General features: G+C 46.9%; 4 protein-coding genes and 1 long non-coding RNA gene across 5 annotated transcripts in view; 2 read left to right on the forward strand and 3 right to left on the reverse strand.

Annotated features, from left to right (window-relative positions):
• LOC132469542 (uncharacterized) overlaps positions 1 to 1,212 on the forward strand; it is a 1,913-nt gene extending 701 nt beyond the window's left edge. The window contains exon 2 of the mRNA XM_060067530.1: positions 517 to 1,212. Within this exon, the coding sequence (XP_059923513.1) occupies positions 517 to 1,212 (696 nt within the window). The remainder of the gene's footprint in view (positions 1 to 516) is intronic.
• A 2,622-nt stretch (positions 1,213 to 3,834) lies between these two features.
• Positions 3,835 to 7,479, reverse strand: LOC132469543 (uncharacterized; the record flags this gene model as incomplete). The annotated part of the gene is made up of 1 exon (XM_060067531.1): positions 3,835 to 7,479. A coding segment is annotated over one exon (2,310 nt), but the record flags the coding sequence as incomplete, so codon positions are not given.
• A 17,432-nt stretch (positions 7,480 to 24,911) lies between these two features.
• LOC132469681 (zinc finger and SCAN domain-containing protein 29-like) lies at positions 24,912 to 26,261 on the forward strand. Its single transcript, XM_060067673.1, has 3 exons — positions 24,912 to 25,281; positions 25,559 to 25,735; positions 25,952 to 26,261. Exons 1-3 carry the CDS (start codon positions 24,912 to 24,914, stop codon positions 26,218 to 26,220), a joined length of 816 nt encoding a protein of 271 aa, XP_059923656.1. The 3' UTR covers positions 26,221 to 26,261.
• Positions 26,262 to 26,988: 727 nt separating this feature from the next.
• Positions 26,989 to 29,557, reverse strand: LOC132469680 (uncharacterized). Its single transcript, XM_060067672.1, has 2 exons — positions 29,200 to 29,557; positions 26,989 to 28,797 (listed from the first exon to the last, which is right to left on the reverse strand). Exons 1-2 carry the CDS (start codon positions 29,413 to 29,415, stop codon positions 27,706 to 27,708), a joined length of 1,308 nt encoding a protein of 435 aa, XP_059923655.1. The 5' UTR covers positions 29,416 to 29,557; the 3' UTR covers positions 26,989 to 27,705.
• A 40,341-nt stretch (positions 29,558 to 69,898) lies between these two features.
• On the reverse strand, positions 69,899 to 70,302 carry LOC132469688 (uncharacterized). Its single transcript, XR_009528470.1, has 2 exons — positions 70,241 to 70,302; positions 69,899 to 70,024 (listed from the first exon to the last, which is right to left on the reverse strand). It is a non-coding gene; the product is annotated as an uncharacterized LOC132469688 (long non-coding RNA).
• Between the last annotated feature and the right edge of the window lie 1,787 nt (positions 70,303 to 72,089).

Below are 72,089 nucleotides of genomic sequence, written 5' to 3' on the forward strand. Positions count from 1 at the left end.
AATCCCACACTCCTTATTTCAGTGTAATTTACCTATGATTAAAACGTCTTAGTCATATTTGTCGATATGGTAGTCTAGTGTGAATTTGAGTCAGGCCAGGTGTAGTATTAGCAAATGTTACCAGGATGAACTTGCACCTGATGGTGTGTGTGTGGTCTCTTTCACTTTATCAAGATGTGAGAACTTCATTTTGTAATGGACTAGCATGTTACCCAACCCCCACCTCGGTGTACTGCACTTGTGTGGGGGCTGGGCAGTGTTTCTCTCACAAGGCACAGAGTACCCTGCTGTGACCAGCTCTGCTTACTTGTATAGTGGTCAAAAGTGTGTCCCAACCCCACTTCTGTGCTCTGCACCTCTGTGGGGGTTGGGCAGTATTCCACTGACCTTGCTCTGCAATTGCATCTGGGGTCAGCATATTTAACAGTCTGTATATTCCTATGTATTGCCAATGCACATTATACTTAATAGGCTATACTGTAATTATCCACACTGATACATTATCTTATATTTCAGGTTGTCTCCCATTACCCTTCACAGACTGTTGCCAAGGTATGTTGTCCAGAAGAAGCCTCAATAGTGAACAGCATTAATAAGAAGAAATGGACAACAGCTGCAAAGTTAATGTTGAAACATAAACACCTAGCTGAGGAAATCAAGGTGCACATCCTGGAGCTAATAACCAACGAATGCAAACGCATTTCTAATCCGACCAACGGTTTCATCCTGTGGAAGTCATCTCCAGATGATCTGAAAGCCTTTTCATTTACAAGCTTAGAGGCAGACCTTAAAGGTTTTTCACCATTCCTCTTCTCAGTTCTAACAACTGTCAGCAACCACTCTCAAGCTGCAACTTGTGCAGCAGCTTCCATTGCCTTGAGAGGGAGACAACCACGCCTGTCAGCCTTTGCATACTACCTAGGTAGTATTTTGCATTATGGCGGGGCAAAAAAAGCTGTGTTTGAAAGGCTGAACAAAATGGCAATAACAACTACTCACCACAATTCTATAGAGAAGCAGAAGGAGTTGGCGCTCCTATGTGGGGGCTCTCTAAAAATGTTAAAGGTACAGAATGAAGATTTTCTGAACTCTGAAGCGGAAGGGAACTTTGTTGGTCAGAGAGTGGACACCAGCGAAGACCAAAGAACAAGTGATCCGAAGGGGCCACTAAACCCAGTTGGTGAACACATGGTGTCATGTCAGGTGAGGTGACAAATTACTGAAATATAGAAACACAACTTACACATCACATGCTGTGTCATCTTGAATGTTATGTGTCTATCTTTTGATAAATAATAATCAATTCATTGTCTTTACTTTTTTTCTTTTCCAGCAGATGAAATGGCTCAAAGCGTACTGCCTTTCAGCAGTTTAAGTAACTCTGAAGCAGCAGAGCTGGGCTTGAGCTCCTCCACTTTTCCAATCACACACCCCACTCCTCCACCAACATATTCTATTATATTTGACAATTTGGACTTTTTCATGCGTGTACATCATCAGTCCAGCCACCACAACAACAAATCCATACACTGGATTCACCATATTGCAGTCAAAGATAGGATCCAAACATATCACCTTGACAATGCCAAACCAGACCCTGACATCCGTCAATACTACCTTGGCAACTCACTCCCCGGACTAGAAACCCAGGATTACATGCGGCGTGAGTTCATTGTTCTTGGGAGCCGTATCCTTACGCAGTACCTGGCTGTTTTTAAACCATTCAAGTCATTAGTGGTTCACCACATACCACATCGGTATACAGATGACATGGCTATGCGCTCCACAGATGTAAGTTATGAGTTAAATCTGCAAAAAAAAAAAAACTAAATACACATACTTTCAACTCAAACATTACAGCAATGCGAAACAAGGTCCCCATGCAGCTTATAATGCGTACAAGGAATTTGTGCATAAGGACACAACTGCACTCTTCCTGGCTGCTGCAATGGAACACTTTGGGTTGCAGGATGTCACAGGTAAAGCACACATTCATAGTTGAGAACTAGCATTTATCACAAAAAAAAAACATGTATATGTTACTACTGTTATAGTTAATTGTTAAAATTGTAATTCACTTTGATAAAAGTTAGTACCAATATTATTTTACTTAAAATCTGCATTTACACTACTGTGGTGATGGTGGTGAGAAGTTAAACATTTTATTCTGTGTGCTTACAGAAATTCCAGATGGGTTTGTCCCAGTGGATGTCAGCGAGAGATTGCCACAACAGAGGAGAGACTGGCTGCATGAGAAGGTGGGACAGGTTGTGGACACCTTCGTAATGATGACGGGCATTACAGAAGCTGCGAGCCAGAGGCAGGCTTCGACACAGCCACAGCAGAAGCAGCAGTTTCAGTGTCGTGCGGACGGGTGTGGCAATATGTACATATACAGCAAGGCAAGGGTAACCCATGAGTACAAGATACACAATCTTGTTGCTCCATTGGACCCTACTCCACAACATACAAGTCCAGCAAACGAAGACCATAAAAAAAAACACACAGAAGCTAGACTTGGCTTTGGATTCTTCCTGCTTAACATGCAGGACGGTGTAAGAGAAGGTGATGGTGATAGGATAATGAGACTGTATAAAGTTGCCCTGCTTTTTTATAAAGCATATGGACACAGCCATTATGCCTACAGCACCTTTCTTCTTACACTGCAGGTAAATCTCACTCTGTCCCCACGCATGGCACACAGTGTCATATGGAACCGGTTTTGGAATGGTCGAGGGGGAAAGGGGAAAAATATTCCTCTCGACCTCCATCTGGAGCACCTTAACAATTTTCTGAAATCCTTCATGAGAGGCTTGGGATCAAACCTGTCTGAACGGTCAGCAGCCAGGATCAGTCAGTCCATTGGCACCCTCAAGGAGCTAATGGACAAAACGGACTCAGAACTGGAGCGGACAAGGCCGACTGGCATGCATCATGTAGCCCGAGAACAGGAGGACATTTTAACCCTGGTCGAAGTTTTCAGAGAGACTCACCTTTTTCAACATCACCCAGGCAGACAGTTTACAGCTTTCCCAAATTTCCAAAAAAAACTATTGGGAAAGCTAAATTACCTGGAATTATGGAATTGGATGAAGTCCAAACTGATGGAGTGGAGGAATGTACCCATTTGATTAGTGATGCATGTAAAAATGTAAATGGTGATGGCATCACATTTGTAAATACTGTGGCATTGTAAATAATTGTTTTTTTAAATCTTTTTTAATATAAGTGTCTTATTGTCCACATTCTTGAAACCATTATTTTTGTGTGTGTTTTCTTATTGGTTATATGTTCAAAGTGTATGTTCAAACATTAGCAATGATGGAGATATTAAATACCTATTATGTGGAGGTATTAAAAATCTTTATTGACATCTGTCTTATTGTTTCTTTTTAAAATGCAAAAACACAGTAGAAAAGTATAAACAATGTCAATTTTATTCAAAGGTATAAATATAACAGGTAAAACAGGCTTTTGCACAACAGGACCCTGAAGCTAGAAGTTTGAGGCTCAATTTGAAGCTAGTCTGAGATCTTCAACATTGACAAGCCTGATTCCAAGCTACTTGCTGATGATTGTATCTCCTCATTCTCATCCTCTTCATCAAAGTAACCAGTGTAGTACATGTCAACCTGAACACGGTCATCCTGAACAACACTGTCATCAAACAATTATTTTTGACTCTGTTCGAGGTCATCAAAAACCTCATGCATAATTCTTAGTATTTCTTTTGCATGTTCCAGTTTGAATATAGGTAGATTATGGATAATGAATTCCAAGTCAAATATCTGTGTACACTGTTCTATGAATTCCGGATGACCGTCAGAGGCGGTGCTTTAGCACTGGATGTTCCATCTCGCGCATGCGCAGGTCGAGTAATTATACCAAAAAAGTCACCTGTGACACCTGGGTGACCCGAGAAAGTCTATATATTCCGGAGTCACCCGAGGTTCTGTTCCAACTGGATCTTCTCGCGGAATCTGAGAAGTCTGAGTGACAGAGAACTCTGGCGGTCATCCGGAATTCATAGAACCGTAGTTACATACGTAACTATCGTTCTATTTCATTCCTACTGACCGCCAGAGGCGGTGCTTTAGCACTGGATGACTAATACCAAAAAGGTCACGAAGAGTGCTCACTTCAATCAAGGGCTCGAAGCCGCCGACAAGACAGCCGTCGCCACAGGATGAGGAGCAGCGACATTAACCCTGTAGTATCGGGCAAACGTACATGATGAGGACCATGTAGCTGCGGAGCAAATGTCCTGAAGTGGAACCCCCTTCAAGGCAGCCCATGAAGTAGCCATACTCCTGGTAGAGTGGCACTTAACGGCCAAGGGCATAGGGAGCCCCTGTGCCCTATAGGCATTCAAGACCACATCCACAACCCAGTGGGAGAGTCTCTGTTTCGACAGGGCAGCCCCCTTCCTGCAGCCCCCGTAACAGACAAAGAGGTTATCTGTCTTACGCAAGCTGGTTGTCGCTTCAACGTATGCCCTAAGCGCCCGCACCGGGCACAACAGGTCTGACACTCTTTCTGCACCCCCTGGAGAGCCTGGGGGATTGAAAGCAGCCAACTCGATTGATTGGTTTACATGATGGGGAGACAATCGTTTGGGTAGGAAGGATGGGTTCGGCCAGAGCACCACTCCTGACCCATCTGCGTGCCAGCGCAAACACGCCTGACTTACTGACAAGGCATGGAGTTCACCGACCCATTTTGCAGTTGCAATGGCAAGGAGAAATGCCGTCTTTATGGACAGCCGCGTCAGGTCTGCCTGACTTAGTGGCTCAAATGGGGGTAGACATAAGGACCTCAGAGCTACTTTCAGGTCCCATGATGGTGCCCTCAGGGATCGCGGCGGTTGAAGCCTCTGGGCTCCCTTCAGAAACTGCCTAATTAGGTAGTGGGACCCTACCGTCTGGTTATCCACCCTTGCGTGTGTGGCTGAGATCGCGGCCATATAAACACGCAGGGTAGACGCAGCTCTTCTGTTGTCCAACACAGACTGCAGAAAGTGTAGTATCACTACCACTGAGCAGGTCTCCGGGACTTCGCCCCGCCCCACGCACCACTGTGAAAACAAATTCCACCTGTTTGCATAGAGCAACCTAGTGGAGGGTGCCCTTGAACTAAAAATAGTACGGACCACTGACTGGTCGCAAGACGTCAGCAGTGGGTCCTGGCTCTCAGGGGCCACACGCACAGCCGCAGGCGGCCAGGATTCGTGTGCCATATGCGTCCGCCTACCTGAGACAGAAGGTCCTGTCTCTCAGGGAGGCACCAAGGCTCTCCGTTGAGGAGTTTCAGTAATGGTGGGAACCATGGCCTTCCTGGCCAATGTGGAGCCACCAGAAGTAGGCTGTGACAGCCACGCTGGACCCTGTCCAGCGTTGCCAGTAAAAGGGGAATTGGGGGAAATGCATAAAGCAGGCTGTCTGGCCAAGCATGAGCCAGAGCGTCCTGCCCTAGGGGACTGGTCCTCTCCGTCAAGGAGAACCAAAGGGGACAGTGGGTGGTCTCTTCGGAAGCAAAGAGATCCGCCACTGCCCTGCCATACCTGTCCCAAATCATCCCCACCACCTCCGGATGGAGTCTCCACTCTCCGGGGGGTGGCCCTTGGCGAGAGAGAAGGTCTGCCGCTGTGTTCCGGACACCTGGAACATGGACAGCCCTCAGGCTTAGAAAATGGGGGAACGCCCACGGAAGGAGCCTTTGCGTGACCCGCAGGCTCTGCCTCGATCTGGTGCCCCCCTGATGGTTGACGTGGTAGACTGTGGAGGTGTTGTCTGTCCGGACAAGAACATGTCGGTCCCTCAGAACTGGAAGGAAGTCCCTGAGAGCTAAGAACACCGCAAGGAGTTCCAGCACATTTATATGCTCCAGTCTCTGCTGGGCATCCCACTGGCCTCTGACAGTCCTGCACTGCCATACTGCACCCCAGCCGGAAAGGGAGGCGTCCGTCTCCACAACCTCCCGCCGGGAAGCTATCCTCCCTAAGGGCGACCCCGCAATCAGGTATGCCCTCTCTCTCCAGGGTCTGAGGGCCCGAAGGCACCGCCCAGACACCCTGACCATCTTGTGTCTCTGCCACTTGGGGTCCAAGTGGAGACCATTCACCCAGATCTGAAGGGGACGCAGTTCCAGAAGGCCTAGTGGGACCACCATGGATGCTGAGGTCAGCATACCTATCAGTCGAAGGAAGAGGCTGTATTCCAGCAACTTCCCCCGCCTGAAGCGCTGTAGCAGCTGCAGAATGGTAGCTACGCGCTTTGGAGAGAGGCAGGCTCGCATGGCCACCGAGTCGAGCACCAGCCCCAGATAGCTCACAACCCGACATGGTGTAAGGTTGCTCTTGGTAAAGTTGACCATAAGGCCAAGCCGGTCCACATGGCTGAAGAGCATGGCTGTGTCCCTGACCGCCTGCTCCCGAGTTGGGGAAATGACCAACCAGTCGTCCAGGTATGGCAGTATCGCCATACCTGTGGCCTGTAATGGTGACAGGGCTGCTGCTACACACCGTGTAAATATACGCGGGGCCAGAGACAGCCCGAACGGAAGAACCCTGAACTGGTAAACGTTGCCCAGAAAAGCAAAGCGGAGGAACCGCCTGTGACATTGGGTAATAGGGACGTGAAAGTAAGCGTCTTTCAGGTCTATTGATACGAACCAGTCCCCCTGAGCGATAGCCTGGAGGACGTCCGCAACACGCAGCACGTGGAAGGGAAGAACCTTGAGGAACTGATTCAGCCCTCTCAAGTCCAGAATGGGGCGAAACCCGCCATCCTTCTTCGGTACCAGAAAGTAGGTTGAGTAGAACCCATCGAGCTGTTCTTGTGGTTCTACTACTTCGATAGCACCCTTCCCAAGGAGGGTGACTACTTCCTGTCTCAGGACCAGGGATCTGTCGGGATTGGTGACCACGGTAACCTTGATCCCGCTGAAAGTTGGGGGCCGGCGTCGGAATTGTAGTGTGTACCCGTTGGATAGCGTGGACACTATCCAAGGGTCTGTGGTCTGCTCTTGCCAGTAGCTCAAGTGCTGCTGAGAAAAGCGTCCGACGACCGGCCCTTGGACTTCAGTACCTACCCCCCCTGCCCCTAGGGGCCCTGGGGGGGCGGCGGCTGGGCGCCGAACCTCTTGGCGCCTGAAATGCCACCCGTGGCGCAGAGCTACGGCGCTGGTCAGCCCGTGCTGAGAAGTGCTGGCCCCTCGATTGTCCACCTGAACGTGGTTGAGAGCTATAGGCACGGGGTACCGCAGAGGCCCCCGGCCTAGAATGAAGCAGAGGTGCACGCCGTAAGCTAGCAAACTGCTGGCTAGCCTGGCCAACCTGTACACTTCGCTCCAGGGCCTGAAGAGCAGCTGGCCCAAATGTCTGGCCTGGGACCACTGGAAGAGAACGGAGGGTCCGTCGACACACCTCCGAAAGTGGTGACTGCGCCAGCCAAACTTGGCGGCGCGCCAACGTAACAGTTGACATTAACCTGCCTAGCTCCCTAGTCATGTTTTTTTTTCAAGTTTGCAGTGAAGCATCACTGAGGGTCTGTGCTGAAGGATCAGCACCTGACCCACGTATAGTCTGAGACAGGGGCAGAACGATGTGAGAGAGCGAATTCCCAAGACGTCCCACACGGGCAGCAATGTTGTAACTCCTGGTAAGGAGGTCATCTGTAATCCGGCACTGGGGCCGAGGGCAGCGCGCATCGGTTCTCAGAGCCTCGTCCGGGGAGACAACCAGGGACGCTATAGCAGGCTCAATCGGAGCTAACCGGTCCAAGCCATAAGAATCAGCATTGGCCATAGTTGCCAGACCTCTGCTATCACTAGTGTGATGGGAGAGAGCCCTTGAATCTGGCCAGCATCTATGAAGCTCTGCGATGTACGGCTCAGAGGGGGGCAAAGAGAAAACGGAAGGTTGAGCGGCCTGTGGAAAAAAGGCGTTCACAGGTGCAGATGAAACAAGAGCTTCATCCAACCCCAGTCTTGCCAGGGCCATTCGCACGGCTGGTCTAACAGTGGTCATGGCCATCCTCCGCCTGCAGGGAGGCCATGCAGGTGACACAACTATGGGCGCTTAGCATGTCGGCAAATTAATTGCAAGCAAATTAATCAGTAGGCTAGGCAATCGAGCTTTAGGCGAGAGCACCCGAGCAACGACGCGACACCCCGACAATAACAGTGACGGCAAGCTACAGGCGAGAGCACCCGAGCGACGCGACACCCCGACAATAACAGTGACGGCAAGCCTTGGAAACCCAAGCAGCCCACTGGAGAGCAAATTAATACAGGCTAGGCAATCGAGTTCTAGGCGAGAGCACCCAAGCAACGACGCGACAGCCCGACAATAACAGTGACGGCGAGCTACCGGCGAGAGCACCCGAGCGACGAGACACTTGACTCCGACAATAACAGTGACGGCGAGCCTTGGAAACCCAAGCAGCCCACTGGAGAGCAAATGAACACAGGCTAGGCCAGGCATGGGCAAACTACGGCCCGCGGGCTTTTTAAGCCGGCCCGCGGAACTTGTCCTAATATTGTTATTATTAAATTACATTTTACCTTTCTCCTGTAATGCCCCCATTTCCCCTCTAGATGGCGCATGATCTCGCAATGCATGTGTGGGCCGTAGCGCCAGTTACAGGGTTTGTTTATATTTCTGAATTAGATACGGTGCTCCCTGCTGTGAAATGAGTGGATCACGAAAAAGAAAAGTTGACAATGAGTGCCGAGTTTTTAACACGGAGTGGACAAGAAAATACTTCTTCACTGAATTCCAATCGAAGGCTGTATGCCTGATATGCAGAGAAACTGTCTCGGTTTTCAAGGAGTACAAAATCAGCCGTCACTTTACTACGAAACATGCGAACTACGCTAGCAATCTGTCAACGCAAGAACGGGTGGCTACGGCTCAGAGGTTGGCGGCTAATTTAAAGACTCAGCAAAACATTTTTCACCGACAAACTGCGATTCAAGAGTCAGCTACCAAGGCAAGTTTTTTGGTTTCATACGAAATAGCAAAGGCTAGCAAGCCTTTATCTGAAGGCGAGTTTGTAAAAGAATGCATGGTACAGACAGCAGATATCTTGTGCCCGGAGAACAAAAGCAAATTTGAAAATGTCAGTTTATCACGCAGGACTGTGACTCGCCGTGTGGAACTGATTGATGAAAATATAGTCAGCCAATTAAACAAAAAGTCTGATTCCTTTGAGTTATATTCACTAGCACTGGATGAAAGTACGGACGTAAAAGACACTGCTCAGCTCCTCATTTTTATCCGAGGCATTGACGACAGTTTTACAATAACAGAGGAGTTTTTGACCATGGAGTCAATGAAAGGAACAACGTGGGAGAGGACTTGTATAACCAGGTGTCTGCTGTCATCGAAAGAATGAAGCTTCCTTGGAGTAAACTTGTCAATGTCACAACGGATGGATCGCCAAATTTAACTGGCAAAAATGTTGGGCTGCTGAGAAGAATCACGGATAAAGTGAAAGAGGAAAACCCTGACCAGGATCTTATTTTCCTTCACTGCATCATCCATCAGGAATCCCTGTGCAAGTCTGTATTGCAGCTTAATCATGTCGTGAATCCAGTCGTAAAACTCGTGAACTTTATACAAGCAAAGGGACTTCAGCACCGTCAGTTTATCGCGTTCCTGGAGGAAACTGATGCGGATCATCAGGACTTGCTGTACCACTCTCGCGTCCGCTGGTTAAGTTTGGGGAAAGTGTTACAACGAGTGTGGGAGCTGAAAGATGACATCATTGCATTTTTGGAGTTGATGGGGAAATCTGACGAGTTCCCTGAGCTAAGCGACAAGAACTGGCTTAGTGACTTTGCGTTTGCTGTGGACATATTGTCACACATGAATGAGCTGAATGTGAAACTACAGGGGAAAGATCTGTTTGTTCACGACATGTACAAACATGTGAAAGCCTTCATCTCCAAGCTCACTTTGTTCTCCAGACAAATTGCGAACAAAACTTTCGCTCATTTCCCCACACTTGCCATGCAGGAAGAGGCACCGCGAAACGCAAAAAAATACTGCAAATCACTTGAGGACCTGCATGGAGAATTCAGCCGTAGGTTCTCTGATTTCGAAAAAATTGAACCGTCACTTCAGTTGGTGTCCTGTCCCCTGTCACAAGACCCTGACACAGCACCAGAGGAGCTGCAGTTGGAACTGATAGATCTTCAGTCTGACGCCGTCCTAAAGGAGAAGTTCAACTCTGTTAAACTGAATGACTTTTATGCTTCACTTAACAAAGCCACATTTCCAAACCGGAGGGCTGCCCAGAAGATGCTGACTTTGTTTGGCTCGACTTATGTGTGTGAGCAGACATTCAGCGTCATGAACGCCAACAAATCCCGTCACAGATCGAGGTTAACGGATCAGCACCTCAGCTCTATCCTGAGAATTGCCACAACCAAAATAACTCCAGACTTGGATGCACTGGCAAAACTGGGAGATCAACAACACTGTTCCCACTGAAACTGAAAGAGATGATGTGCTGCTGCAGCGAGGTAGGAGCCAAATCTCCTACACACAGCCTGCGTGGCTGTTAATGTAAATAATAAAGATGAGGTAAAAAATTTTTTTTTTTTTATTATTATTATTTATTATTTACAATTTTGGTTTGGGCGCAGTGAGGTAAATTTTTTTTTATTATTATTATTATTTATTATTTACAATTTTTGTTTGGGCGCAGGCCTCAGATGTTTGATCAGTCACGTTACGACATGTTTTTGCATTGTTCATGTTCTTGCAAATAAAAAATGTTACCTGTTAAAGGCCAAATCCTTTCGTGTGATGATTTTTACACGTCATTTATATTAGTTCACACAAACAATCATCTGTTCCATCAATCTGTTCCTGGCCCGGCCCCTCTGTCAAATTTTAGAACCCAATGTGGCCCCCGAGTCAAAAAGTTTGCCCACCCCTGGGCTAGGCAATCGAGCTTTAGGCGAGAGCACCCGAGCAACGACGTGACACCCCGGCAACAACACAGTGACGGCGAGCCTTGGAAATCCAAGCAGCCCACCGGAGAGCAATCAGCGCAGGCTAGGCAATCAAGCTACAGGCGAGAGCACCCGAGCAATAATGCGCCCGACAATAGAGTGACGGCGCCAGGAAAATACAGTGACGGCTTTTGGAAACCCAAGCCACTCACTGGCGATTAATCAAAGAGCGCAACTGGCTAAATACATACAGTGACGGCGGCTTGGACCCCAAGCGACACTGGCGCATACAAATGAGCAACCGGGCTTAGGCGAACGCACCCGAGAAACGGTGCGAGACCGAAAGAATAACACAGCGACTGAAAAACTACCCGCCAATTAATGCTCCAAGCAAATTAAAGCAAAGGTGAAATCAGCTGCCGCGCTAGCCGACGGATAGTCGACTACGCGTAGCCTACACACTTTACTCACCCCTGCCGAAATCAAACTAATTGCAAGTCGCAGCCCTTGGTAGACGAAGTTAAATCGAGGCACCAACCCTTGGGTTACAAGGCTACTTGCGACAAGCTAATATGGTATCTCTTACAACAAACAATGTTTGTGTGTCCTGCTAGTACGCTACCGCGAGAAAATAGAAGGAACAGAACCTCGGGTGACTCCGGAATATATAGACTTTCTCGGGTCACCCAGGTGTCACAGGTGACTTTTTTGGTATAATTACTCGACCTGCGCATGCGCGAGATGGAACATCCAGTGCTAAAGCACCGCCTCTGGCGGTCAGTAGGAATGAAATAGAACCAGTGCAGGCTGTGTCGACTGTGTAAAGTATGTTTTTTATTGTCCCAAACTAAACTTCTTCTGTAGGTCTGTAACAGGTCCCTGATCAAAAGTCTGTCCTCATGTGTGACCATTCTGCGTTTGTCAGGTGATGGTACCTCCCCTTGAAAGTGTTCATATATGGGGATTGGCTCCCCACAACCTTCAGGTTCACAAGAACAAACAGAATGGCAGTGGGTGCAGCACAGATGTCCTGGATCAAGAGATGTGGTGTGTTCCTCGAAATGGCAGTACAAAGCTTTCCGCAGACAACTAGTGACTCCAGTCTCTAGTACTGTCTTAACTGCTGGGTCAAGCTTTGAATGCTGTCGGACAGCATAAACAATTGCATGTGCCTGCGATCCACCTCTGCCTGTCCTCCCGACCTGCTGAACCATGGCTTCAACGTCATCTGGTAACCCATACATCACAATGTGTTTAAGCCCATCCCAAGAGCTGTTGTTGCCACGACAACTCTGCAGCTACCCTGACCACTCAGAGAGGACAGCACTCTGTTCTTATTCTCAGGGAGTGTCTGGCTGTGGAACATGCCTATCAGCAGGTTTTCAGTCTTTTTCTCAGGGTCTCTGTCAACCCAGGAATCTACACCGAGTTCCCCCTTCAAATGGCAGAACACTCTGCCAACTGCCTTCACAGTTTTGCAGTAGATAATTACTGGCAATATGGAGGTACCTTTTTCTTTCAGATCCTTCACAATCCAGTCTAGGCAGTCCAGGGTCTGGGCAGGTACTTTAATCACACCCAGTCTGATGTTTGTTCTGTTTGGGCTCAGAGCCAAAATGGTTGGATTGTCCATCTGAAGCTGTTTCATAACCCTGGCTCTGGATTGCCGATCAGCAGAAGCAGTCATTGCCAGCACAGGTGTACCTGGAATATATGGCAGTACAATAAGCAAGCAATGAGTAACAGTAAAATGAGAAATGTTGAGTAGTATCATTTCTAACTTTGTAATGACCGTACTGACATATATTAAGAATAGATCACTTATAAGGGATTATCAGTATGGGCATGGTGTGTGGGTACATACAAAGCAACACCCCAATGAATGGTCAATTTGCAACTGAATGGGCAACCAGTTTAGAAGTGCACTGTTCCTACGTTCCTGTAACTATGCAACTGATTTCAATAATTGTGGTGAATTAACACTTAGTGTAGAAAACATCGAAGACTGAACAGGGAAGAAGTTTATTGTTTTGTACTTTTTTTTGTACCAGCTTTAACTAGGGATCTAAGGTTGAATCTCATTCCTTTGCTTGCTTCAAAATCTCAGCCCTAACCCTCGCTGTTGCGCGTTCACGCGCCGTGGAGCCATGTCCCATTACCATTTTAAAGGTAGTTTAAGGGGTAGGGGGAGGGCTAACATCCCCTCAAAATTGAGATTTTCGATGGGCACCCTCAAAGCGCTTCAGTTCTGACTTGCTCCCACAATACCTTGCGAGAAAACGGAAAATCAAGAAATATCCTAGACAAGATGGAGGGCGAAAAGATGCGACAGGATTGGAAAAACACAAATGTAAGTGTTTTCTCTGTAATTAACTAGTAATTATTTTATTAATTATACTCTGCATACTCTGCGAAGCCCGGCCGCGGACTCTCGGAAGATCGCGAAAGTCTGTGGCCGACTTTCGCGGAAGATCGCGAAAGTCCGCGGCCGACTTTCAAGGGCCGCCCGACCCCGGTATTCGGCCGGGCTGCAAAGCCCGATCACGGGCTCTGCAGACCGGGCGACGCCCGGGCTGCAGACCGGGCTGCAGACCGGGCTGCATACGACCGGGCTGGATATCATGTCGTATGATATCCAGATCTTCCATGTTCTAGTGACTCCAGGTTAAAAATAAGCTTTATACTAATATATTATATTATATTAGTAATATTCTATAAGTAATAGTATATATACTAATATATTATATTATATTAGTAATATTCTATAAGTATTATTATACTAATATATTATATTATATTAGTAATATTACATGGTTAATCAATGTATTTTTTGGCAGGACTATATTGTGTACATAGCTATTATATATCATGCATAACATATGGCCATATCAACCAGTTCTGGCATATAATTCCTATTTCCTTCTTATTCGCTTTCTTTCTCATGCTCCTCCACCCCAGGCACCTCTTCCACCACCCCAGACACCCCTTCCAAGAGGAGAGTGCCAGGGGGCAGGCGAGGCATGAGGAGAGCGAGGCAAAGTTGGCGGAATGGTGGAGAAGATGTGATTCTCCACCATTCTCTCAAAAGCTGAGAGAGAGTGTGTGTGTGTGTTTGTATTTTTAGGTGTGCGTGTGTGTGTATTTTTAGATGCATGTGTGTGTATTTTTAGATGTGTGGTTCAGTGTTTCTTATTTAAATAAAGTGTTTCTTCTAAAGTGTTCTTGTTCATAACCGATTATTATCTAAGGGTGCACTCACACTAGGCCATCTGGCCGTGGCCGTGGCCGTTTTAGCACCTAACCGTGCTCAAATCTGCCAGTGTGAGTGTGGCCAGTCTGGCCAGGCCGGGCCAATTTGGCCACTTGGGAGAGGTGTGCTGCTACGGGCCGCTACGGTACAGATGCTAATGAGCCGACACGCGCTACGCAACCTGAGCTGGATGACGTATAGTCAATGCGACGACCACGGACATAATAAAGGCGACAAGCCTTCTTTCCCATTAAACGGTAAACATCGCGTCAAGCGGTTCAACTGTTGGTGTGTTCTCTGTGTTGTTGTCCATTGTTGTTAAAACTCTGACTGGCGGCAGACTTTATTATGGTCCATGCAGCGGACGCTTGGTGATGACGTGTTACGACGTGATGACGTATGTACAAGAGCCTTCCGTGGCCAGGCCACAGCTGCAACGGCCACGGCCAGACGGCCTAGTGTGAGTGCAGGCCAGAGAACAATGGGGCCATTTGAGCACGGTTAGGTGTGAAAACGGCCAACGGCCACGGCCAGATGGCCTAGTGTGAGTGCACCCTAATACCACCTTTAACCTGTAGCTAAGTGACATTCAAAATAAAGGTATATTACGAGGGACAAATAGTATTATTTTTTTAATTAATTAATTATAACACTTTATTTAAACATGCCAATTACTAAATATAAATACCATTTCAGGTTAAACATCTTTACAATGGGTCTTGCTCGTTGCCCGAGACAATGGCAGCCAGTCTGTCACTTGTAACATTACCAGGGGTCTGGTTATCTGCTAGGGGGCACGGGGAGGCCATGATGACATCACAGGATAGGGTTGTCCCATTTGGTAGGTGATCGGTTAGGGGTAGCAATGAGGGGTAGCAATGAGCAATGAGGGTTAGGGTTGAGATGTAGGGTTGAGACAGTGAGCAAAGAAACGGGATTGGGCCTAAGTTCTCCCAACTTGGCGAAGCTCTCGCGAAATGGCGTCTGCCCTTTTTCAGCCTGACCCCTGATGGAAATAAAAGAGTACATTAGAAGGTTTGAACTGGAAGTTATCTCGCTACAATGACACTAACGTTATGATTGTACTCTGTGTCTGAGTTAACGAACATCGACATCCATGGTACTATGTTTACAACATTTGATTCATATCACGACATTGTGAGTTATTTACTAAGTCAGACAGTCAAGATCATCTCTTACCATTTGTAAGTTAGATGAACTTCATCCACGACGATACCTATAATGTTAGCTTGAAAAACTTCGGAGCCTAACATGTCTCTCCACTTGTTGTTCAGCAGCCAGGATTCCGGGCTTCCGAAAAGGAGCTGGCAACAACCGCTGATTAATTCCACCTCGTCGTGCACGCCGAGTTGCATCGCCGTGATTCCCATTTCGGTCGCCTCTTTTACTTGGTCCTCCATCAGTGCGACTAATGGAGAAACCACAATGACCACTGGGTTTTCCTTGTGTCACAACTTCTTAGCGACCATCGGGGCCAGCTGATAAATGTAACTTTTCCCGTATCCTGTAGGAAGCACGGCAAAAACATATTTTCCATCTACAAACGCCTTGATTGCGTTTCTCTGTTCCTCTTTCAGAATTAAGGCGCTGTCGAGGTCTTCTAAAACAGACTCAATGGCAGAATCTACCCTTCTTAGCTCTCCAGCGGCAGCCATGTTTGTTGAACACGAATTCGAACTGAGCGCTCTTTGGTGACGTGGTTGATTACGTTAATGTGTATCATCTGTCCATCAACGTATAAAGCCCGCCCTTACAATTTGATTGGTCAGATCACTTTTTCGAGGCCTTGAATACCTCCCAACTAGCTCAATTCCAGACTGAATCTCCCAGACCAAAAATTTTGTGGGCTGAGTTCAGGCTGGTATCCAGGCTAGTTCTGTCCCAAATAATTAACCAAGCATGTGTGGCTAGGTAGATGAGAGAAGCAAAGTGTATGCGCGAGGTGCACAAGCAACACTATGCATGCGCCCTTAAAATAGCATCTGAACAACTGACTTTAAACCATGTATTTACTGGTTTGTGGCGCAAGTGGTTTCTGAAACTGCAAGATAGTGCCAGGGAACGTTTGCGCCAGTTCAACAACACACAACTGCATTCTACCGACCACACACCCCAAACCCGTAACCCCAACACATAAAGACAATAAATGCCATTTTCCCCAACCGGCATCTCAGATCCCCAGAATCCCCGGCGTGACCCCCGTAGGAGTCGCCACAGTATTATGATCAATTTGAGAACGCAAATCCCAGCGCCTCGTGCCCACTGCCTCCGTCCATTGACTGATCCCCATTGACCTTGAATGGGGACGGACGCGCAATGCATTGTGGATCCGTTCCATTGTGGATCCGTCACGCCTCCTCCTTTCGCCGAGACGCCCCTTGGGGCGCAAGATCTTTCCCTAATTTACCGACGAGTGGCGGAAAAGGGAAAAGAACGCTCTGCACCAGTTGCAAACTAGCAACGACACATGCGCCAGTGATTAAGTCAATTGCGCCGGATGCAAGATAGGGCCCTCGGTGTTATGGCGCATAACATGTCGGACTCTCGTCTCTGGTATTTCTACAGCGAGACTCATAGCAAGGGTTATCTCAGCCATGGTTGAGAATGAATTGGGGGAAAGGAACTATGGCTTTGACTCCCTCAAGAACATGAACCACGACATGGAGGAGAAAGGGATTGTTGGCCGCGATTGTCTCCCGCTTGAGCCCCGCTTCCCGCTGCCGAGGGACCACCGCCTCAGCGCTGCAGGAGGGAGAGGTGCCTAAGCGCTGTCCGGCAACAATTCCTTTCTCCTCCATGGTTCAGTCTACTTCAGATTGATGTGGACGTGGAAGAACAAGGAACATCGGAGAACGCGATGGTTTGAGATTCAGGCATCATGGCACCTTTAAGATTCATAATATCAGAGAATATCCCCGTCAATTCGGCCGCGGCACAATGAATGAAATGTTGATGACCAACATTTAGAAAGACATGTACTTTTAATTCAGTCTTGGGTGAAGTCGGCTCTCAGACCGTAGTAGAAGCACAGGAGAGACGTTCCCTCCAGGGCTGATGTTCTCTTTGGGGGTAACACCCTTCACTTTGACCGGCAGTGGGTATGCTTATACGTAGGTCGGGATGAAGCGGCCACCAATTATTGACAGGCCGGGTACTTTATTCGTAGTTCCACTGATTTATTCGTAGTTCCAGTACACGTTTGCACAGACACAACCAGACTGACATGCGCAACCGCTCGCTCTCCTTGCTCGTCTACTCACTCGCTGAAGACACTCACACACACACTGCCATTCTCGCGCACACACATACGCTACTCTCGTAACAGAAGTGTAGTGTGTACTGAATGCATGTTGATAATGATACACAGGGGGTAACTACATTTGCACGACACCGGCTTCCTCTTTCCGGCTTCCTCACCGGCCTCTTTATTCTTCCGGCTAATGGCCCCCTGGAAAAATCTTGAGCACGCACAGAACGCGTAATCTGATTCCAATGCGATTGACCGTGTAAATGCACACTCAATTTGACTAACAATCGAATAATCTAGGGGTCATAATCCGACTATGAGTAACTCGATTCGATTCGACTTTAGTCCGACTAAGGTGTATACATGCATTTTAATAATCCAAAAGTCAAAAGTGTCAAAAGTATGTGATATGATGGTTGATTCTTTTATATCGTGTAAAACGCTCATGTTCAGCCATGTTTATGCGCGTCACTAGTAAACCATACGTCACCAACTGGGCAACTCAATCAAAATCTGGCCCCAGTTGCCGAAAGGAAGTAGAATCATAAGAGTGTCATGAGGTGTCTGTTGTATACTTGGATATCATCTACTTAGTACAACAACTAATAAGGACACGAGACCGTGAGCATTTCATATTCACTGCTTTAGCATTGAACTCAGAGAAGGCACGTACAACAACGTCAGCACGTAGAACAGAGGGCATGACCGCGTCCCAGGAGGGACAAACTCAAACAGTCAATACACAACATATCCCTCCCCCTTTACTTCAGATGTAACCTTACAAAATCAAAAACATTTCACTGTCTCAATATTCTCTCTAAAAGAAAGCATCTAATATTTCCAAAGTAACGTTTAACAAATTATTATTATTATTATGGAACCAAAGCTTGAACTAGGGAAAGAGGGTAGACAATCTCAATTCCTAGACTGAACTTTGGGGATTATTCTGCCCCAATGTTGAGGGTTAGCCTCTAAACTACAATGACAGTCTATCAGGAGGTCGTCTGTTTCTTTTGGGGTAAGTATGACCTGTAGTTAAGTCTATCACATTTTCTTGTGGTGAGGACGCCATGGGCCCAGGTTTTGGGGACAGGTTGTTGGGGGTCAGCACCAGAGTAGGTCTGTCTGGAACAGTTTTCATCTCTGAAGGTTGTTGCAGGGGTTCTTCGGTTGATGGAAAGGGTTCAGGGCACTGCTCCACACCAGTAGTGTGGAGCAGTTGATCAAGGTGTCTTTTCCAAACGAATTGGTCATTGGTTTCCACCGTATATGACACAGGACCTGTTTGTGCAACAACTGTCACCGGTATCCACTTCACAACTTTGGTGTAGTTCCGGCCGAGATCCCTGTCTCCGGGTGTAAAACTCTGAAGCTCGGCTTTGCCTCGTCACTCCACTTGAGCTCTCTGGTTAAGGTGTACAACCTCTTTTGTCTTTTAAGGTCTCAGTAGGTTGAGTCGGGTGCAGAGTTGTCTCTTGAACATAGCTGAGGCAGGGGACACTTTTGTCGAGCATGAGGTGTGTTTCTGTATGATAACAGGAACGCACTGAGGTGCCGGTTGAGGGACTGGGAACATTGAGAGGACCTTAGAGCCTGCTTCATTGTCTGTACAAATCTCTCCGCAAGCCTGTTTGTAGCAGGGTGATAAGGCGCAGACTTGATATGTTGAATACCATTCTCTTCCATAGATATCCTGAACTCTTCAGACACTAGCTGAGGGCCATTATCACTTAGGAGCTGTTGTGGTAGTCCAAAGCGACTGAAGATAGACCTTAGCTCTTCGATGATTTTCTCTGGGGAGGTGCTCTTCATGACAGCCACCTCAGGCCATTTGTTGTGAGCGTCGACCACCACTAAAAAACTTGTGATTCTCGAGTGGTCCCGCAAAGTCTATGAGGACTCTTTGCCATGGTTCTTCAGGCCATGCCAGGATGTAAGGGAGCCAGCTGCGGGAGGTTTCTCACTTTCTGGCAGGCACAGCATGACTTTGCTTTTTCCTCTATAGCTGCATCCAGGCCTGGCCACCAGAAATAACTGCGTGCAATTTCTTTTATTCGCACCACACCACAGTGTCCTAAATGGAGCTCGACCTGATAGCCCCACAACAGGCATCCAGACTGGACTGACAGCTCGTTTTTCCTCACCAGGTAAAGCTTTAACCTTGGTGAATTCTCTCCTCCCCTCCCACAAGTGACCCTATCCAGTGTGAAAAAAACGCGCATGTCTTCTTGACACCAAATGTTTACGCCAACATAGGATCTTCCTATATAGCTGCACAATGTTCTGTATGGACTTCTTTCGTACGAAAAATCAAGCTAGGGTGATCTGCGGTGAAGTCAGATTGAAGCTCTTCCTTAGTGGTTAAACAAAATCGACAACAATACGTTGCAGAGCCAAACAGCCCGTGTAAACCTAGGTTATCACCTGTTACTTGAATAATGGACCCTAGCAATGGTGAGTCAAAGAAAGGCACTTCTATTCCTTCATTTTCTAGTTTTTTAACATCATCATCAGGCTTCAGTATTTCACTAAATCTATACTTTTTCAGGTCTTGTGAGCGAAAAAGTGCCACAACATGAATATTCATCAATACAGAATTGCATTTTGGGGGGAGGTTCCTCAATATAAAATAAATACAACCCAGCTTGTGTATCCCCTTCTTTGACTCTACGTCAGTCAAAGGACGTCAGAAGGCTTGGCTGACGGATGGGGGAGCTTTCCGGGTCGTCAGAGCCCGAGACATTGCACACATTTACATACGCAATCTAATTGGATGACGGATCCGTCGCTGCCGGAAAAGTTGAAATTTTTTAAACTTTTTGACGGAGCCAAAGGCTCCAACGGAGCGAACGGATCCACAATGCATTGCGCGTCCGTCCCCATTCAAGGTCAATGGGGATCAGTCAATGGACGGAGGCAGTGGGCACGAGGCGCTGGGATTTGCGTTCTCGAATTTATCATAATACTGTGGCGACTCCTACGGGGGTCACGCCGGGGATTCTGGGGATCCGAGATACCGGTTGGGGAAAATGGGTTTTATTGTCTTTATGTGTTGGGGTTACGGGTTTGGGGTGTGTGGTCGGTAGAATGTAGTTGTGTGTTGTTGAGTGTTTACTTGTTGTGTGTAGTGTTGCCGCCACGCCACGTTGGTCGGGTGTGTGGTGCGCTGTGTGTTGTGTGTCATGTTAAAATAAAGGCAGTTCTCGTAGTCGTGCGTGTGTATGGGGCACGAGAGTTGCGCCATTTCTTAACATAGGCTCCCGTCTCATCCTTCCCGCACTGCTCGCCACAAAATCGCATCACATATATCTTTGAAAATACCTTCTTCCTGTTGTTTGTCCTGCAGGAAACTTTTGCACAATTCACTGTTTATAAACATAGACTTCAAGGTTACTAAGATGGGTACATACACAAATGTATACGTTACAGGGATCTTATTGTAAACTACTGTTGTTCGATCTCTACGTACATCAAATCGCACCCTAAGAGGGACTACCCCACGACCCGCCGAGACCGACGGGGACCCACGACCGGGGCCTCTGCACCCTCACCTGACCCACCGATCGTGACCCAGGAGAGTCGCGAGGGGAGGCGGTGCTACGAGTGCGGCCAGCCCAGCCACATAGCCCACTACTGCCCTGGAGACCGGGACGTGTTGATGCCGTCGGCCTACACGGACAAGGGGACGGGCCGCGCCTTGTATGCTGGCAACCTGCCCGGAAGCCCGACATTACCAGCGCCGGTCATGAACCAGGACACGCAGGCCCTACAGGACACCGGCAGCGTGGTCACCCTCCTCCACCCCGACTTGGCGGGAGGAAGGGAGGGGAGACCCATGGAGGTGGCCTGCGTGCACGGGGACACCCGATACTACGAGACCTGCCACGTGGTCGTCCGGACACCACACGGGGTGCGCACGGCTCGGGCGGGGATTGGAGTATCCCGGGGCAGGAGAGAGCCCCCCCGCAGAGGGGCGAGGGGAGCTCGGCAGGCCTACTGGGCCACACGGTTCCCGTCGTCCCCCGGGGAGTCGACGGCAGAGGACCAGGGTCCAAGGGGAACGGACCCTCTCCACTGGGGTCCCCGATCCACACGGGGAGAGGAGGGCGCTTCCGGTCCGGGTCGCCGGGACCCCACCCCGACACCCCGGAAACCCTCACGGTGTCCGAGCAACACGACCCCCCGGAGGAGCCGGAGAGCTCCACCCTCATCGAGTTCTCGGACTTCTTACCGGGGAGGGGGGAAGGCTCGGCCCAACCAGGCCAAGACGAGGCCCTAAAACATGCCTGGAGCCACGTTTTGGCCCACGACGGACAGACCCGGGACTCGGTGAGTCACCTGCCGCACCCACACTTCAGCACTAAGGGGGGACTGTTATATAGAGTAGTGGTAGGAGAGGGGGGAGTAAGGGAACAGTTAGTAGTTCCTCGAAAGTACGTAAGCAAGGTGCTGTTTATGGCCCACACCCACCTCCTGGGAGCCCATCTGGGCATGGACAAGCCCCGGGAACGGGTCCTCACGAGATATTATTGGCCGGGGGTAAAGAGGGATGTCAAGCGTCACTGTCAGGGGTGTCCCGAGTGCCAGAGGGTAGCGCCTAGGGCCACAGTCAAGAACCCCCTTATCCCCATGCCGATTATAGAAACCCCCTTTAACCGAATAGCTCTGGAAATTGTATCGTGTCCCCAAGACCAGCCGGGGACACGATACATCCTGGTACTGGTTGACTACGCCACCCGTCTTAACAGATCAGGGCTCATGCTTCATGTCTTGCGTAATGAAGGAATTACTTAGACTCCTGCAGGTGAAGCAGCTCCGGACCTCAGTCTACCACCCCGACGGATGGCCTGGTGGAACGGTTCAACAAAACTCTGAAGCAGATGCTTAAAAAGGCCATGGACATGGACGGTAAGAACTGGGACCAGCTATTGCCACGTGTCCTGTTTGCCGTACGGGAGGTGCCCCAGGCGTCCACCGGGTTCTCACCGTTCGAGCTGCTGTACGGACGAAGGCCCCGCGGCATACTGGACATAGCCAAGGAGGCATGGGAGAGCCAGCCGTCCCCCCACCGCACCACCCTGGACCACGTGGAACAGGTGAGGGACCGAATGGCCCAGGTGTGGCCCATCGTCCGGGAACACATCCGGCAAGCCCAGCAGGCCCAGGCGAGGGTCTAAAACCGGGGAGCCCAGCTGCGAACCTTCCAGCCTGGGGACCTGGTTCTGGTCCTGGTCCCCACGGCAGAGGGCAAGTTCCTGGCCAGGTGACAGGGACCCTATGAGGTGGTTGAACATGTGGGGGAGGTAAATTGCCGGGTTAGACAACCAGGGAGGCGGAAGCCTACCCAAATATACCCCATAAACATTTTGCAGTGGAGAGGGGGAGGGGAACTCCCTGACCCTGCTCCCCTGGCTCTGGCGGCCCGACGCGAGATCCCGGAGGTTCCGGTGGGGGAGGACCTCAGCCCGGCCCAGAAGCAGACCAGCCCGGTACCTCACGACCTTGGACCTGACCAAGGGGTATTGGCAGGTACCGTTGACCCGGGCTGCCTGGGAGAAGACGGTGTTCTCAACCCCATGGGGTCCTCCCCTTCAGAGTACATGGCTCTCCGGCCACCTTCCAGCACATGATGGACCAGCTCCTGAGGCCCCACCAGGCCTACGCAGCGGCCTACATAGATGACATCATCGTCTACAGTCACTGCTGGGATGTCCACAAATGCCAGCTGAGGGCGGTGCTGGGGGAGCTGCGAAAGGCGGGCCTCACTGCAAACCCGGCCAAGGCCCTATGCTCGGGCCCGGTTCTCATAACCCCTGACTTTGCTTCCCCCCTTATAGTGCACACGGACACTTCGGAGGTGGGACTGGGGGGAGTCCTGTCCCAGGTCCGGGCCGGAGAGGAACACCTCATCACGTACATCAGCCGAAAGCTACTACCGAACGAGTGGAACTACTCAACGGTAGAGAAGGCAGCCCTGGCCATCAAGTGGAGCCTGGATAAACTCAGGTATTATCTCCTAGGGAGGGAGTTTACCCTGGTCGCCGACCACGCCCCCCTGAAGTCACCAACGCCCGGGTGACGCGATAGTTCCTGCCCCTCCAGGACCAGTTTAAGGTGGACCACCGACCGGGCAGGGAGCACGCCAACGCCGACACCCTGTCACATCGGGATACCTGCCTGGGTAGGTTCCCCGTCTACCTGAGGCCTGAGCACGCGGTGGAGGAGTGTGGCATCCCGCCCCTTAGACCTCGGCCCGGGCGGTACCGAGGTTTAGTGTTGGGCGGCGTATTCCTCCGCCACCCACTAACCGGTGACAGAGAGCATCACTTCTCTCCCCCCAATCAGCGAGATAGGGGACATCTGGCCGGAGGGAGGAAAAGGCCCGGGAGCCATCTTAAAAGGAGCACGAGAACTTACGAGGGAGAAGAACGGGAGCGAGTGGCAAGAAGTAAGTGCTCGAGATCACGATCGACAAGAGGCTCACGGAGGCCCTATAGATAGTGATTGTGTTCCCTGTGGGAGATCATTGCAATAAATGCAGAGTGCAGCTTAACCCTCTTTCAACGTGTGATTCATACCTGGAACCCGGCACATTGGGAAGCGGGTTACCACAATATCCAATGCATCCTCACCTATCACGTGCAGCAAGATTGACGCTTTTACTTTATTGTCATCCCTTGCTCCACATCCACTTGCAGCCATATAGATGTTGAATCTCTGCTTAAACCTTTTCCCGTTATCAGACAGATTTCCTGTTAGCGGCATAGGTGTTGGTGGACTTAGCTTATCCATGTTTCCTCTCACCCGTTACCTTGACAAGTTGACACCTGTTGCTAGCGTTAGCCTCTTTTGCAAATCCTTGCAGCGTGCAGAACTCCGCTTCTACTTCTATTTTATTTTATTTTATTTGACTAAAATGCCTTTTTAACTTTCCCTTTATTTTCTATTTTTTAACTCTTTTGAGAAGAGGTGTGTAAGGGTTAGAGTCCTGAGTTTGTATTTGTATAAGGGTTAGAGTCCTGAGTTTGTATTTGTATAAGGGTTAGAGTCCTGAGTTTGTATTTGTATAAGGGTTAGAGTCCTGAGTTTGTGTGTGGGTGGAATTCCAGAATAAGGCCTTTGGTCTGGGTTAGAGTCCTATGGCGCATTTCCACTGCAGGGTGTGGAACGGATCGGATCGCAAAGGTGCGGGTCGGATCGCGTTTCCACCGCCAAAAGTGGGCGTGACCCGGACTTTGCCGTACCCGTTCCGACCCCATTTTGGGGACTCCTCCGTTGCGGTACCCAAAACGAGACCAGACGCCTGAAAGGGTACCCTGGAATTCTAGCTACACCCCCCCCTCCGTTGATTGGTCGACAGAATCGTCACTTCCGGTCGACGCGGGGATAAAGACGAACAAACAGTAGCCACGAGGTATTATTCTTAACAACATGGCTCCTAAAACTTTCGCTTGGTCGAACAAGGAGGTCGAGACGTTCCTCGGCATTCTTGGGGAGGTAGACGTGCAGAGGGAGCTTGATGGAGCAGTGAGGAACGAGAAGGTCTTCCAGCTGGTTTCTGGTCGAATGGCGATTGCGGGGTACGAAAAGAACACCGAGCAGTGTCGGCGGAAATGCAAGAAGCTCCGGGCCGAGTATCGGAAGGTCAAAGACCACAACAGCCGCAGTGGCGTCCACAGAAAGATGTGGAAGTGGTTCGATATCATGGACGCAATCTACGGACACCGACCGGCGAGTAGGGGAAGAGAGGGGGCCATCGACACGGCCACCTCTCTGCTCGAGTCCATGTTGGAGCCTACCGGTAAGATTTGCTAGATAGCTGCTACTGTGAGCTCTGTGCTCTGTTGGTAATAATTAACAGCGACTTGATAATTGCTAGATATGCGCATTAAGGTTTTAAGAAAGTGGGATGATTTCACAGCATTAAATCTAATTGTTGTGTTGGGTTGCTAGCCAGTAAGCTGGCAGCCCTTTGTTAGAAATTACTACCATTCCGGTGATTACGTCTTTTGTTTAGTCATTTGTTAAGTAAGCTATTGTTGCAGTTGGCCTGACTGACTTTAATTTGCAACTTTCAGGTGTGGAACCTCGCTGCCAGGAAGTGCCTGACTCGGCCTTCCCAGAGGACGAAGACATGGGGTCAAGCCGCTGTGTGAGCCCAACGTCACCACCAAGGACATCTACACCAGTCCCAGCGGAGAGTGCTGCTCTTTGCAGCACCACCAACCCCACCTATCCACGGCCTTTTGCCTTTGGTAAGTCCTAGCAATCACGTTGCTACACATGTTTACAAAATACGTTGTTTTACGGCATTTCAGATGAAAGTTGAGCTACATCGAACCACACCTACATTGCCACATTTTAGTAATCGGAATTGGAGTGTAATTATACATTGTGTGTACCTGCATATCAGTACAATGAGAAGTTGCTCAAACAATTTGTATGATGTCCACTATTACTTTCTGTTACAGCCAAAAGAAGTAGGGCCAGTGACGTTGCAGCGAGCATCCGGGAAATGCAGGCATCCGAGGAGAGGCGGCAGGAGCGGGAAGAGGAGCGGCTGGACCATAGACTCCGGGTCGCTCGAGAGGAGGCCGTACAGGATGCCATCGATGCTCGACTGCACGAGGATCAACGCGCAATGCAGCAGATGGCGCAAGTTGCAGCCTTCAACACCGCCTTCCTCCAAAGCATCAGCCAGCTGGTGCAGGCGTTTGGACACCGCGACCCTGTTCCGTGATCCAGCCATTCAGGGCCTGACCCTCTGAACCTTTTTTTTTTTTTGTGAATACGCTGTTTTTTTAATGTCAATATTCCTGTATTTTTTTGTCATTAATAAAAAATATATACTAAAGCAGGAGTTGCTTTATGCACATTTTCCATATGCACATTTTATGGTCACCTTTGAGTTGAGTTTACACACCCACAGTTCGGGATGTCTCACATTTCACACATGGGGAAAGTGGACAGCATTGCTTAACTTTTCAATTAAAATAGGGGAAACCAGTAAGATGCCTTCTCATCAGCTTTTAACACGATCCAAACCCACATCCTGGCAAGCCGGCTTTTAGAACAATTCAACCTAGGTTTTAATCTTGTGGGCTGGATTGTGGATTTTATAACTGAAAGGACACTTGAGTCAGGGTTAATGGAGTACTGTCCAGCCAACTCTGCTCCTCTACTGGTTCTCCACAGGGATGTGTGCCATCACCCTTACTTTTCATCCTGTACACCAATATGTGTCAAATTAAATATGCAAACAGGACCATAATCAAGTATGCAGATGACTATTAAGTCTCCTCCAGAAAAATGAGACTAGTCATGGCCCAATAATATAGGATTTAGTGAAGTGGTGAGTCACCTCTTCAATTAAACATACTTAAAACAAGATATGATCATTGATTTTTAGAAAACATGCTTCCCCTCACAATAACACAACCGGTGCAATATGTGGATTCATACAAATACCTTGGAACAATAATTGATTTTAAACTGAATTGTGAATTGTATTGCTGTGTTAAAAGGGACACCAGTGTCTCCACTGTGAGGAAACTGTTCTTTTTCCAGGTGGATAAAACCATAATGACCTTGCTTTTATCGAATCGATTGTATCCTTTTCTTTGGTTTCATGGTTTGGAAGTCTATCAAGAACAGGCACTCTTAATCAGGTGGTGAAATGGTCCAGTAAACTAATTGGTGAATCTCAGCCTAACACGGCCTCCCTGTACACTAGACAGGTACAGCGGATAACCGACTCCATTTTAAATGACCGTTTGCACCCTTTGCACGAGTTTCAGCTACTCCTTTCTGGAAAAAGGTTTTTAGTCCCAAGGTTTAAAACCAAGCGTTTTAATAACAGCTTTGTTCCAGCTGCAATCACCCTGAAGAACAAGCTGTAGAAACTGCTTGATTTGCACAGCATTAATTTTGTATGCGTTATTTATTTAGTTGATCTTTTAGATCAATTTATAAATGTATGTCCCATTTGTGTTTGTGTGTATGTGTTGTCCTGTGTGACGGAAGCCCACTTTTAAACTGCAACACAAGTTTACATACGGGTACAAATAAAGTAACCTGATGCCTGGCGTATTATATAGGACAATAATTGGTTCAGTGCTGTAAAATCGCTACTTAATTTGAAGAAGAGGCAGATTTAAGCAAAAGGTTTTTATTTGTAAAATATATACATGTACAAAACTGCAAACTGGTCAAGTTAAATCTGCATTCATGTTTGAATGTTCAAGTGGCGCATCACACCCTCTCTGACTTCCCTACCCTCCTCTTCTGCCCCCTGTGCAAGTGGCACCATAGGCTCTCCTGCCACAGCTGCAGGCATGTCCAGTTCCGTCTGGTTGTCCTCAGCATGTTTCTCACAAAGGTTGTGGAGGGCACAGCAAGCCACAATCATCGTTTTGGCCAGTTCGATGCTGCTGTCATTCCTTTTCAGAAGGCAACGCCACCTCCCCTTAAGTCTTCCAAATGCATTCTCCACCACAACACGTGCCCTGCAGACTCTTTTATTGTATAAATGTTGTTCTGCACTCAACCGGCCGGTGTCAGGGAATGCTTTGAGGAGCCAGTTCTGCAACGGATAGGCCGAGTCCCCTAGAATATAATGTCCCACATTTACCCCGGCAATGTTCCTGGTACAGGCTGGGAAAAGGCTTCCACGCTCCACTAATTCCCACATTGTGGACGTTCTCAAAACCTGAGCGTCATGCATACTCCCAGGCAGTCCTGCACACACGCTCCAAAACAGTCCTTTTCCATCCACAACACCTTGAAGGATGATGGAATGCCAGCCTTTTCTATTGAAATAGTCACCATGGCACTCCTGTGGGGCTATAATGGGTATGTGTGAACCATCAATGGAACCAACACACTGCGGAAGGCCCCACTTCTGTTCAATGTAGGCTGCCATTTCTTGGAGTTTCTCCTGGTCAGGAAAACAGATCATTTCTGGAGCCAACAGCTTGCAGGCAGCATTGCAGAACTGTTGCACACATCGACAAACAGTCGTTGTGCTCACACCGAAAAGATGGCCAATGCTCCTGTATTCACCGTTGGTTGCCAGCTTCCACAGTGCGATGGCAACCATTTTCTTCAGGGGGACACACAGGCGAAAGTTTGTGTCCTGCCTCTTCAGCGCTTGACGCATCTTGTTGCAGAGGTACATGAATGTTTCTTCTGACATCCGGAAGTTATCCACCCACTGTCTGTTGGTGAATTCTGGGACAATCGATTCCCACCAGGTACTGGCTCGGCTGAAAGACCAAACTGTTGGCCTGCGTCTGTGAATGTGCAACTGCTGAAGCATCTGAAAGACACAGAGGTGTATTGAAACTATAAGTAATAACTAATGAAATTACTTATAAGGAGGTGGGGTTACCGAAGTTATATAGTTTGAGGCAGTTGAGCTTCACATTTCTATCCATGTAACTTTATACCTGTACTCAAAAACAATTCAGTTGGAAATATTCTACTCTTTACTCGCTCATTCATCTGATTGCTAAAGCTACTTGGACAAATGCGATTTATTTACACGACAATATGGAGTTTATAATATATGGTATCGCTCCTGGTTTAAGAGAAACGTTTTGCAATTTAATGAAGGTTAGGCTGTTGAGAATCTATTACTGACCAACAAGACGATAAGTTTGTTAGCAACAGCACGTTTGATGAAGTACATTGTTACACGCGTGAATAACTTTTTTCTTACCCGTATGCATCGTCGCCTTTGTCTGGTCAATTGGCGGCTTTTATCGGTTGCATCCTGCATCAGCGCAAAGAATTTCTTATTTTTTTTGGCGGCTCTTGTCCTTGTCCTTGTCCTTTCAGCCTCCAAACTTTCGTCAAACAAAGCTTGCATTCGGAATTTGACTAACTGCCATGTGAAAAGAATAAGGGCCAGGAACTGTTGCTGGACGACTTCCATGATAGCTAAATGTGTCGCATTCAACTTTTACATTGCTTTTATTGAGCAGGCTACACTGTGTCGCGCTGCTATGATGTCACAATGTTTACCTGGCTGCCGTGGCGATCGACATCCGGCCTACCACAAAGGGTACCGTCGGCAGTGGAAACGCAACCTCGGAACTGAGCTGGGCTATACAGCCCCCTCCCTACCGCACCTTTGCGATCCGATCCGTTCCTCACCCTGCAGTGGAAATGTGGCACTAGAATCTGGGTTAGAGTCCTTGAATAGGAATTGCATGTCATCCAGAGAGACTGTTGATCTGATCACCGTACATACATTGCACTTTCAATTTTACTTACTAAAAAGCCTTTTTAACTTTCAATTACATTTTCTATTTTTACCAGAAAGATACATGATCTGATACCAGAGAGAAAGGATAAGGGTTACTAGAATCCGGGTTGGATTCCCAGAGAAAGTACCAAGTTCCTTTAGGTCGGGTTGGAGTCCCGACGCGGTTACCAGAGAGACTGTTGATCTGATCTTAAATACATTGCACTTTCTTTTTTACTCATTTCTTTGCATATGTTTTCTTTTACTTATCTATTATTTTATTTTATTGTATGACAATGTTTATATGTGAAGCACTTTGAGTCTGCCTTGTGTATGAAAAGTGCTATATAAATAAAGTTGCCTTGCGGCAAAATCCTCGTCTGACACCATGTTATGTTTGTTCCATATATATGACAAACCGGGCGCAGCAGCATTTTTAGTTCCTAGCCCTTTTTATTGCATTAGCGGTCCACCACCTGTACACGCTCATAGCGCTCAGGTAGGCTATCTCTCGCCTCCAACTGGCGCTAAGCCTATTGGGTAATGTAGTCCAATAAACCTCATCAACACAACGATTATTTGTCAATATTCAAATCACGATTATTCAAACGTTGCTGATAATTGAGCTAGATGGCCGCACTGCCTATCGAGCAGACAGAACAGCTGACTCGGGTAAGAAGCTAGGAGGAGGTCTGTGTATCTATACCAATGACTCGTGGTGTACCAATGTCACAGTTGTTAGCAAACATTGTTGCCCTGACGTGGAATTTTTGTTGCTCCAATGCAGACCGTTTTACTTACCAAGAGAATTCTCTTCTGTTTACATCTGTGCTGTTTACATTCCACCCGACGCCAATGCTAAACTGGCACTAGTAAGGCTACAGGACATTGTAAACAATAGCCTGCTGGCACATCCCGACAGTATCTTTATTGCAGCGGGGGATTTTAATCATGCTGACTTAAAGTCTGTACTTCATTCTTTCCACCGTAATGTAAAATGCGCTACCAGAGGGAGCAACACACTTGATCAGGTTTATACCAACATAGCCCATGCATACAGAACCCAGGCGTACCCCCACCTAGGTCTCTCTGATCATGTTTCGCTCCTCCTGCACCCCTGGCACTCACCCAAAATCAGAGCCAGTAGGTCCGAAGTCAGGTCTGTCAGGATTTGGCCTGAGGACGCCATCCCTAGGCTCCAGGACTGCTTCAGCTCCACAGACTGGGACATTTTCAGTGGACTGGGTGTGTTGACACGTAGGTCTCTGAATAATTATCTTGTCTCAGTCCTTGACTACATCAAATTTTGTGTGGATATTGTTACATCCTGGAAACAATTCCGTGTCTTCCCAAACGTTAAACCCTGGATGACACCTAAAGTAAAATCCTTACTACGAGCCAGGAATGCAGCATACAGAACCGGTGACACCAATGCATACTGCACGGCAAGATCCGACCTGAAGAAAGGCATCAGTTCTGCCAAGCAAGCATACATGACCCGCATTGAAGCTCAGTTCAACAGCGCCTCATGCCCCCGGCAGGTGTGGGAGGGCGTTAGGGCAATAACGGACTACAAGGGAAGAACATCCCCCCCTGTCAACAGCAGCGCCCCCCTAGCGGAGGAGTTAAACATCTTTTACGCACGTTTTGACAGGAACAACAAGGACCCGGTGTCGCCCCCTCTCCCCTCTGACGGCTCCACCCTAGTCCTGAGCACTCATGAGGTCAGACTCATCCTACGCAACATCAACATCAGGAAGGCAGCAGGCCCAGATGGAGTCCAGGGACGGGTGCTCAAGGACTGTGCGGCTGAACTAGCTCCAGTTCTCACCACCATCTTTAACCTGTCTCTGGCCTCATCCTGGGTCCCAGGATGTCTCAAGGCAGCAACAATAGTCCCGGTTCCCAAGAAACCAAATGTTGCAGGTCTGAACAACTACAGACCTGTGGCACTCACCCCTATCGTCGCAAAATGCTTTGAGAAACTAGTCATGAAACACATTAAAGCCTCCATACCGCCATCATTAGATCAGAATCAGTTTGCTTACCGGAAGAACAGGTCAACAGAGGATGCCATTGCCATTGTGTTACACACTCTACTAGAACATCTTGAGCACAGTAACACATATGGGCGACTCCTTTTTGTTGACTTTAGTTCAGCTTTCAACACTATCCTGCCTAACAAGCTACACAGCAAACTACACAAACTTGGCCTGAACACCACTTTATGCAATTGGATTTTGGATTTTGGACTTTCTAACACACCGTACACAACATGTCAGGATTGGCAAGCATGTCTCCCCCACCCTGCCCATGAACACCGGGGCCCCCCAGGGTTGCGTGCTCAGCCCACTTCTCTACACACTTTTCACTCACGACTGCTGCTCCTCTTCTCCATCTAACCTCATAGTGAAATTTGCTGACGACACAACAGTACTTGGCCTCATCACAGGAAATGATGAGACCTCATACAGGAGGGAGGCCGAGAGACTGGTAGAGTGGTGCGGTGATCACAACCTGGTTCTCAACACCACCAAGACCAAGGAAGTGATCATCGATTTCCGCAGGGCCAGACACCTCAGCCACTCTCCACTCCTAATCGGAGGGGAGGAGGTAGAGAGGGTGTCCAACTTCAAGTTTCTGGGTGTGACTGTGGCCGACGATCTGTCCTGGAGGACCAACATCACCTCTGCCGTGGGTAAGGCACAACAACGCCTCTTCTACCTTCGGAAACTAAAAAGGGCTAAACTTCCACAGGGACTGATGGTCAACTTCTATCACTGCGCAGTAGAGAGTGTACTCACCTACGGACTCCTGGTGTGGTTCTCCAGCTGCACCAGGGCCGAAAAGGAGGCCCTCCACAGAGTGGTCAAGGCTGCGGGGAGGATCATTGGGAAGAGCCTCCCAGAGATCTCCACAGTCTTCACCTCCCGCTGCCTACGCCGGGTGAACAACATCCTAAAGGACCAGGTCCACCCAGCGCACCATCTCTTCCAGCGACTGCCCTCTGGACGGAGATACCGTTCCATCCGCTCCAGGTCCAGCAGATTGACCAATAGCCTCTATCCAAAGGCTGTCAGACTGCTGAACGAACAACCTGGCCCCCGCACCCCCCACCCCACCCCCTCGGTCATATAACTCATATAACACTATTTTCCATCTATTGCAGGACTGCAGCCCCCCAACCCCCCTCACTCTCACACATCACAACTATGGACTGGACTTGGCTGCATTCTTATTCAAGTTATTATTGTTATTTATTTATTTACTTATCTATTTATCTTTTTTTATTTTTATTTTTTTATTTATTAATATATTTATATTTATATACTATGCCAGTGGTGATGCTCTAAACTTAATTTCGTTGATTAACTCTGTTAAACAAGGACAATAAAGAATCTGAATCTGAATCTGAATCTGAATGTCACAGATTCCAAACCCAACTTCCCATGTTACAAATTTGAAAATAATCTGTGTGTGTGTGTGTGTGTGTGTTGTGGCATCCCGCCCCTTAAACCTCGGCCCGGGCGGATCCGAGGTGAGGTAGTCGCCGGCATATACCGCCGCCACCCAACGACTGGCGACAGAGAGCACCACTTCTCATTCCCCAATCAGCGTGATTGGCGGACACCTGCTGGAGGGAGCAGGAGCCATCTTAAAAGGGCCACGAGGACAGACAGACGGGACCGGGAACCATGGAGAGCTAGGAAGCCCATGAGACAACGACGCATTAGAGGCTCACGGAGACCCTAAGTCTATTTTGTATATGGACCCTGTATACCCCGGTTTTCTGATAATAAATGCCGAGTACGGCTTGAACCCCGACTACCCGACTCGTTCATACCTGGAACCCGCACCAACGAGTACCGGGTTACCACAGTGTGTGTGTGTGTGTGTGTGTGTGTGTGTGTGTGTGTGTGTGTGTGTGTGTGTGTGTGTGTGTGTGTGTGTGTGTGTGTGTGTGAGCCGAGCTTCTTAGGCTTTAGAAGGAAGCCCAACAACAAGATGGACTCACATTCTGCTGGGTTTGGGGTCTCGTCGGACTGGCCCGACCTCAATGACCTTTGCGTGCGAGCTGGAGTCTCCCTGGACTGGGTGAAGTCTGACTCAGACACTGTAATTGTGTCTGAGGATGTAATAACTGACTGTACAATCTCAGTAAGGGTAACTGTCAATGATACTGAACATCATGTATCACCAGCTCACACACGCAGGTACCTGCTAGGGTTAGAACAGCAGAGGCAGCAACAACACTGGACTGGTCTAAAGCTACAGGGAAAGCTAGCATGTATTCCCACTGCAGATCACACAGTTTCTCACACAATATTCAAGAACTATGCAGTTGATGAGGATATTCTTACATTTGCAGTTAAAGCCAGATTACAAGTTCTTCCAACCAGACTCAATCTCTCTCTGTGGTCTCTCTCTGTGGTACCCTAACAGATTTCCTCCTCATTGTCTGCACCACGACAACTCAACCATAGAATCACTGTCACATATTCTGAATGGCTGCCATGTATACAAGGGCATGTATATTTCCAGACATGATAGAATTGTTGATTTACTGGTTAAGAACATGCTTTTATATACCCCACCTTCCTCCGTTAAAGTATATACCCATTCAAGGGTTTCATCTGACATGTTCACTCTGTGCAATAACGAAGTTGACTATTTTTCAAATGTGACAGCCAATACACCAGATGTTATTGTTGTTGATGAGGTAAGCAGAGAAGTCACCATCTTAGAAGTAAGCTGTACGTTTGACTATAGTCTGGAGGAGGCATTCCTTGCCAAGGTTACAAAATACCAACTTCTCAGAAATGAGATTGCACAACTGGGGTACACCTGCAAACTACTTGTGTTTATATTTGGAAGCCTTGGCCATGTCCACAGACTCGTCATAAGGGGTTTGCAGATGGCTGGAATTCCGAAGCCAAAAGCTAAAGCACTTGCAAAATTCTGCTCCATATCTGTATTAATAGGCAGCCGCCACATATGGAGGAGACGCTGCTTCCTGTATCCATAGACTGAGATCAGACATGTCAAAGAGATTCTGGGCTTGATGAGTGCATCTACCAGTGTTTGTGTTCAAGATTTGTTATTGTAAAATGTGAACATAAATAAATGACTAAAATGTGTGTGTGTGTGTGTGATGGGAGCTTCAGCTTATGCATTTATACAACAGTGCATATGCAAAATAGTTTCATTGTTGAATGTCAGCACTGTTGGAATGCGCCTTGTTCAATCATATTACTCAGTCGGCTTTCGCTTTTGTATAATGACATGACACAAATATGTTGTATTTTGTGTCTCACTTCATTATTTACACCTGGACTCCTTTTATATCCTTGTTTAAGAGCTTCCAGGATTGGTTGCTGCCATCAAGACGGCACTGGACAAAATACCATCGACTTGCACCAGTTCCACCCTCAGCCAGAGTGACTGCCAGCGAACTCTAGGCAGTGATACTAGCGGTGACAACTTGGTATGACTCGAAGACGTACACTGAAACCGTACCCCGTTGCTTCTTCCATAACAAAGTATTTTGTTATCACACCCTTGGTTGTGTTATCGAGTATAAACGGTATAACCTTTGAAACTAGGTCAACCGCCATCTTCTCCGTCAACTCTCCTCTCACACTCGGTGACAGCGTCTGGCAGCGCGCCAATTCTCGGTGACAGTGTCTTATAACGTTCTATATATCAGTGGTTTTCAAACTGTGGGGGGCGCCAGAGTTCTTCAGGCGGGGCGCGACGTGAGAAAAAAATAAACCCGAAAAAAACCCTGAAAGTCAATGATTCAAATCATCAGTCGTACTTCAACTGTAGAAGTAACATAACTAAATCAATTTTCAACCGTTTATCTTCGTGCAAACCATTTAACAAATCTACACAATTGTATCTTCAATAATATCTAAACAGAATTTCGATATCATTTAAAATTTCTTCAGAATCACAGTTTTAGTTTCATACCGCTTCGTTTTCAGCTGTTTTCATTGAAGACGTCTGGCCATTCTGATACACCTACTTCTAGACATCGTAACTCATTCCTTTTTCAACCGTTTACCATCGTTCAAACCATTAAACAAGTCTACACACTTGTATCTTCAATACTATCTAAACGGAATTTTGATAGCATTTATACTTTTTTCAGAATCACAGTTTTAGTTTCAAACCGGCATCGTTTTCAGTTGCTTATAATAATTTAGGTCACCATAGCAACGCCGGTAAACAAACCCCGCCGAATAGTCGAATCTCTGGACTGAAAAGGCAGATCTGATTCGACTCAGAAAATTCAGAGTCATGAGTCCTTTTTCCATCAAAAAGATAATGCGCTTTAAAATGATGCGCATCAAAAGTTAGTGCGACATATGTGATGGAAAAAGGGTTATATCGCTCTAACACCGATTTTGTCGCACTAAGTTAATTCGCTCTGCAGAGGTGGTTTTGGGAAAGTTCTAGCGACATAAAAGTAATGGAAAACGGCTGAAGCGATATAGAATGTCGCGCATGCGCATTGTTGATGGAAAATCATCTAGCGGGTCAGAAAAATGCGCTTCAACACGGGGCATTGTGACACAATTTTAATTTGCTATAATCATTCTGTCGATGGAAAACCGTTTAGGCGCTTCTTATGTCGCTACAAATTAATTCGCTTTAAGAGTTAATTCGCTTGAAAATCTGATGGAAAAAGGACTATGGACAGCCCTAGAAAATAATATTGCTGGCTAACTTTAGCAAAATGGATCGGTTTTTAGTATCTAAAGCTACAGTGAGTAAGGAGACAGAGTCTGGGGCAGGCAAAAAAAGAAGAAAGTATGACCATGAATATTTAAACTTGGGATTTTCATGGACTGGATCTGAAGATGCTCCACTGCCAGTGTGTGGTTTGCAAAGAGGTGCTAGCTAATGACGGTATGAGACCATGTCGACTCTGGCATCATATTGCGACCAAGCACCCAAGTCTGGTGACCAAGCCCCGGGAGTTTTTTGATAGGAAGCAAAATGAACTGCGGTCACAGAAGAAAGTAATCCAGGGGGGGGGGGGCTCAGCTGAAATTTCTTCTCTGAGGGGGGGCTCACTCTCTCACACTTTGAAAACCCCTGCTATATATAATAGTATAATATCATTTTATATATAATATCACGGCCAAAAGCTCTGTGCGCCTCCGGATGGCCGTAGCGCGGGGAGCTCTCGTAGGGATTGGGCTTCGCGGGGTTGATCTTCGCGGTAAACAAACGCCGGTTTTCATACACAAGGCAGACTCAAAGTGCTTCACATATAAACATTGTCATACAATAAAATAAAATAATAGATAAGTAAAAGAAAACAAATGCAAAGAAATGGGTAAAATAGAAAGTTAAAAAATCTTTTTAGAAAGTGCAATGTATTTAAGATTTAGCAGAAAGCTAAAGCAAACATAAAAGTCTTCAGTCTTGTTTTAAAGGTGCTTAGAGTTGGGGCAAGTCTTAAATCCTCTGGGAGTTTATTCCAGCTATTTGTTGCATTGTAACTAAATCCTGCTTTCCCATGTTTCATGTTTACTCTGGGGATAATTAACAGATTGGTCTCAGAAGATCTTAGTGGTCTAGAAGGCTTATGTAGTGGAAGCATATCAGTTAAATATTTTGGGCCTAAACCATGTAGGGATTTATAGGTTAGCAAAATTATTTTAAAATCAATTCTCTGACCTACAGGAAGCCAATGTAACAATTTCAGAATTGGTGTAATATGTTCAATTTTTTTGGTCTTTGTTAGAACTCTAGCAGCAGCATTCTGAACAAGCTGAAGCTTCCTCAGAGTTTGTTTTGGGAGACCTGTAAGGAGACCATTGCAGTAATCAAGCTTACTAGTGAAAAAGGCATGTACAAGTAAGTCTTCGGTGGACATGAGCCCTCTAAGTCTTGCTACATTTTTAAGGTGATAATATGCAGATTTTGTAACTGATTTGATGTGACTGTCGAAATGCAAATCTGAATCCATGATAACCCCTAGATTTCTGGCTTAGATTGAGGTTTTCAGGGACAGAGAGTGAAGGGGTTGGGTTACTTTAAGCCTTTCCGTTTTAGAACAAATACAATTATCTGTGTTTTGTCCTCATTTAGTTGAAGGAAATTTCGGCACATGCATTCTTTCACTTGCTCAATGCACTGGCACAGCAGATCTATGGGCCGATAGTCATTTGGTGATAGCGATACATAGATTTGCGTGTCATCAGCATAGCAATGATGGTCAATATTGTTATTTTGCATGATTTGCCCAAGTGGGAGCATGTAAATGTTGAATAAAGAGGGTCCTAAGATCGAACCGTGTGGGACTCCACATGTCACGTTGGTTGATTCTGATACAAAGTCGCCAATGGAAACAAAGTAGTTCCTATTTTGTAGGTAGGACCTGAACCAATTTAAGACAGTGCCTGAAAGCCCCACCCAGTTTTCGAACCTGTCCAGAAGTAATGTATGGTCTACAGTGTCGAATGCAGCACTGAGGTCAAGTAGCATTAGTATTGAGGATTTGCCAGAGTCTGTGTTAAGACGGATGTCGTTTACAACTTTAATAAGAGCGGTCTCAGTGCTGTGCAGGGGTCCAAATCCTGATTGGAAGGTGTCATAGCAACCAGTTGATGCCAGGAAGTGATTAAGTTGCTGGAGGACAACTTTCTCAATGATTTTACTTATGAAGGGTAGATTTGATATTGGTCTGTAGTTGTTAATAATAGAGGCATCTAGGCTCCACTTTTTTAAAAGGGGTTTAATAACTGCAGTTTTCAAAGCTTTTGGGAAATTGCCTGACTGGAGAGAGTTGTTAACTATCTGCAATATGTCTACTGCTAGGCAGTCAAAAACATTCTTAAAGAGGTTGGTAGGTAAAGTATCAGGGCAACAGGTGGATGGCTTTAGTTGTGTCACAGTTTCCACAAGATTTTGAGAGTCTATAACAGTAAAGCATGCTATCCTTGCCACGTTACTTTTGGCTGAACAGGGAGGCAGTCCAAAATTTTGGTTTCTTTAAAAAAGATATTTTCTCCATGTGCATAATTGAACAATTGCAACACTAAACAGTTTCAAATTGTTGCTTGAAACTAACCCTAACCCAAAATTTGAGTGTACATACGATGTACCCTACATGTTACTCCCGTATACCACAATGCAATGCGGTCGTGTTTTTCTGGAGGAGAAGAAGAAGCTGAATAACCACGAAAACGAATACATATAATGATGGAGTCTCCGGCTTTCGTTTAGAAATTAAACAAGGAGATGTAACATTCAACATCAATACAACCTCCAGCTTTCGTCGTGAGTGCCCGGTTTGTTTACATGATGTGGGCACATCTGTCTGCGTCACACAAATACCCGGCGCATTTACTGACGCAAATGACGTTTAGAAATGTTAAGCGTTGTGTCCGAATTCTCGTTTGTTCGTTCCCTAAATAGTGCACTATATCATGAACACTATATAGGGAATAGTGAGTGAGTGGATAGGAAACGATTTCAAACACAGCTACGGTGTGCGTAACTGCATTTGCGGCTGCAGCATGTTCCACACAGGCGGTCCTCTACTTAATATGTCCGTATGGAAACTCGTTTGGTACGCCTCCGTACCGAACCAAGCACCCCGTACCGAAACGGTTCAATACAAATACATGTGCCGTCCGTTACACCCCTATTGAGTACACTTTGTACTACTTGGGTATACTCAATGGTATGCAAAATTGTAAATGAATGCAAAATTACGAATATTATTTGTTGGCATTAGAAATACAGTGTACACTTGCATTACAATCAGTTCATATCACCAGAGTGTTTGAAGTTTAGTTAAAACATATTAATGTGTTTGTAATTGTGACCTTGTTTTAATTGGCCTCTTTGTGTTTTTAAAGATGTTCCTGGGAAACTCCACCATCCAGGTCCCAAAACGGCTCTTCAACAGAATCGGCAGCAGACAATTGTCACTTTTCACACAGGAGCTGGCCACATTGATTTTTGGAAAAGAGACCCTGGCCAAGTATACCGTTACTGGGAAGGGGAAAATGGGGAGGCCAGAGATCAGCTTGACCCGGAAAAGTTCGAAGCCATCATATCTCTCCGGCCGTACTCAGTTCATCCAACTCAAAACTTTCAAATCCCAGTCACTTCCAGTCACTACCGGTGTTCCCCAGGGTTCTGTTCTAGGCCCCCTCCTGTTCATCATTTATCTACTTCCACTTGGCCATATTTTCCGTAAATTTAACATTCATTTTCACTGCTATGCGGATGACACCCAGCTCTACATATCCACCAAGCCCACTTCTACCCTTCCTCCCCCCTCCCTCTCCGAATGGCTACAAGAAATAAAATCCTGGTTCACCTGCAACTTTCTCAAACTCAACAGCAATAAAACAGAAGTCCTCCTCATCGGCACCAAATCAACCCTCACAAAACCTGACAGCTTTTCCATCACTATCGACAACACCTCAGTCTCCCCCTCCCCTCAGGTTAAGAGTCTGGGTGTCATCCTCGACAGCACACTATCATTCCAAGCACACATCAATAACATCACCAGGTCTGCCTACTACCATCTACGCAATATCAACCGCCTCCGCCCGTCCCTCACACCCCATAGCACAGCCATCCTTGTTCACACCCTGGTCACTTCCCGCATCGATTACTGTAACTCCCTCCTCTTCGGTCTCCCCCTCAAGTCCATCCGCAAACTCCAACTGTTCCAGAACTCTTCCGCCCGCATCATCACCAGAACCCCATCCATTAATCACATCACCCCAGTCCTTCAGCAGCTTCACTGGCTCCCGGTCAAAACCCGCATCCACTTCAAGATTCTGCTCCTCACCTTCAAGGCCCTCCACAACCTCGCCCCTCCATACATCTGTGAACTACTACACACCAACACACCCACCCGCACTCTCCGGTCCTCCTCTTCCATTCAATTCACTGTGCCTCCCGCCCGCCTGGTTAACATGGGGTCCAGAGCCTTCAGCAGATCTGCCCCCCACCTCTGGAACACCCTCCCACCTGACATCCGTAATTCCGACACTCTTTCCACTTTTAAGTCCCGTCTCAAAACACATCTTTTTAAACTGACATATTCCATCCAACCCATTTCACCCCACTTATCTAATTTGTTCAATGTATCTTGTTCTTGTGTTTTTTATGATTGTTGATTTAGTTTTTGTTTTTAAACTGCCCTGTAAGGTGACCTTGGGTGCTTTGAAAGGCACCCTCAAATAAAATGAATTATTATTGTTATTATAGGTACAGATAATCATCCTACATAGCAGCAATCTCTCGGCGGTTGTATTGCTCGGGACCCAAGGGATAGCGATGTCGAGTTTAAAGTTGTTTGGATGAGCGGTTCTCACGAAAGTGCTTACTTTCCATCCAGGCGCATTGTCACATCACAGCAACCATATAGGCCAGGGAATGTGAAGTTAACGTCACACGTGTTGGATTGTGGGCAGTGTAGTGTCGAGTGTGAAGCCGATCGGATCAGCTTCAGTTGGAACGCATGCTCCGATTGGGCACGCTCCCAATGGGCACAAGCACTAGTCTGTGTCAATGTTATACATTGTTTAAAGGGGACCTATTATGTTTTTTCGACTTTTATGACCTATAAACGTTGTTATAATGATTGATAGTCATGTTTAACCATACTAAAGTGTCAAATAATGACATACATGCATTTCGACGTATTCCCAGCTGACAGTCTGGGGTGGCTGTGCAGAGCGCTAAACACTCGGGACAGCGTTTGCATTCACTTGTTCACATTTCCGGGAAATCATCTACGTAGATGCACTCCTGCCGTACCCCCATATGCCTGGTCAAATCTGCCCGCGCGCGCGCTTCAAGGAAGGTAACCAATCACTAGGGATGGGAATCGAGAACCGGTTCTTGTTCAGAACCGGTTCCGAGTCAACCGATTCCTTGGAATCGTTAGCAAGCCTGCTTAACGATTCCGCTTATCGGTTCCGGTCGCGGCAAATGCGTCGTGACGTCACACACACGCTGCTTTGATTTGGTTCAGAACGCAGCAAACATGTCGCCGCCGAGGAAGAATCGCATTGTGCGTTCAAACCAAACGCGACGGGGCGACAAGATCCCATACAAAGTGAACGTAGAGACGCGTATAAGGGCGAGTTTGTCGCGGGAGAAAACCGGCGACAAGTTTTTGTCGTGATGACAGCCAATCAGCGTTCAACAGCGTGATAACTGAGTGACATGTGTAACGTAACAGCCAATCAGCGTTCAGCCGTCAAACTCAGTGCAGTGCAGTCCGGGTGAACCGCGGAATGGAGGAGAAAGTGATTGTTGCAGTTTGCGACTCCCGGATCTCTATATATAATAGTATATAATATATTATATACTATATTATAATTGTATATATAATATCACGGCCAACAGCTCTGTCGCCTCCGGATGGCCGTAGCGTGGGGAGCTCTCATAGGGATTGGGCTTCTCTGGGTTTGTTTACCGGCATTGCTATGGTTTCCGGTCTTGTGTGTTCCAACGGTTTATTAGGTAGGCCCATCTAATAAATCTCTGTCTAATCAATGCTTCATTTTGTTTATGTCAGTTTAATTTTGTTACAAGTTGAATGCAAATGAGCACTGTTAGAATTCCAAAAGGCACAAGCTCTTACTTGGCTGTTTTCAGTCTGTGTTTTTAGTTGTATGGCACATAATGATGGCATTTGGGCTTAAAAAGCGATATATTTTTTCGTCTAGACCAATTGATTTGAAAATTTACATTTCCTAATACTAGAAGCACTTCTGATCAGATATTAAAGAGATGTAATGCAAACAAACACATTTATACTTATTTTCTCACCCAATGAGAATCGATAAGAGAATCGATAAGGAATCGGATCGATAAGCAGAATCGGAATCGGAATCGTGAAATTCTTATCAATTCCCATCCCTACCAATCACATCGGAGTTGGGTTGGCAGGAGGGGGCGAGGGAGCGGAGAAGGACGAAACCGAGCGTTGACAAAGAATGCTGAAAGCGCCCAGATGAGAGGAAGAGTTTCCTCTCATCGTTTTTTGTGTATGGTTAAACATGACTATCAATCATTATAACAACGTTTTTAGGTCATAAAAGTCGAAAAAGCATAATAGGTCCCCTTTAACTTAAATCTTAAATCACATGCTTCCTTCCTGTTTCACAGACACGGTGAGGGAGACATTCCCAAACACCATGGTCAGCGAGATCCGGGCCCTTCTGCCACGACGTTGTCGTGGCAATTTCTCTATCAGAGTTTGCGTCTAAGACAGATGAGATATTTAGATGCAAAAAAGCACACAATACTGTTGACAATTAATGATCATATATATTTGTAATAAAAGTACGAACAAAGATACATCACAACATGCATCAACAAACAACATAACAGGCAAACATTACAATAATCTGAGGCCTCAGATGGGAGCTTCTCTTTGCGTGCTACTTCATTCTCTGAAGGTACACTGGGGAGAAGTCCACTGAGTGTTTGAATCAATGAGTTCTTATTCACTTCGGTTGGCTTCTGGAGGGGGTGTGTCCCCCAATAAACCAAAAGCCTTTGTGTTCCAGATGGTTATCTTTACAACTGAAGCTGCCCTGGATGCCATTGGAGGGGGTGGTGGCCGTGCCATCTAACCCTCTGGCTTCGTTGACGCTAGCCAGGGGGTCGAGGAACAGGCCCATACATCAAAGGATTGTATGGAAGATGATTTACAACACACAAAAAGATAGGAACAGGCAGGCAATAAAATGCATCACACGACCCTCGAACGTTCACACTTTAAATGACCCAAAAGGAGAGCAGAAGGCAGGCAATATATGTATCACACAAAATAGTAACAAAGCTTAAGTTCATAGATAGACCAAAAACGTAACAACATGTAGATTTTCCATCACAACGTCACGGTAGGGAGTCGTGGTGGAAGGTAGCCTCAGCCTAGTGCTAGAACGATGGCGTCTAACTGGGATGAGGAAGAGGTGGCAAGAACCACGAATTACATTTATGATGGCGCGCAGCCGTATAATTTCGAGCCGGCGTGAGAGGGCGAATGAGGAATTGCCGAGGACTGATGGCCGTCAAAGCCAATTAAATTCATGGTCAGAGGAGAATGGGTGGAGAGTTGGTGAGGTGTCCTGGTGAGTTGCTATCATTTAGCAATGCAGCAACGAGCGCTTGAGCTCGTTGCTGCACGAGCTCCCAACCCCCCCCCCCGATAACCCCTACGATTAGTTATCCCACGTTTTGATGGTTGCCTAATAGCTCCAGTAACTACATATTTTGCCTAGTGTTTATTTCTAAGCTTTTACCTATTCCTCCGGTGAAAGTGTTGTTGCAAACGTAACCGGTAGCCGCCGGTCACGTAGGCTGGTCATGAATTATTTTGATGAGTGATTATTTTCGATTCTACTCCTCGTGATTGATTGTCATTGACACCGTCAGGGTACCGCTTACCGAGAGAGGGAGAGTAGTAAGCGCAGGGTGCGATTTGCCGGTGGGGATGGTGGGGATTATCCCCCCCTCTGGTTTACACGTCCTACCCTCTGCTGAATTATTTTTATCCTCGGTGGGGATAAAAATTATCCCCCCCACCCAAAGTATTTTCACCATTACATCGTAATAATTAACAACCAAAATACACAGGGTCCGTCTTCATTTTGATTGTGCTGTGATTTTGATCTACCGGGAGTGATAGATGGGAGAGCTATCCAGCCTTTTGGAGAGGTGGCCAAAAACCCATCTTGCCCAGAGGGCAAGATGTCAGGGTATACACACTAAAATGACAGAGTGGCTTTTTTTGGTGGAGATGGCACTGATTAAAGATGCGCTGGAGATTCTACAGGCCCTGACACTTTTCCTTCAGAGGAGAGACGCAACAGCTGTCCGTGCCAACACTGAGGTGGGGGCGTGGCACTGAGCGCACTGAGATCAATGAGGAAAGCCGACGGTGTGAACACAAAATGCATGAGGGAGGAATTTGAAAAATCTTCCACATTCAAGGGGGTCAGTGTGTCTCAGCCAGGTGATGGGGGCCGTCGCAAGGCAGAGGTGTTTTGCGAGCGATTTTTCGTCTCCCTGGCTGACAACATTGAGCGCAGGCTGGATGACAACGGGATCATCTCTGCCGCCGCCGTTCTAAATCCATCAAACTGGCCATCTGATGAAGACGAGCGCATCCTCTACTGCGATGAAAAACTTCTCGCCATACACAAAACTCTTGCTGTTGAGGCCGCAACCAGTCCCATACTACTGAAGGAGTTCCATGAGTTTAAATGTCACGGTGTCACAGGAGAGAGCATGCGCAAAGTTCTCACCGCTGTCTCCACGCTCCCAGTGTCCACAGCCGAGTGTGAAAGAGGTTTCAGCGCCATGAACCACATTCTTACAGATGGCAGAAACAGAATGAATGTGTCCACACTGCACAATCTGCTTTTCATCTCTGTAAATGCACCAGATGTTGCCTCCTTCCCGGCCCGCAGATTTGCAGAGATGTGGTTGAAGCAGGGTCACCACGCTGCTATCGATCCGCCAACAGGAAAGCAAAAAAAAGAGGCTGAAGTGCGTCATCAGAGCGGACTGTTTTCGTAGTCTGACCTATAGTCTACCCGATTAACCCATAAAAAAAACAACGTCTTGACAGCACATTGTGGTATTTCATATTTTCTGTTGAACTGATATCGGGGAAAAAATATATATATTTTTTTATTTGGCACATTTAAAAACAATATTAGCTATGAGAAAATATTTCTGCAAATGCAGTGGTTAAGTTCACGTTCAAAATAGGCCTACCGCCTACGTTATGAAGCCTAAGTGTAAGGTTTAGATACACAAGGTCACAAGATCAACTGTTTTCATAAGTTTTCACACTGTTGTGTGGTTATTTTTCCTGAATAAAATGTTTCTCAAAATTATCCCCCCCTCTGGTTTTTTCACAAATCGCACCCTGAGTAAGCGTGTCTGTGTCACTGTGTTTGGCAGGTGTTTGGCAGGTGTTTGCCGTCCCATGGAATCTGTGGTGGAGAGCTTGTGCTGTAGGGAAGTGAGTGCGTTTTGGTCGCTGGTCGAGGAGCTCAGCCCAAGACCAGCAGATGTGACATGCCTCACTCAGCATCCAGGATTTGAGGCATGCTGCCTGAATCCGTTTGTGCTGAAGATAGCATACACACATTTCAAGCAGGATCATGGTCCCCTTCAAGCCAGCACGCACGAGTATGTTAATTGTTTGTTTACTTTAGCATTCTTTTTATAGAGTCCTATGAACCAACTTAAACAGTTATAGGCGACTAGAGATGTGTTGCATAGACAATAAACATGCATGACATTTTTTTATTCTCCAACCTACTTCCCTAGGCAATACCGGTACACTGCATACAGGCAGGCTATACGCTGGGCTTATGGAGTTCTTGGCCTGCATATAAGGATGCCTCTACCCTCCTGTCTGGTTTCAGCCATCAGGCAACAATTTCAGAGTGGTGACCAGACCTATCATGGCTTTCAATGGCCTCGTTTGGATGGAGAATAAAAACCATATTGGCACGTACAACATGAATACAATTATTTTTCAGTTCAAGAATTAACTCATGCTTGTTGTGTTGCGATCGCTCAACCCCCCTTAAAATGTTATAAAATACACAGAACACGTGAATTCATATAAAAACAGTTTATTAGGTCATCCCAAGTAATGGGGATCGATTACTGAAAAAAGGGACAGGTTGAAAGGCCTGATAAAGTAAACAAATCTCAAGAAAAAAAGGGTTAGGCACAAAGAAACCAACATAAAATAATCTTGCAATAGTGTGGTCTTACCTGAGGGTCAGCTGATGGTTCTCTCACTCACTCACGGACACATACATGCAATGATATCACATAGAGCAGACGCATAGTGATCCAAGAGAAAAGTGCACACAGAGGTCCCTTTCGGATTCTTAAATATTTTTTTATGAATTATGGGGCAAATGGAGCTGTAAAGGAATGATTTGTGCACACAACTAAGTAAAAAACCCAGGCAATAAAAACAAAACATGCGACAGTGAGGCGGTAACCATGGTGATGCTGATAAAGGAATGAATGGGTTACAGCCATAAATAACCAAGAGATAATGTTAGTCGACAGAGATGTTAGGGTCAGCGCAAGGGGTTAAAATGTAAGGTTATAATAAACTTCCTGGAACAATCAAAAAACCCAAGCAAAAAACAGCACACAAAGAGAAAACAAAACATGCGGCATACAGAAAACCACCACCAAATAAAATAACATATACTTACTATATACATATATACATACTCACAACTAAATGATTGGACCTGTCTGGAAAAAAAAATATTCTAATTCAATTTTTTGTAGCGTGACTGCTGGGCTAGATAGAGGCTGACGGCCTCCTCCTTGGGAATTTGTTGGAAGGATTTGGCGATGGGGGCGGGTGCACAGGCTGACGAATTGGCGCTAACCTCTTGAAGAGCCTTGGGTGAATCCATGTAGCTCTCCCGAAGGGCCTCGATTAATGACGTTGCATAACCTGCAGACATAATAATGATAAAATACTGTATAAAGATCGCTGTCACTGATTACAGATGTCTTGTGCGCAAATTTCTAAATATGATAGAACTGCATGACACTGCCTACCGTATGAGGCCTTCTCTTTGATGGGAACAACTACCCAGGCACCTTTTCTGAAACGTGGATATCGCACGCTATACCTCTCCAAACCATCGCTTCTTCGTGCAGTCTCTCTGTTCGCATTATAGTTGTAATGCAGCGCCGCTAAGAGAAGCCTACAGAGTAACACATTTGAGAACACTTTCAAAACCTGGTGTATGTATCATAAAATACGGCATTGTTATTCCATTGGACAGCACTGACCTGCTGTACATGCCATGGTATGAAAACCCAGTGTGCTTGGGCGCGAAGTGCAGGATCAGGGAGTGGAAGGCTTCAAGGGAGTAAGTCTGGTGCTGCGGAGACAGCTGTTGAACATCCTTCAGTAAGGATGTCCTTGTGATGATACCCTCCAGTTTTACTGCTGCCATTGAGCCTGCAAGAGACCAAGATAGGTAGGCAGGCACGCAGACAGACACACACACAGCAGACATACAAATAGGCAGATTTTTTTTCTCCAGTGGAAACACACATGAAATTGTCCTGCATATGAATTATAGCTAACATATTTACAGTAAACAGAATGTTATGAGATCCCCAGAGTATGAAATAATGATTTAAATGGAAACCCTGTAGAGCATGCATAATGCCACATACTGTGTACTGTACCTGGTTCCAGACACTCTTTATCTCGTTGATCCCCCTCCAGAGGGGCATGAGAGCAACTGGAGAAGGCAGGGGTGTCATGGTTGTGGATGTCCTGAATGTGATTCACATTCAAGCTTCTCCATTTGGCCTCCATCACAGCTGGATTGCCATCTGGGGTTGAGGCTGCAGTCCAGTACAGGTGGTTCACTATGGCTGGCCTCAACAAACTGTAGTTGTTCACACTGTCTGTCTTTTGAGGCTGTATCCAAGGCCTTCCCCAGACCTGGTTTAGAACAAATGGTATTAATCGAAATGCAATAACAAAAACTGCTTAAACGTTTCCAACAATGGATACATACTTTTCCCAATGTGCCAGACATCAAAATAATGCTGTGTCCCTTCAGGGCACAGCTCTTCTCTCACCCATTTGGCAACCTAAGGAGTAAAGAGCAAACTTTTGTGGATGCTTGCACTGTCTGGCCCTCAGTGCATCAGCAAAGCACAAACGTCCAGCCTCAGTGCAATTTATAAATCTACATTCATTATTTTTTTGTAAATACCTGGCGATGTCTGTCTGTGATGAGGGTTGACAAATGCAGGTCGTGCCGCCTCAGCAAGCCGATGCTGCGCTTGAGCCCCTCTATCTCACACCAAGAGCTGTTGGGGACCTCTGAGCTCTGCAACATAATATAAGTGTAAGTGTAGAATGGTGGTGGAGGTGAAGGTGGCGTGATGCATAATAAAGCCCTATGCATGGTTGTACACGTGGAAAAGTGCTATATTAAGATGCAGTCCATTTAACAAATTGCAGAGTTCATTTCTTTCTGTCTAATAACATCAGGCTTACCTGAACAAGCTGAAAATCAACCACCTTGTTTACTCTGTCCTCTATCAAAGTGTAGGAGCCGTACTTTGCACAGTGCCCTGGAGAATCTGACCTGGGGATAATTAGAAATTAGAATTATGTTTCAAGTTTTTAATAACCAGTGTCTGTAAAGACAATCCACCATGCCATCTGCAAATGTAAACTAAAGCCGCCCTACATGATAACAAATACAATCAAAATGTGCAACTGGTCTATGAGCTCTCGCACAAACAAAGTGTGGAGAACAGTATTAGGATACAAAATGAACAATGACGTGAGATTTTTAAAGTTCATACCCCTTTGTGGCAGCTAGCATAGAATCAACAAATTCTGCTTTACCTGCAGTCACCAGCAACAACTAGGCCTCCATGCATTGCCTTGAGGTCACCAAAATTCTTGGCCTGCTACACCTGATGGTGTAACGGCGCTGATGGCGAAAGAAAGTGCTTGCGCTGATGCACTGAAGGCCAAACAGGGTCATCATCCGTAATGTCTGGGTGGCCAAACATCCAGAGAAATGGATGGCCCCGCTTAAAAGGAGGTTACAGGTTGGCATATTCCTGTGTAGGATCGGCTGGTTTTGCCAGAAACGCTGGTAGCCACATGCACAGACCTAGATATTTAGAAAAAAAAAACTTGACCAGTAGTGTATAACACTCAAATATGATGGCATCATAAACCCACAGACTAAAGCAAGCCTGGTACATACATTGAAAATTAACTGGAAAGACAAATTTGAAAAAGAAGCAACGTCAGCACCAACCAAGCTAGCCATTATAAATCCACAAGATATTAGACTGTTATAGCAACTAATGTGGATTGGAGGATGCACTGATCACTCGCAATGAGCAATGTGGGCAGACAGTCAGGGCTATTAGATTTTAATAAGACATTCTGATTTTCTAATCAGCTATGGCCCGCAGTGTAAACAAAACCCTACCTGCTCTATTTTAACAAATGTTCCTTCCTGCTGCACGATTCTACTATCTGACTTCTCACAACAGGCCGGACAGATGGCAAACAGGGCCATGAGCTCCTCTTGGCAAACAATGAATTTGTCAATGCCACTACAACAAAAAAGAGGGAGGGGGGTGTCAGTCAAACGACAGATACACAAAAATGAAAATTCAAAGTTGGTCTATGTTGGCTTTAAATTATCTCACTTTTGGTGGGGGTCACAAGTTGGAGATGGCTCCTCACACAACACCTCCTCATCCTCCTCAGACATCTGGTCTCCTGGTACCCATGATGCATCAATGATGACAGAGAGATCATCTTCTCCATCCGTTGGGTCAGGACTAGTGAGGGGGGTGAAAGTTTGTGTCCCCATGCTGACCATCTTGGGCTTCAGGTTCACTTGCACAGCTGTGGCAGAGTCAATAAACATACCCAAACATATGACAATCATGGCAAATCTAAGAGGTTATGTTTTGATCTAGGTTATGTATTAATTTTAGCAATGTGTTTGGAAATGTCCTGCATGCATAGAATTTGGCAACGTATGTTTTAGACAGCATATCAACCACTAAAAAAATAACAAGATTTACCGTGAGACCTTCCAATGGGCTTCAAAATACACTGTGTCCCAGTGCAACCCGGTATCACGCGATTGCGTGCTCATGCGCACGAACGTTAATCTATTGAAGCGTGTTCCAGAGCACGATAGTCCGACTTTTTGCGTGCTACACAGAATGAAATGTAAACCAATGCATTCTGAATGGGAGTGTTTTCAGACAATTAACGTGCTCCACAAAACGGTACGAGAGAGAGAGAAAGAGAGAGAGGGAGGGACAGAGAGAGAGAGAGAGCGAGAGAGAGAGGCTTCAGAAAGGGTGTGCGCAGATAGTACAGTGCACCCTAGTTATGTTTATGCCAAAACCACAAATGCTATATATATATGGTTGGCATGGCAGCACGCACAGTCGCAGCGGCTCGGAGCTCTACCTCTAGTTGCCGGTTTTTAGTGTTTTTCGTGTTTTTTTTGTAATGTTTACTTTTTGTACTGTGAGCCTTCCCCTCCAACTGGGAACGAACATAACCTACAGCCTGAATCACATCTTGAATATTCGGGATATAAACTACATTCCACCCCTTCCACCTGCTATACCGGAGGAGCTGCTCCAAACATCGGTGCCTGACTGGTTAACGAGCCGACGCAGCAAGCAGCGCAGACGGAGACGGGAGAGGAAGACAAAGCGGGGCAAGTGGGGCGGCATCCAAGCTAGGCTAAGGAGCTCACCGGATAGACCAGCTTTGCCCTGCCTGTTCATAGCGAACGCCCAGTCCATTGTCAACAAGATCGACGAACTCAGACTGAGGCTTCACTCAAACAGGATAAATAGCTGTGCTTTCTTCTTGACCGAAAGACTGGCTGAATCCGAACATCCCTGACGCTGCTATTGAGCTGGCAGGCCGGACTGTACCGAGCGGACCGAACAGCTGACTCCGGTAAGGATAAAGGGGGCGGTGTCTGCATATACGTGTGCAACTCATGGTGCAACACAACTGACATTGTAGAGACTTTTTGCTCCCCGGATTTGGAGTTTATTACAGTTAAATGCAGACCGTTTTATCTGCCAAGGGAGTTTACAGTGGTGTTCTTAACTGCTGTTTACATACCACCGCAAGCTAACGCTAAGCTAGCACTGGCTAGTCTGCATGACGCTATCCAACAGCTGATAAACAACCACCCAGATGGTGTGTTTATAATAGCAGGCGACTTTAACCACGCCAAGCTGAAGACTGTAATGCCAACATTTCACAAGTTGATTGACTTTCCGACCAGAGGCAATAATATCTTGGATCAGGTCTACTGCAACATTGCTAAAGGCTACAAAGCGTCCCCCTCTCCCCATCTGGGCCGATCCGATCACATCAGTCTGCACTTAACACCTGCATACAAACCCCTCATAGCAAGGTCCAAACCAACAGTTCACACCGTCACTGTCTGGCCAGACGGAGCCATGGACAGGCTACAGGACTGCTTTGAGTATACCGATTGGGACATCTTTAAACAGGCTGCCAATGACAACAACCACATAGACCTCAACACCTACACCTCATCAGTATTGGACTACATCACCTTCTGTATGAATAGTGTCACCACACAGAAGTCAATACTAACACTCCCCAACCATAAGCCATGGATGAATGGCGCTGTAACTGGTCTGCTGAAGGCCCGGGATGCAGCTTTCCACTCAGGTGATGCAGAGGCCTACAGAACAGCAAGGTCCATTCTGAGGAAGGGCATCAGGGAAGCAAAGCACCACTACACGAAGCGTATCGAGGAGCATTTCAACAGCTCAGACTCTCGACGCGTGTGGCAGGGCATCAGAACCGTGACCGGCTACAACAGCAGCAGCTCCACACACGCTCAAAGTCCATCCCTCCCTGACGACCTGAACTGCTTTTTTGCCAGGTTTGACCGCACTGACAACACGCGGGCACAGCAGGAACCCTCACCACCGGTTCTGACTCTGAGCCCCCACGATGTGAGACGGACCCTGCAGCACATCAACCCCAACAAAGCTACTGGACCTGACGGAGTATCAGGGCGGGTTCTGAAGCACTGTGCAGTGGAGCTGACTGCGGTGCTTACGGACCTGCTTAACACCTCCCTGCTGCAGGCCTCCGTCCCCACATGTCTCAAGACAGCCACAATCATCCCTGTCCCAAAACAATCAGCCATCAGGTCCCTCAATGACTATCGGCCAGTGGCGCTGACACCAGTGGTGATGAAGTGCTTTGAACGTCTGGTACTGGGGCACTTGAAGAACAGCATCCCCCCCTCCTTAGACAACCATCAATTTGCCTACAGGGCAAACAGGTCGACGGAGGACGCAGTGTCACTAGCCCTCCACTCTACCCTGACACACCTTGACCAGCGTGACGCTATTCATAGACTATAGCCCCGCCTTCAATACCATCCCCCCCCATAAACTTGCCACCAAGCTGGACCACCTGGGCCTCAACACACACCTGAGCAGCTGGGTCCTGGACTTCCTCACCGGCCGACCACAGACTGTGCGAATGGGGAGACAGGTCTCCTCCAGCATCACCCTGAACATCGGTTCACCACAGGGTTGTGTGTTGAGCCCCTTCCTCTTCTCCCTCTACACTCTCGACTGCAAACCCACCCACGAGGCCAACACCATGTTTAAATTTGCAGATGACACCATGGTGGTAGGCAGGATCTCAAGCAACAACGAGGCTGCCTACAGGACAGAGGTAGAGAACCTGGTGAGCTGGAGCCGAGAGAACAACCTGATCCTCAACGCAGCAAAAACAAAGGAGATGATCCTGGACTTCAGGAGGAAGATGAAGCCCTTCGTCCATCACCCCATCACCATCGACGGCGAGACAGTGGAGGTTGTGCAGAACATCAGGTACCTCGGGGTCAACATCAGCCACGACCTGACTTGGACCGTCAACACCACCGCGACGGCCAAGAAAGGACTTCAAAGGCTTTACTTCCTGAGGTGCTTGAAGAGGGCATGTCTCCCACAAAAGCTGCTGGTGAGCTTCTACAGGTCAGCCATCGAGTCAGTTCTCACATACTGCATCACCGCATGGTACTCTGGCTGCACCACAGATAATAGGAAAGCTCTCCAGCGCATCATTAAGACGGCTGAGAGGATCACCGGCACCCAGCTCCCCAGACTGGAGGACATCTACCAGACCCGCTGTACTCGGAGGGTCATGGGCATCCTCAGAGACAGCACAAACCCTGGACACTGCCTCTTCACTCTCATGCCCTCAGGAAGACGATACAGGACACTGCCCGCCCGCACTACAAGACTGCAAAGCAGTTTCTATCATAGAGCTGTGACAATGCTAAACTCCACTCCCACTCTATTCCCACACTGATACTCCCCATCTCATCTCATACACACATGATTGCACTATTGCACTTCAGGACTTGGAGTTTTTAAAACATTTTATTTATGTACGTATTTTATTGATATGTGCATATATATATATGTATATATATATGTATGTGTGTGTATGTGTATGTGTGTATGTATATATATATATATTGCTGATACTGATTTATTTATTTTTTATTTATTTTATTTATAGAACTGTGCAACTGGAGGAGGACTGCTCCAAACAAAAATGTCGTTGTCTTGTACAATGACAATAAAGATTATTCTTCTATTCTTCTTCTATATATATTGCCTAATTATATATATTGCCTATATATAGGCTATATATATAATTAGGCTATAATTATATTATTTAGCGTGTAATGAGACAATCTATAGCCAAATTGTCGAAGATGCCCGAGAATCTCCGGGGATATCAGCATGGGAAATCGGCGCATCAGACCCATGAACCTATAAAGAAAGACGTCATCTCAAGCGGGAGAGAACGTTTGCGGTGCTGGTTTGTGTCACGTAAGTACAGGGCTCTCATGTCTCATGCATTCGGCGTGAGACACACGCAATTCAACCCATGCACACGCTCGAACGTGGTCTCACGAAAATACGTGACACTGTCACGTTATTTAATCTATTGAAACGTGATCACGGACACGTAGGCCTATTTTCAAAATTTTGTATTTCAATTGGAAGTAGGCTATTTGTCGTGTCACTAAGCACGACTTCCAAACTAAGGTTCTGTCCGGGAGCGTTCTCCCTAATGTCCCTTATGGAGCTCCGTACAGATCATTCATCGTTGAAAATTGTCTGTGATAACTAACAAATGACAGCTTTTGGCCACCCGTTTCTACTTAAAATTGTCTGTGATAACTAACAATTTGACAGCTTTTGGCCATTTCTACTTTCACCTTTGATACTGAGAAATTGCGACAATACACGGATATATTAAATGCAGGTGCGCTGCTCTGTAGGCAAACCGCGAAGGAAAAAAAGGTAGCTGCTTCATCTGTTCTTTTTAGAATTGTATATCTTGATGTTTATTTTATCTAGCCATCTATTCTCTTGTTTTTGGCTATGTGAATGAACGTCCGCGTCGATGCCTCGATCGCAAGTCCATCGCGAGCGGATGTTGCCATGACATCTAGAAATCATACCGTATGCAACTTCGGGAATTTCTTCGCTGTTTTCTTGGTTTTGGCACGCACATTTCTCTACACAGCGCCCCCTACAGCTTCGTAGTAGATATTTTACAACACTGTCGTAACAACTCGTTGACGACCCTTCCCCATGCACTTCTACGCGAGCCATGTGCATTTGTTTTCAAAGAAGCCGGCGAATGTGTGGAGCCATGTCCGAAGTAAATGTTCATGAAGTGTAGGCAAGGTTATACATTTTTAAAATGGTGTATTTGTATTGCAATAAACATAAAGCCATCCTTTTTTATAGTTGACGGGGAGAATTTATATCCTAGATTATAATTGTTTTATCTTAGGTTGAACAGAACAATCAGTGTGAGAGTGTTGGCCAATAATCTAAATAAACAAGAACCTGGATTCGGGGATTCAGTCTGTATCAGGGGGACGAGACAGACGAACAGCAAAACACCAATGGAAACAAAGATGTTTATATGGTTGCAACCAAGCAAGCTAGAAACATACAGGGCTCACAACAAAACGGTCGAGAAAACAATTTTTACAGGGCTCACAACAAAATGGTTTGATCAAACACATGTGTACAGAGACTATGAACATCAATAAAAGAATACCACGAGGACAAAGTTCACCCAAGGGTACTTTCAATTTCAAAAGCAACACGGCCAAGTCGGAGTCTGATTTGCTGTCTTCTTTTTCTTTCAGTTCACGCTATTCCTGAAAAGCTTGCCCAACGTTTACTCGTGTCTGGCCTCTCTGTCGGTCAGTCTCCCTTTTCTCTTCTTCTGTTCCTCCGACATTGGGTTTCTCTGTCTCTTTTTAGTCGGCTGATCTATGATGAATGTAACATTCCCTTAGTTACTTGTGTTTAGATCGAGCCGGTTCCGTGTTTGGGGGTCTGTGCCGTACAGCAATTCGTTACTTCGCGAGACCCGAGACTCCCGCGAGAGTGGGCGGCGGGTCGCCGGCAGAAACATATTCCTTTTCTCCGCCAAGATGCGCAAGGGGGAGTTGAAACAACGAACAATCGAACAAAAATGTATAATGGAACCATCGCAATGACTCCTAGCCTGTTATATTAAGGTAAATCAAGCCAAAAAAATTGCATAGTTCCCCTTTCACTCGTGTCTGATCTCTTTTCTGGTCCATTCTTCTTTTGTTCCACCGACAGTCGCCTCTTGGGTTCCTTATCAGTCGATTGATCCATGATGAATGCAACAATTGCCTTGCAACTGGCTGTTTATATCTAGCCGGTGCCATGTTTGGGTGTGTGTCTGTGCCGTAAAGCATTTTCGAAACTACAATCTGACTACATTTTCGAGGATACTTCCGCTGCGTCACATCCGGAATGTCCCGGTCCGAGCAGATCAAGTTGCATATGCGCTTTTTCACTGTAGAGGCGACATGGGAAAATGACACACCCACCAATCGACCCAGAAATGGATGCAGAACCATCAGCATAACTCTCAACCTGCATACTTAATGTAATTTTGGCTAAAAAAGTTGCTGGGCCTTTAATGGGTTGTAGTGAGTGTAACATAATTCACCTACAGTATTTTGTAATGTGTTGTTCTTTCAATTGTGTTGCAGGTAAAAAAAGGCATGTCGTTTACTGTCTTGGTGGTTCAGGGATCGCTGTCCCTTTAAGGATTACGAGCGTCTCATGCAACCCGGTCTCACGAAAATACGTGACACTGTGACGTTATTTAATCTATTGAAACGTGATCAGGGACACGTATTTTCAAAATGTTCGTGTCAAAAAGCACAAATTTCAAACCCATGTATTTCAATTGGGAGTATTTGTCGTGTCACTAAGCACGACTTCCAAACTAAGGTTCTGTCTGGGAGTGTTCTCCCTAATGTCCCTTAAGGAGCTCCGTACAGAACATTTATTGTTAAAAATTGTCTGTGATAACCAACAATATGACAGCTTTTGGCCACCCGTTTCTACTTAAACTTGTCTGTGAACAATATGACAGCTTTAGGCCACCCGTTTCTACTTTCACCTTTGATTCTGAGAAATTGTGACAATTCACGGATATATTAAATGCAGGTGCGCTGCTCAGGCAAACCGCGAAGGAAAAAAGGGTAGCTGCTTCATCTGTTCTTTTTAGAATTGTATGTCTTGATGTTTTGATCTAGCCATTGTCTTGTTTTTGGCTATGTGAATGGAAGTCCGCGTCGATGCCTCGCAAGTCCAGTGTCGCGAGCGGACGTGACATCTAGAAATCATACCGTATAATAATGGGTTATCATTAATATCGATGTGTAGGGGTTGATTATAACTCGTGAATAATATTGTTTATACCACAGTCTGGGGGAATACTCGTATTCTGATTGGCTGCAGGGTGTGTATTATCTCCTGATATAGGCCTACAGACACCTGCTAAGTAGTTCCAGTCAGTGTTTAGATTCTCTGCCCGAGCCCGAGCCCGACCCGACCCGATCCGCGGGCCGGGTCGGGCCGATATTTCCCACCACTATCCTCGGGCCGGGCCTATGATCGAGCGTTTTTATTTTTATTTCATCATTGGTTTATTAGCCTAATCTGAGGAGAAATCTATGCCATAAACAGAAATATTATAGGTCTTTATTACACGGGTCTTCTCAATGCCGTGGAACGCTCAGTTCACTTGCATGGGTCCGGTGACTTGTCAACCCCTCTGCTGATCAACACTACGAATGTTGGTAACGAATAAATTGTAAAAAAGACACAGCATGTGAAGTTTGGCAGTAGCCGTACAGACCGGGACAAGGACGGCGACCTGTCCATTGACGGCTTCGGAGAACCTATTCGCCTGGACCGAGAGACTGAAGTGACAGGCAAAACGCAAGGGGGCGGGGTATGTTTTTATGTAAACAAACAGTATTGTAGCGCTGTTACTGTCAGAGAACGCATCTGCACGTCGGACATTGAACTTTTATCTGTATCATTGCGTCCTTTTTATCTGCCACGCGAGTTTCCTCAAATCTTTTTAACAGCAGTCTATATACATCCAAAGGCGAATGCTGCCTCTGCATCTAGCACTATCTTTGATGTGGTGCAAAAATTACAGTCAATTTCACCAGATGCGCCCAACTTCATTCTAGGTGATTTTAACCATGTGTCCCTTAAGAAGACACTCACAAACTTTCAGCAATTTGTCACCTGTCCAACCAGGCGGGATAAGACGCTTGATCTCTGTTATGGATCAGTAAGGGATGCATACAAATCACTGCCTCTTCCCCCGCTGGGCTCAGCTGATCATAATTGTGTGCATCTACTGCCAAAATACAAAACTGTTTTAAAGAGAGAAAAAACTCAAATGAGGGTAAAAAAGGACTGGACAGAAGAAGCTGTGGACTGTCTAAGGGACTGTTATGAGAGCACGGATTGGGAAATGTTTAAACAGTCCTGTGGTGATGACTTGGAGGAGCTGGCTGATGTAGTGTGTTCATATACTGCCTTCTGTAGAGACACAATTATACCATACAAGCTGGTGAAAATTGTTCCAAACAATAAACCATGGGTGAATAGTTCTGTTAAATCTAATGTGCAGAAAAAGAGGCTTGCTTTTAAGAGCGGATCAGTCTCTGGGCCCTATCTTGCATCCGGCGCAAGTGACTTAGTCACTGGCGCATGTGTCGTTGCTAGTTTACTACTGGCGCAGAGCGTTCTTTTCCCACCACCGCCACTCGCCGGTAAATTAGGGATTGATCATGCGCCCCAAGGGGCGGTTCGGCGGAAGGAGGAGGCGTGTTCTGGCGCAAACGGTATTTTGCCGTTTCTGAATACCATTGCGCTACCATGTTGCCATGGCGCCGACGCGAGTAGGACGCTTATCCAGTAGCTCCGTGCGTGTTGCGTTGTTTTTAGTAATTTAAGTGTGTTTTTATAAACTTTTAACTTTATAAAATATTTATATGTGTAGATCTATAGATATTATATGGATACACTGACTTGTCATGGACAGCAAAGCGATGGACATCTTGTTTATTCAAGGGAGAAACTGCTTTCGCTCCAAACAATGGGACGTAACGGCTTTTTCCACCCCATACCTGCGGAGCTGAGGAGGAGGCGCCGAGGCTGCAGAGCCGGAGCGAAGGTGAAGGCTAGGCTAGCGGCTAAGCGGTGGAAGTACAAGCCCTCGGTTCCGTCGATAGTGATGGGGAATGTGAACTGTTTGACCAACAAGACGGACGAGCTGGCTGCCCTTGTGAGGACGGACAAGACGTTCAGGGAGTGCAGCTTACTTTGCCTCTCTGAAACCTGGCTAACCCAGAACATCCCGGACGCTAATGTGGATCTACCTGGATTCACCACAGTGAGAGCGGACCGAGACTGTGGACGCAGCGGCAAAAGCAAAGGAGGGGGACTTGCGCTGTTTATCAACAACAGATGGTGCAACCAGGGGCATGTTACGGTGAAGGAAATCGTGTGCGACCGAGACATCGAGCTGCTTGCGGTAGGTCTCAGACCGTACTACATACCAAGAGAGTTCTCCCACGCCATCGCTGTTGTTGTTTACATCCCTCCGCGGGCGCACGCAGAGACCGCGTGTGACGTCATACATTCAACAATCGCGAGACTGCAAACACAACACCCAGACGCATTCATCGCTGTCTCCGGGGATTTCAACCATGTGATACTGGACTCCACATTGCCAGACTTTCACCAGTTTGTAAGCTGCCCCACCAGGAAGAACAGGACATTAGACCTCCTGTATGCCAACGTGAGGGAAGCTTACACTGCCACTCCTCTGCCCCCACTGGGAAAGTCTGACCATAACCTGGTCCTGCTCTTGCCACAGTACAAAGCACAGATCCAGAGACAGTCTACGACCAAACGCTCCTTCAGGAAATGGTCTCCTGAAGCAGCAGAGGCTCTGAGGGACTGCTTTGAATGTACTGACTGGAGCGTGCTGCAGGGAGCACATGGTGAGGACATAGAGGGGGTCACACACTGCACTACTGACTACCTGAACTTCTGTATGGACGTTGTGGTCCCTATCAAAACAGTACGCTGCTTCCCCAACAACAAGCCCTGGATCACCAGTAATGTCAAGGACATCCTGAACAGGAAGAAGAGGGCATTCAAGGAAGGTGACAGAGACGAGCTGAAGCGCATACAGGTGGAACTCAAGGTCCAACTGAGAGAGGCGAAGGAGGAATACAGAAGGAAGGTAGAACAGAAGCTGCAGCATAACAACATGAGGGAGGTCTGGGATGGCATGAAAACCATCACAGGCTGCAAGAAGAAGGGCAGCATCACAGGAGAGGGGGATGCTGGAAGAGCAAACCAGCTAAACCTGTTTTTTAACAGGTTTGACACTCCAGCTCCCACAACCAGCGATGGTCCACTTCACACCCACACCATGTCCATCACCTCCCCCAATTCCACCACCTCAGACTGTAGACCACCCCCACCCCCACCCTCCACACCCATGGACAGTTCAACCCCCCTCCACACCACCATCACCAATGATCAGGTGAGCAGAGAGCTGAGGAGGCTTCATCCAAGGAAAGCAGCAGGCCCGGACAGAGTGTGTCCAAGGATGCTTAAAGCCTGTTCTGCTGAACTGGGGGAGCCACTCCAGCATGTCTTCAACCTGAGCCTGCAGCTGGGGAGGGTCCCAATGCTCTGGAAGACTTCATGTCTCATCCCGGTTCCTAAGAAAAAACACCCCAGGGAGCCGGGTGACTTCAGACCAGTAGCACTGACATCACATATTATGAAGACATTTGAACGGCTGTTGCTCCATGTCCTTAGACCCCAGGTCCACCACGCACTAGATCCACTGCAGTTTGGATACCAGGAGAAGGTGGGCGTGGAGGATGCCATCCTCTATCTGCTCCATAGGGCCCACTCTCATCTGGACAGGGAGAGCGGCGCTGTGAGGATCGCGTTTTTTGATTTCTCCAGCGCCTTCAACACCATCCGGCCGCTCCTGCTGAGAGACAAGCTGACAGAGATGAGAGTGGACCCACTCCTGGTTACATGGATTACGGACTACCTTACAGAGAGACAACAGTATGTCAGACTGAAGGGCTGCACGTCAGACACTGTGGTCAGCAGCACCGGAGCACCACAAGGCACCGTGCTCTCTCCCGTCCTCTTCACCTTGTATACATCCGACTTCCAGCATAACTCTGGGCTCTGCCATGTGCAGAAATACTCAGACGACACTGCGATAGTTGGCTGTATCAAGGATGGAAGGGAGGGGGAGTACAGGAGCCTGGTTGAGGACTTTGTGAGGTGGTGCAGGTCCAACCATCTGCAGCTGAACTCCTCCAAGACCAAGGAGATGGTGGTGGACTTCAGAAGGAAGAAACCACATCTCCTACCCGTGTCCATCGAGGGGGTCGATGTGGAGGTGGTCAGGACCTATAAATATCTGGGACTGCAGCTGGACGACAAGCTGGACTGGACAGCAAATATGGAAGCTTTATACAGGAAAGGGCAGAGCCGTCTGTACTTCCTGAGAAGGCTGGGGTCTTTCAACATCTGCAAAAAACTACTGCAGATGTTTTACCAGTCTGTGGTGGCCAGCGTGCTCTTTTATGCTGTGGTTTGCTGGGGAGGAAGCAGCAGGAGGAGAGACGCTGGTCGAATGGACAGACTGGTGAGGAGTGCTGGCTCAGTAGTGGGAACAGAGCTGGACTCTCTGGTGACAGTGGCAGAGAGAAGGACCCTTGACAAACTGCTGTCCATCCTGGACAACACCCACCACCCTCTGCATGACACCTTCACCAGGCAGAGGAGTGTTTTCAGTGGCCGACTGCTGTCCCAGTCCAGCTCCACTAATAGACTAAAAAACTCTTTCGTCCCCCTGGCCATCAGACTGTACAACAGCTCCCAGTAAAGGCAGGGAGGACAATAGATTACAACAATGGACATTTTATTTATTTATATTTATTTATATCTGTATTTTTGCACATCCATCTGCACTGTGTTTTCGGCTGCTACTGGATACTTGAATTTCCCCCGGGATTAATAAAGTATATATCTATCTATCTATCTATCTATCTACTGACCAGGAAATACCTGGTTTAAAGTCAGTGGCGCGTTGTTCAGATGCTATTTTAAGGGCGCATGCATACATGCGCATGCGATGCATACGGATTGCTTGTGCACCTCGCGCATACACTTTGCTTCTCTCATCTACCTAGCCGCACATTCTTGGTAAATTATTTGGGAAAGAACAGCTGATGCAGCGGTAATAAGTTGTACTTTTAAATCAATGCATCTGCAAACACCGTACAGCAAACACATATTTTCTTGACACAGACATCGTGTAGGCCTACATGCCCATAACTTTTAGGATTGATGAGTATTTGATCGTGAAAAACATTGTTTTACCGTGAGTGAGTGTTAAAAAGAATGAATGAATGCGGGCGTGAGTGTGTGCTCTGTTTAAACACACGCAAACTAAACACGTAACGCATAATACAATCAATGGCAATGTATATTACCGCGGGGACACATGCATATTAGGATAGCATACAATACTGATAAGAAACAATGTTTATAATGCATTGCGTTTATCATTAAATAGAACCACAGTTACCGCATATCATATGTTATATCATATGTTTTCTTTGCCGAAATTTATTTGAGGACTCAGTATTTCTGAAGTTGTGGAAGAAAACCCCTTATTCCATGTGTGAATTAGGCCATATTATTTGGCAATAAACTGGGCCATTTGCAGTTTGAAATTCATGTGCATCTGTCTCATCGGAGACTGCAGACGCGCTGTCAAAATATCAACTCGTCCGATTCAAATGCGCTCATGGCTCTTAAAGGGGATGGGAGCTGGCACTCTCATTGGTTTGTTGGACGTTACGCCCAAACCACACCTACGGGTAATTAGGCTGCTTCAGACCAACCCTTTTGACACTTGCGCCGCGACGCAAGTGTCATTTATCCGCCTGTAAAATAGCGATAGCGCCGTAGAACCGCCCACAAAGCTACTTGCGCTTTGCGCTTCCCACTTGCGTTTCAGACCGTTAAAATAGGGCCCTCTGAGTTACATGTGGCTACTAAAGAGCTGAAAATTGAAATTTGTAAAGCAAAACAGAAATCTAAGACTGATTTGGAGAATAAAATGGCTGCCAATAATTTGGGCTCAGCATGGTCTAGCATGAAAACCATAACGGGCCTCCAGAATCAGAGACACAGCAACCGTTTCTCTCTAGTGGACTTTAAGTCAGACACTGAGTTTGCTGATGCTCTTAATTGCTTTTATAATCGTTTTGATACCCTTGATTTTAGCCATGAAGTTCAGGAGCTTGGTTTGAAACTAAAAGAAAAACAGCACTTTCAACTATCGCAAAATGATATTTTAACAAAAGTACAGGCCCTGACAATATATGTGGCCAACTACTTAAATCCTGTGCAAAAGAACTGAGCTCCATATTTCATTACATTTTTAATACATCCTTGCAGACACAGCATGTTCCTAAAGTCTGGAAGGATGCTGTTATAGTCCCCGTCCCTAAATCGAGTGGTCCAAAAACCCTTAATGATTTTAGACCGGTGGCTCTTACATCCATTATAATGAAGCATTTTGAGAAGTTGGTAAGGTTAGAAATCATACAAAAAACTGAGCATTTACTTGACCCCATGCAGTTTGCCTACAGGCCACATAGGGGTGTAGAGGATGCCAGCGTCACTTTGCTCCACTTGCTTTTTAAACACCTGGGGTCTCATTTATAAAACTGTGCGTGAGATCGTTACTAAAAATGTGCGTACGCCCAGAAGCCAAGTTTTGCGTGCGCCAAAAAATATTCAGATTTATAAAACACTGCGTACGCACACCTGTACGCAATCTTTGCTTTATAAATCACATACTGACTACAATTGTGCGCAGCTGAATCAGCTTCACGTTCCGCCCTCTACACGCCCCTTTTTAACCATAAATGGTCAATGCAAATGACCTCATGAATGCGATCTGCATATAAAACAGACTCAGGTGCCGGTATTATGTCTTGTTGGAAACAATGGCAGGACATAGAAAAACCAAAAAAAGAAACTTCACGGAGGTTGCGGTGGAGACACTTGTGGGTGAGGTGGAGGCCCGAAAAGAAATTTTGTTCGGCGGTCACGGAATCGGGATCACCAATATTAAAAAAAAGAATGAGTGGCAACATGTTGCTGCGGCAGTGAACGCTGTCAGTGGTACGGAGCGGACAGTACCCGAATTGAAAAAGAAGTGGTCCGACATAAAGGTACATTTTTATTTCCTCACGCACAGCACATGTTTATAATTAATTGCTCAAATGTTACTGGTCGTATAGTGAAGATCGTTAATTACAGGTGGGTGCAAAGCAGAGGCTGTCCTCACCCAGTACTCCTGACCTAACCCCAATTGACAGGCAAGTTGCATCCATAATTGGCACCGCAAGCGTGAGTGGCATCGTGTCCGAAAGGGAAGGGGACACTGACAACACAGAAGAACAAGGTAAAGCTGATTTCTGTTTTTTATAGATTTATTATCGATCATGTAGGCCTAGTGAAAGCTATTTTGCTTGTGCGTCCTCCAGAGTCAGCGGTCGGTGGGGAGGAGGACGATGATGCCGGCGAGGGGCCCTCGGCCGCAGGTCATCCGGCTGCCCCCACCCCCAGCACCAAGCGTCAGTCCGCTGGTCGGGTCCTCACAGACGAAGTTCTGCAGCTACAGAGGGAAACTATAGATGCAGTCAACAACTTGACTGAGGAGATGAGGCAGATTCGAAATGTCATCACCGAAATTGCCACAATATTAAAAGATGCTGTGAAAAAATGAACCTTGAGTCGTCTTCATTTCATAAACGCTGCATGACATCCGCACGTACTCTTGCACCCTGTTGAAATCCGACTTGCCTCGGAGGGGGCTGGGCCTCCGGGTCAAGCTCGGGGGGAGGGAGGTCGGGGGGGAGAGGGATGCCGTTCCTCTGGGACAAATTGTGCAGCACGCCGCAAGCCCTTATAATGCGGCACACTTTGGCAGGCTGGTATAAAAGCCTCCCCCCCGACGCATCCAGAGCGCGCCACCGGCACTTCAGGAGGCCGATGGCGCGCTCCACCACTGAACGAGCACGGCCATGGACCTCATTATAACGTTGTTCCTCGGCGCTTTGCGCGTTCAAAACTGGGGTGAGGAGCCAGCGTCTCAGGGGGTATCCACTGTCCCCTGCAATGCAGAAAATCATTAGTTATGTCAAGAACCACAATGTTACATTCCTCTTTAAAAAAAACTCACCTAGAAGCCAGCCATCCCGCCCCACGCCTGCCTGTAGTCTGTTCCCTACACTACTGTGCGTCAGAATAAATGAATCATGTGTTGCACCAGGCCAACGTGCCACAATGTTTGTGAAGTTCATATGGGCATCACATATAACTTGAACATTAATAGTGTGCACGTGCTTGCGGTTGACGTAAGCGAACTCATGGAGCCCTTATAGCAATATGAGTGCAGTCAATTGCGCCGATTACGTTTGGGAAATCGGACATTGCTGCAAATTGCCTTTTAATCTCGGCCTGTTCTTCCACTGTGTTGGGAAACCTTATGTATCGACTGCCCATATGTATGATGCCATTCAAAACGCTGGGCATTAGGGCACTGAGGGATGGCTGTGATATACCGGATCTACAGGGTGGAAAACAAACAAAATTAGCACAATTATGCTTAAATGTGAAAGCAGGTTGTAAGATGCAGCTATATGAAACACTTACCTGTCTGCCAATTCCCGTTGGAAACAGCCGGTTGCCAGGAACCCCAAAGTGGTGAGGACCTGCGTCTGCACCGGGATTGCGTGGTTCCTACGTGTTGCCCTTTCCAATGCTGGACCCAGTTCAGCACATAGATCCAAGAGCATAGCTCTAGGGAATCTAAAACGGCTCATTAGCCAGTCATCGTCATGGGCCAATAAGTCGTTATGGTCCCTGAAGACCCTCTCCCTCCGAATCATGCCATTTGCATGGTCCTCCAGCAGTGCCAGCAGTGCCATGGTGCAGAATTACGCACTGGGCTCACCGCTGTATTTATAGGGTTACGGTAATAAGACTGACCGAGAACAGCTTGGTTAATCAATTTGTAATCACCCACGTAAAATGTTCTTGAATATAACCCCTTTTGAATGCCTGATTTGTCATGAAAAGCATCAAGAGGAACGGACTATAATATAACGATTGTGATGAGGGTGTGGCTTGATTTTCCACACTTGGGATTTAATTGACATTTGATTTTGATTATGTGTTTACCGTGTCACATAAAAATATTATGTTATTGACACATGTTGGACAGATGCTTTATTCCATGGAGTCGCGCCGTCCTCTCCTCCTCCTGCGATCCGGGAGTGACGGGATTAAATAGGCCTATAGAGAATTTTAATTTTAATTTAGATTCTAAGGAGATGTTTCTGGAGTTATAACTGAGAAATAACGCAGTTGGCTAAAATTATTCTGATTAGGCCCTACTATGATTTAACACATGATACGGGTTGTAATTCAACTTAGGAAGGGGGATGATAAAACATAATCGTTCTACTCCCTCTACATTTCTTCAGTCTGACTTCAGTTCACCACCACACCATCTGTGTCGCCAAATCTCCTTTTCCTCCAAACCATGCGTACGCATGGGTCAGAGTTTGCTTAGGGCTGCGCACATTTTCCCGCCAAGTTGGTTTTTTATAGATCACAACCTTGGCGTGGAAAGTCACGTACGCCAATTTCAGCCCCGTTTTGTGCGTACGCAACGGTTATAAATGAGACCCCTGGAGGGAAGTGGGTCTCATGCTCGACTCCTTTTCGTGGACTTCTCATCAGCTTTTAACACAATCCAACCACACATCCTGGCGAGCCGGCTTTTAGAACAATTCAACCTAGGTTTTAATCTTGTGGGCTGGATTGTGGATTTTTTAACTGAAAGGACACAGAGAGTCAGGGTTAATGGAGTACTTTCCAGCCAACTTTGCTCCTCTACTGGTTCACCACAGGGATGTGTGCTGTCACCCTTACTTTTCATCCTGTACACCAACATGTGTCAAAGTAAATATGCAAACAGGACCATAATCAAGTATGCAGATGACTCTGTTATTGTTAGTCTCCTCCAGAAAAATGAGACTGGTCATGGCCAAATAATAGAGGATTTTGTGAAGTGGTGTGAGGAGTCACATCTTCAACTAAACATACTCAAAACAAAAGATATGATCGTTGATTTTAGAAAACATGCTTCCCCTAATGATGTCACAACAATAAAAACACAACCGGTGCAATATGTGGACTCATACAAATACCTTGGAACAATAATTTATTTTAAACTGAATTTTGAAGAAAATTCGATTGCTTTATGCAAAAAGGGACACCAGCGTCTTCACTGTCTGAGGAAACTGTTCTTTTTCCAGGTGGATAAAACCATAATGACCTTGTTTTATCGTGCTTTTATCGAATCTATTGTATCCTTTTCTTTGGTTTCATGGTTTGGAAGTCTCTCTATTAAGAACAGGAACTCACTCAATCAGGTGGTGAAATGGTCCAGTAAGTTAATTGGTGAATCTCAGCCGAACCCGGCCTCCCTGTACACTAGACAGGTACAGCGGATAACCGAGTCTATTTTAAATCACCGTTTGCACCCTTTGCACAAAGAGTTTCAGCTACTCCCTTCTGGAAAAAGGTTTTTAGTTCCAAGGTTTAAAACCAAGCGTTTTAAAAACAGCTTTGTTCCAGCTGCAATCACGCTGAAGAACAAGCTGTAGAAACTGCTATATTTGCACAACATTAATTTTGTATGTGTTATTTATTTGTTGATTTTTTAGATCAATTTATCAGGGTTTTATTATATTTTAATTTTGGTCAGTTTTAAGTGTCCAAATTTGGATTAGCACTGGAGCACTTTAATTGTTTTATCCACTGTATGTAACTGTCCCATTTTTGTTTGTGTGTATGTGTTGTCCTAACTGTGTGACGGAAGCCCACTTTTAAACTGCAACACAAGTTTACCTACGGGCAGTGGTTAAATTGGGATTTTCTATGTGGGGGGGCTCTGATCCGGAGGGGCCGCCGCTCCCCATACGCAGAGTACGCAGAGCCAAAATTAAGGTTGCAAAAAAAAAAATCTGTGATAGTCGTTATATTAGTACATTAAAGAAATTATATAAATTAGTTATGAACAAGCCCACCGTTGGTGGGCGTAGGTTTTTTTTAAATAATCATATTGCTGTCTCTTCCAGCAGTCAGGGAAGTTGTCAGTTGCACCTACATGCTCATCTGCACCTATCCCTCCCGGTCCATCCTCAGCTCCTCTGCCCTCAGTGTCCTCATCTCTGCCCTGTCCATCCTCAGCTCCTCTGCCCTGTCCCGCCTCACCTCCTCTGCCCTCAGTGTCCTCATCTCTGCCCTGTCCATCCTCAGCTCCTCTGCCCGGTCCATCCTCAGCTCCTCTGCCCTCAGTGTCCTCATCTCTGCCCTGTCCATCCTCAGCTCCTCTGCCCTGTCCATCCTCAGCTCCTCTGCCCTGTCCATCCTCAGCTCCTCTGCCCTGTCCAGCCTCATCTCCTCTGCCCTCAGCTCCATCCTCATCTCTGTTCTGTTCAACTCTGCATTTTTAGTTTAGTGGAGGAAGAGACAGCACTTAAGACATGACAGACACACTATCAGGATGAAAAGATCTAGCAACAAATCACAGCTTGGTTACAGTGACTTCTGCACACGGGCCTAGCTTAATTATTTCAAAATTATGTCTTGGATAGCAGCTGCCCACCTTTTGAAGAAATCTGTAAGCTTCCTCCTTTTTGTTCCACTCATGTTTACCTTTTATCTCTGAAATGTTCACTTGTTGACTTTCACCCTAAGTTAAGAAGTAGATAGAATGTCTTTTAAAATGGTTCATATTACATAGCCTAATGATGTAATCAAACGTTCTTTAAATAAAACACTTTTGAATGAATGATTTGACGTTGCGTTGTCTGATCTGGGGGGAGGAGGAGCTGCTGCGCAAGTTTCGTGCGATATTTCTACTTCTCAAACTTGCTCCAGATGTCTAGGCCAGCCTATCCCTACTCCATTATTTAGAATTGTGTTTTAAAACAACATAGATTTGCAATGGAAAAGTTGTAAATGAGTAGGACAACATTGCTCGTGATGGACTAGGCAGACTGCCAAAATCGGCTGGAGCTGATTTGCTGCGCAGAACTCCAGACCCGGCCGCTTATGTGCCGGGGCTCCGCCCCGGACAGCCCCGGCCCAATTTAACCTCTGCCTACGGGTACGAATAAAGTAACCTGTAGCCGTGTAATAAGCGGGCTAATGTATAGAACGTCGCCGGTCAATATCGAAAATAAGACCCTTCAGGGCATCTTCGCTGCGCGTCGGTGTACTGTTCGCCCTGGTGGGGCTTATTTTTCCGATACTGACCGGCGTTCTATGCATTATCCCTTACATATATATTTAGCAGAGTAGACTAAATGTGAACAAAGTTACATATGTATTAAAAAAAATATTGGGTTGAAATCGGGCTCGGGCTCATAATTACAGTTAATCTGTCGGGGCGGGCCGGGCTCGGACAGAACGTGCACAGGCTCGGGCTTGGTTTTCTTTATTAATAGAATGGGAAATGCAATAGGCCTATTTTAGGAACGAATCACCGTTAAACTTGTTTCTTATAACATTTCTAGCGAGAAATATACTTTTTACTTGCATAATCTTTAGTCAGTGATTACGTCTGATCTTTAGTTTTATAGTTATTAGGAAGATTTTATCGGCTCGCTCGCATGTTTCAACGACGTCAGGTTGCTAGGGACGCTTCTTTCGCTAAACTAGCAGCTCACGTGTTTCCTGCGTTTGTGTTATTAAACCGTTACTTTATGTAGCCTAACTTTTAATGATATCATCTTGTTAGAAACACGTATATCTGAGAGCCAACCCAGTCGCCAAAAGCATACGTTGACAGTGTACGTTTTCGTGAACACTGGATTACGTCGCATTTCAACATAAAATAGTGTGTGACACACACTGTGGGCGCCTGGTCTCTGAGGTACAACAGTGGGATCACCAATCAGAATAGAACAGGCAGAAGCGGGGGTTGCGGTGAAATCAACTTATGTCATTTATTTATAAAAAGGTGCAGGGGGAAAAGGGAGGGGGCAAAAGGCAACTCAAATCTTCACCGGGTTGGCGGCTGTCGTCAGGGTGCCCTTTCTGGCTCTTCCTGGGGTGGGGCCAGAGAGTGAGAGAAAGATAGTCCAAGTTTAGTGGGGTCTGTGGTCCCTGCCACTGACCTCTTCGCCCTAGCTCGGCTTGGGTTTCCTCTAGGAGTCGTTGGGGTTCCTCTTCAGCTGCAGGCCTTCTGTCGGGTTTCAGCACGACACAGTTCACACGCACCGACAAAACAGCTCTTCGGTCCACTTTCAAGAGGGTCTCTTACCACGAGACTGGCCTAACGTGTCTCTGGTCTCCACACGCTCCTCCAGCCAGTCTGTCTTCAGCCTGTTCTGGAGTTAAAACTCAGCGCACCTGTGCAGGGTAAGCTGAGTAGTACCTCCCATCCAGAACCACACCCCTTGGCTGCCTTTGCCTGCCTTTGTGGCCACCACGTGGCCATGTGGGGCACTGCTCAGCGGCTGGGCCACCACATACCCCCACCCTCAGCTCTGAACCTCGGTGGGGAGCGACAGACCAACAGCAATCATCCCTTCTCGACATGGCATCAGCGTTCCCATGAAGCTTCCCTGCCCTGTGTTCCACTGTAAACTTGAATTCCTGCAGGTGTAAAAACCAACGGGTTATTCTGGCATTCTTGTCTTTGTTATGGGCCATCCACTTCAATGGAGCGTGGTCAGTTACTATTGCAAACTCGCGGCCTAGCAAGTAATAACGTAATTTTTCCATGGCCCATTTAACTGCCAGGCATTCCTTTTCTATGGTTGCATAGTTTCTCTCGTGTGGCAGTAGTTTGCGGCTGACAAAGGTTACCGGGTATTCCATGCCGTCGTGTATTTGGGACAGGACCGCCCCAAGTCCTACCTCTGATGCGTCTGTCTGTAGCACAAACCTCCTGCTGAATTCAGGTGTGTACACCGTCTCGCTGCACAGGGCCGTCTTCAGACGATTGAAGGCCTGCTCGGTCTGGTCCGTCCACTTCACCTTGTTTGGTGCACTTTTGCTTGTCAGCTCATGCAGGGGGGCAGCTATGGAGGCAAAGTTTGGAATTAACTGTCGATAATATCCCATTAACCCAAGGAAGGTCCTCACCTGACGTTTCGTCTGGGGTTGGGGCCAGGTTGCTATGGCATCGACTTTCTTCTCTTGGGGTTTCACATTTCCTCGTCCCACAGTGTACCCAAGGTAGTTCGCCTCCTCCAGGGCCAGGGAACACTTTGTAGGGTTGGCCGTCAGCCCTGCTTCCCGCAAGGCCTGGATGACAGCTTCTAGGTGCCGGAGGTGGATATCCCATGACGTGCTATGGATAATGATGTCATCGATATAAGCTGCTGCATAGTCCCGATGTGGTCGTAGCACCCTGTCCATGAGCCTCTGGAAGGTTGCCGGGGCCCCATGAAGTCCAAATGGGAGGACCCGGTACTGGAAGGCCCCGTCTGGTGTTGAGAACGCCGTCTTCGGTTTTGCTTGTGGCGTTAGTGGCACCTGCCAATACCCCTTGGTTAAGTCTAATGTAGAGATGAACCGGGCAGGTCCTAACCTTTCGACCAGCTCATCCACACGGGGCATAGGATAAGTGTCGAATAGAGATCTCGTTCAGTTTTCTATAGTCAATGCAGAACCTAATGCTACCATCGGGCTTCCCAACAAGAACTATAGGACTGGACCAGGCACTGTGGGACTCTTCCACGACCCCAAGGTCAAGCATTTTCCTCACCTCCTCTCTGATGGCTTCTCGTCTGGCCTCCGGGATTCGATACGGTCGAAGTCTTACCGTCTTTCCCGGCTCAGTTTTAATGTCATGGGCGATGACTGTTGTCCTCCCTGGGGTCTCAGAGAAGACATCTTTGCTCCTGGCAAGCAGTTCTCTGAGGACCTGTACCTGTCTGGACGACAGCTGATCGCCCATTCTCACTGGCGGTAGACTCTGGGGAGACAGGTTGGCACTGAAGACATTGGAGGGGACAGGGGGAGGTTCATGCCATGGCTTCAGCAAATTTATGTGATAAATTTGCTTGCCTTTCCTTCGGCCAGCCTGTCGTATCCTGTAATTCACTGGTCCCATTCGTTCCATTACCTCATAAGGTCCTTGCCATTTGGCTAAAAACTTGCAG

This window comes from Gadus macrocephalus, chromosome 12, assembly GCF_031168955.1.
Source record: "Gadus macrocephalus chromosome 12, ASM3116895v1".
Lineage (NCBI taxonomy): Eukaryota > Metazoa > Chordata > Actinopteri > Gadiformes > Gadidae > Gadus > Gadus macrocephalus.

What these genes read in the sequence shown, in the direction of transcription:
- LOC132469681 (XM_060067673.1), top strand. Translation starts at nt 24,912, where the DNA reads ATGGCTCCTAAAACTTTCGCTTGGTCGAACAAGGAGGTCGAGACGTTC. An exon ending in GTCCATGTTGGAGCCTACCG is followed by an intron (nt 25,282 to 25,558) that starts GTAAGATTTGCT and finishes TGCAACTTTCAG; the next exon opens with GTGTGGAACCTCGCTGCCAG. An exon ending in TCCACGGCCTTTTGCCTTTG is followed by an intron (nt 25,736 to 25,951) that starts GTAAGTCCTAGC and finishes TTTCTGTTACAG; the next exon opens with CCAAAAGAAGTAGGGCCAGT.
- LOC132469680 (XM_060067672.1), bottom strand. Translation starts at nt 29,415, where the DNA reads ATGGAAGTCGTCCAGCAACAGTTCCTGGCCCTTATTCTTTTCACATGG. An exon ending in AAAGGCGACGATGCATACGG is followed by an intron (nt 28,798 to 29,199) that starts GTAAGAAAAAAG and finishes TGTGTCTTTCAG; the next exon opens with ATGCTTCAGCAGTTGCACAT.